At 40.2% G+C, this 72,089-nt stretch overlaps 2 protein-coding genes across 2 annotated transcripts in view; one reads left to right on the forward strand and one right to left on the reverse strand.

Annotated features, from left to right (window-relative positions):
- Positions 1-7,928: 7,928 nt before the first annotated feature.
- On the reverse strand, positions 7,929-53,833 carry LOC139720971 (contactin-5-like). The gene is made up of 24 exons (XM_071632301.1): positions 53,713-53,833; positions 52,338-52,504; positions 51,359-51,646; positions 50,278-50,577; positions 49,631-49,764; positions 46,885-47,142; positions 46,214-46,367; positions 45,382-45,510; positions 44,915-45,076; positions 43,360-43,629; positions 41,362-41,496; positions 40,672-40,806; positions 39,007-39,318; positions 34,872-35,162; positions 32,981-33,235; positions 31,794-32,084; positions 29,599-29,691; positions 28,705-28,914; positions 28,228-28,298; positions 25,724-25,940; positions 24,380-24,566; positions 20,926-21,201; positions 11,305-11,402; positions 7,929-9,029 (listed from the first exon to the last, which is right to left on the reverse strand). The coding sequence occupies exons 2-24, from the start codon at positions 52,384-52,386 to the stop codon at positions 8,515-8,517; spliced, it is 4,830 nt and encodes a 1,609-aa protein (XP_071488402.1). The 5' UTR covers positions 52,387-52,504; positions 53,713-53,833; the 3' UTR covers positions 7,929-8,514.
- An 8,276-nt stretch (positions 53,834-62,109) lies between these two features.
- LOC139720972 (uncharacterized) overlaps positions 62,110-72,089 on the forward strand; it is an 11,989-nt gene continuing 2,009 nt past the window's right edge. Inside the window, exons 1-2 of the mRNA XM_071632302.1 lie at positions 62,110-62,247; positions 71,470-71,926. Of these exons, the coding sequence (XP_071488403.1) occupies positions 62,161-62,247; positions 71,470-71,926 (544 nt within the window). The 5' untranslated portion in view covers positions 62,110-62,160. The remainder of the gene's footprint in view (positions 62,248-71,469; positions 71,927-72,089) is intronic.

Raw genomic sequence — 72,089 nt, forward strand, 5'->3', positions numbered from 1 at the left:
CAAGCACTGAAGATAGTAATGCTACTCCTGCCTCTGGCAAGAATGTAGCCATCCCAGCTATCGCAGCAAAATTCGCAGTGCCTCTCAGCGTGGGGAAACCCTTAGATGAGGATATTGCTGGGTCGGTATCTTACCTTGTTAGCCACACTCTTGAACAGGCTGCCCTAGAGGAGACTGGTAAGAAGTACACTAGCCCAGAAAACTGTCCACTACTTGACGTGCCCAAAGTCAACTTGACAATTTGGGAGAATCTCAACCCTACTACCCGGGCTAGGGACCTGAAGCTACAGCGTATTCAGAGCGCTCTTGTAAAAGGCATCACTGCTTTTGCGCAGACCCTTTCTGCTTCGGAGCTGTCAGAAAAACAGCAGGACGCTCTCGGACTCCTGTGTAGCTCTAATTTTGAGCTGAACGCCTTGAGGAAGGACCTCATTAAACCTGGCTTGAATGCAAAATTTGCACACTTGTGCAAGCCTCAGAACCCTGTGACCAAACAGCTGTTTGGTGATGACTTAGGAAAGAAAGTCAAAGACATCCAGGAAGAACAAAGAGCAGCAGCCGGTGTTGTGAAAGGCTCAAAACCTTTCTCAACAGGTAACTCCCGTCAGCGTCCATATTCGCAGTCACAGTCTCATTATCACCCTTACCGCCGACAGACGGAAGCTAATTACCGTAGAATGAGATCAGCGGGGTGGACCACGCCAACCGTACAGGCTGGGTCGGTACAGCGGCCTTTTTTAGGCCAGCGTTCGTGGAAGCCACACACTGCCACCCCGATGACCAGACCCAACAAGGGCAGCGGCCGACAGAGCCCTCAATACCGGGGGTTTGCGGGGGCCCGCAAGTAACTGAGCATGTTAAACCAACAGTCTCCTCATCCTCTGCAGAGGTGAGTACATGCCCTCTCATAAATCTTGCTTGTTCAATGGTGGGTGGACGACTGAGAAATTTCTATGACAAATGGAGAAGCCTGACTTCAGATCCATACATTTTGAATGCTGTCAAAGGATACAAACTCGAATTTGATCCTAATGAATTCCCTACTGTAAGAGGGAAAGAGTTGTATAATTTATCTCGCAGTTCAGAGCTTAACAGTCAAATAGAGGAAGAGATTTCTCGCCTCTTAGCTAAAAATGTGATTGAACTTTGCGAACATGAGAATGGAGAATTCATCTCCAATATTTTCACGAGACCCAAAAAGAATGGTTCCTTACGAGTTATCCTTGATCTTTCTGATCTTAATACAGGCATCCTTTATCAGCATTTCAAAATGGACAACATACATACAGCCTTGTCACTGCTCAGCCCAAATTGCTACATTGCATCTATTGATTTACAAGATGCATACTATTCAGTTCCCGTCCATCCATCATCGAGAAAGTATTTGCGTTTCTATTGGCAAAGTAAACTGTACCAATACAAGGCCTTACCTAATGGTCTCAGCTCGGCTCCCAGACTGTTTACAAAAATGCTGAAGCCAGTGTTTGCCCAGCTTAGAACAGAAGGACATGTAGTTATGGGTTATCTTGATGACACTTTGATAATTGGGAGATCTAAGGATGCTACCCAAAGGGCTGTTTCAGCTACCACTAAGCTTCTAACAGAGCTGGGGTTCTTAATTCATCCTGAGAAGTCAGTACTTAGCCCAGGCCTAGACCTAGAGTTCCTTGGGTTTCATTTGAATACTAGGTCAATGCACATTACTTTGCCAAGGGAAAAACAAGATGACATTTATGAGGTTTGCACCTCCCTCTTATCCCTTGCCACCCCATCCATTCGAAAGGTTGCTAGGGTCATAGGGAAAATAGTTGCCACGTTCCCTGCAGTACAGTATGGCCCACTGCATTACAGATATCTAGAGAGAGACAAGGTACAGGCCCTTAAGGCAGCTTGTGGTCATTTTGATAGGCCCATGACTCTTTCCATGGAGGCACGACATGAATTGATATGGTGGAAAGAACATATTCATGAGTCATTTAATCATGTTGTCAGACAAAAGGTCAATTTGGAGCTACGTACAGATGCCAGTGCAGAGGGATGGGGTGCTACAGACTTAACCTCTCACACAGGTGGCAGGTGGACCACAGAGGAAGTACATTCAGCTCAAACATCGGGTATTAATTACCTAGAAACACTGGCAGCTGGACTGGCTCTGAAATCCTTCTGTGCAGATAAGAGAAGTGTACATGTCCTATTGAGGATTGATAACACTACGGCTGTTGCCTACCTTAATAACATGGGAGGGCTGAAATCAGAAACGTGCAATCAGGTAGTGTTAGACATCTGGCATTGGTGTATAGAACGCAATATATGGCTGTCAGCAGCTCACTTACCTGGGTGCCAGAACAACGAGGCAGACTTCATGTCTAGACACTTTAATGACAGAACAGAGTGGATGCTAGATAAGAATAGCTTTGAGAAGATTGTGGCTAAGTATGGTACACCAGTAATTGATTTGTTTGCATCCAGACTAAATGCTCAGCTACCTAGGTACATTTCATGGTTGCCAGATCCCAATGCAGAGTCAGTTGATGCATTCACACTAGACTGGGGAAAATTTGCACTCTTTTATGCCTTCCCTCCTTTCTGTTTGGTAGCAAAATGCCTACAGAAAATACAAGAAGACAATGCACATGGCCTGCTTGTGGTACCAAATTGGCCTACACAGGCCTGGTTCCCTCTCTTGACAAGTATGATGAGTGAAGAACCTTTGATCTTGAAAAGAAGCAAATCCTTGCTGACACAACCAGTATCTAAGGCTACCCACCCACTCTGCACTAAACTCGATCTTCTTTGTTGCAGGATTGGCGTTCACAGTTCGAGATAAAGGGACTACAGGACAGGACTGTGGACGTGTTGTGTGCATCTTGGAGACTGTCTACACGCACACAATATGGAACTTACATTAAGAAATGGCAAGAGTATTGCAGACAGGAAACTTTGAACAGTCACTGCACTGCTGTAGAAAGTGTTATAGAATTTTTGAGTTATCTGTTTCATGTACATAAGTTGAGTTACAGTGCTATTAACTGTGCCAGAAGTGCTTTGGCCTCGGTGGTGCTGTTGGAGAACAGCAACTGTACAATTAGTACACATCCTTTGGTGACAAGATTCATGAAAGGTGTATTTCATTTACGAACTCCGCTGCCACGGTACAACCATATCTGGGACGTTAAAATCGTGTTAGATCATCTCCGCAAAATGTCACCAGCCAGTAAGCTATCTTTGTGTGAACTTACTCATAAGCTATGTATGTTGCTCGCACTCACTTCGGCACAAAGGGCACAGACTTTGTTCTACATTCATATTGATGACCTGGTTTGGAAGGATAATAGCGTAGAGATTCATGTCAGTGACTTGGTAAAACAGAACAAGACCTCCGACAGAGTAGGGAGTACGACTACAATTGAAGAGTATCCTTCAGAGAAGAGACTCTGTGTGGTACGCTACCTGAAAAAGTACATTGAGCGTACAAAAGTGATGAGGGATACGGAAAGGCACCTGTTCATATGTCATAGGAAACCTCACAAACGAGCCAGTAAGCAAACCATCTCCAGGTGGATAAAGGATACAATGAGTGCGGCGGGTATCGACACTAGAATTTTCAAACCGCATTCTACAAGGGCTGCAGCAGTCTCTACTGCAAAGACAGCAGATGTGCCCATAGCGGACATTCTGAAACAGGCCGGATGGTCTAATGAGGAAACCTTCAACAGGTTCTATGATAAGCCGTCGATCAGGGCAGGACCTACATGTAGGTTCTCCATGGCGGTACTGGATAATCATTGAAGAGAAAGAGTATTATTGGTGAGCTACTATGTCATTCTTATCACCATACATTGCTTGGTTTTTGCAGAAATGCGACCACTTGCTTCAAAATCTCATATTAACGAACAACGGAGATTACGAAAAATAATAAATAAATTAAACGAGAACTTACCTGTTTGAAGTTTGATTTTTATTATTTGAGTAATAGGAGTGTGAGTTAATATGCCCTCCACTCCCACCCTCAATTCAAACTTCAAGGTAATGTTCTTACTCCGTCAATTTACAGTGTATTTCCAGATTGTGGGATTGTGACAGTGGTCGCATTTCCTCATGGATCAGGCAAATCTCACTTGACCCAGTTGGGTCTTTGGTTCAGTTCTCTCACCTAAGTTGACATTATGTATTAGACGTCGGAAGACAGTCCGATTGCTTAGGTGGAGATTTGCCTGGGCGACGAATATTGACTGCGCATGCGTACGAGTGGGATCTCATATTAACTCACACTCCTATTACTCAAATAATAAAAATCAAACTTCAAACAGGTAAGTTCTCGTTTAATTTATTTATTAAAGGCTATAGAAAATGCATTTTACATGTCTTTAAGCATACAAATCAGAAAAATGGAAGTTACACAAATAAATGTGAGATCACATACACAATAACAGAGACTGCAAGCAAACACTAATCAACCACGTCATAAAATCTACAAAACTATACCATTGTACATATTACATTATTTTCATTAATTTAAAAAACTTCACTGTTCACAGTTTGCAATGCCTGTGTGACAATTTGCAATGTCAACTTACCCTGCATTTCGCAACTCACAGCATGGCAATGGTTTTGTCTTATGAGGCAGAGCAGTTTAAACTCTAGTTTTTTATCATAAACTTTAGGGATCTATCCCCTGTCTCCTTCAGTCATTTCCAAAGTTATTTTCGAGATAAGTAACTAGGTTAAAATCTTAAATTTCTTGTCAAAAAAAAAAATTGGCATTGCTGGTGAAACACTGATGATAAAATGGCAAGTACATGTATTAAAATGGTGGCTCTACGCTTGGAGATGGGCATCCTTCAGAGCCTTTCACCTCTGCAGTCTACATAGTTTACACACCTACTGTTCATGGCTATATCCTAATATTTCACATACCTTAATTCAACTTCTGGAGAGTGATTAATTGGTAACAGTAAGACGAGGTTTTAACAAAATGCAGCATTGTTTGGTATGCCAGGTAACACCAGAAAAAGTATCAGCCATCATGACAGAAAGCACTATACAGGTTGTACATTGTAGGTTTACTTGTCCCTGTCACATGTCAGGTCCACTATTACACACAGGTAATAGTGATCAGAGCGCATCTCTGTTTTTTTTTTTTTTATTATTTTTTTTAATATATGGATTACCTCAAATCAGATTAACTCTTTATGCGCCACAGTGCACAACCTACATGCATGTTTGCCACATCATTCTGACACTGCAACACAGGCATGCTTTGGGTAAACATTCTGTTATTTCGCAAATTCATGTAATGATAAAAAAAAAATTATGCTGGACATGCAATGAGCAAGGTTATAGAGAATATTCCAAGCTTTGCTACAATGACTTTATGACATTCTATGATTACTGTTCTTTCAAATGGCCAGTAGCTGCATTATTGTCCAGGACTCGGAGATTAACTTTTGCACACACAACCATGACAGAAAATAACAATTTACTCAGAAAAGACCCTTAGGGAATACTGCTTGATATTCAGTCACCAAGCAATGCAAGATACATCAAATGTGAGACGAACACATTCGCCATTGAAGCTTTTGTTGTCATGGGCATTTGGTGATTGACATGTATCAATCAGTTTGGGCGGGTTTGAGTGTTTGAGTAAAATAATTAAACTCAGTGTGCTGTTGACTGAGTCAGGCATGCGAATGTGGCGCATAAAGAGTTAAAAAATGATCTACAAATCTAAAACTCAATATACCATTTGAAACAATCAAAATCATTCATGGCCTTGGTTCCTTTCTGAAGCCTTATCTGGTACAGATATGTGACATTAAGAGATGAAGAAACTGACACAGTAAAAAAATGACATCAGCATCACTGTCAAGTATCAAAACATTCACATGTGTAGCTGGGCACCTTTAACTCCGGCATTCCTCCATTCTACCTCTTTCTCTCTCACAAACATCATGCTGGACTATTTTCTAGTCCAATTCATATAATTTTGTACCCAACATGTAATTATTCACTGTCTTATGCCAAAATATTAATATTTTAATTAAACTGTAGTTCTCACTCAGAGCAGGATTTAAAACTTGTAACAGAACTTACACATCTACAAGAGAAAATGTCGACCATGAACATTGATTCATGATGAATGTCTTTGCTTATAAAACTCCTGTTTAGAAAGTTTAAATTTCAAGGTATTCTTCCACTGATCAGGTACATAAGGAATAAAAGGAAAATACAGTGTAGTTCCAAGTCAGTGGTATAGGAGTGATTAAATGCAGCATACTAGTATTTGTTAATTAGCCTGGGATTTATTATTTTAGGACATTAGTTCATGATAAATGTTACTGTCATATTTCATTACCTTTAATAAAAAAACATAAATGAATGATAAAAAAAGCACAATTAATTCAAAGAAGTCATACATTGAACACTTATATGTTTCAAATTATACCTCACTGTATGCAATATATCTCTCACAACATCACATCTTCAATATAAATCCACTACAGATAAGTTGTCATTTGGAAACAAAGAATTTATGACATATGAAGCCATACAAGACTCTCTTGAACATTGTTCTCCAACACCAGCCAATTCTACAATAAAGAATAATGGTAAGGATAAGAAGAAATGCAAAGCAGAGACAATTTGCATCAGAGAACTTTCGGCTGATTTTCAGACTTGTGCATTTAAACATCTATGAATTATTTATACTACGTACGAGTTACAGCAGGGAGGTGTTAGAGGAGAAGAAACTGGAATCTCTCCTTTTTACCCATTATATCATGCAATACAAACGTGCACTCGACAGTTATGTTAACTTTTTTTATGAGATACTAATACTCCTTTTCAGTCCTGGAGTACTAATAACAAGGAGATTTGAAGAAAAACTTAAAGTAGCTGCTCTGTACAAGATTACCACCAAGTTCCATACAAAATTTCCATGCTTCCTCTGAAATACAGCTTAAAATGATTAAAATCAAGAACTTCTTCTTCGTCTCCATATCCAAACTCTACGGATGGAAGGCTTGGAGCATGGAACATCAAAGCCTGTGAAATGCTAAGCACTGAATTGTCATGCTATAGAACCTATGCATAAATTCACAAAAATTGGGAAGAGATTCTACTTCTTCTTTGACACCTTTCTGGTTACAGAATTTATAATGATTGGGATAAGGAATAAGAATGCTTTCAAAAGTCACAACACAAATCACAGTAAAGAAGGATAGATATTAGGCGTTTTCACATCAGCCCGATAAAAATCCAAGCTCGAGATATTTTTCACGATTGCGAATTAGCGCGCTATTTCATTTCTTATTCACATCAGCCCGAAGAGAATTAGCCCTAATTTTTTTTGAGCTAATTTGACAGCTGAGTATGTGCAAACAGCATCAGTAATGTGTGTGCCCTCTCAAAAATTCCTCATGATTTGTGTGCAGTTTGCCTCGATCGATCGAGTCGCACACGCTAAGCATGATGGGATGCATCGCGCTAATTTCTTGAGTCATTTTCACATTATCAAATAGCGCGCTACTATCCCGCTCTTTCAGAAATTTCCCGAGTTGGACTCGAGAAATTTTCTCGATCAGAGTGATACAATTAGTGCGCTAATTTGTGTTCACATTATCAAATAGCATGCTATTTCGCTTTTGGGATAATTTCTCAAGTCAGAAAATAGCGCGCTATTTCGAAACATTGGGCTGATGTGAAAACGCCTAATGACATGGTAGCTTTACAGACAAATGCATGATTGGGTGCTAATGGAGCATAACAATAGAAGAAAGCATGCATAAATTCCACACAAAAGAACTTGCGCAAGTGGTATTGTAATGGGATTACACTGCTACATTCCTGGAATATGTGAGGGTCCATGTCATCATCTTTGTTCATAGTAATTTGTTTTTTTGCTTTTTTTAGATTGGTTAATCTGTTCAAGAACTACAATAAATTCCATAGCTTCATACATGGAACTATTGATTTTTTTATTACATGATGTAAAATTACGAAAATCGTCTGGAAGTTTCATATGACAGTGCTGCTCAGAATTGAGTCAACTTGTAGGCGTTTGATGTTTTCTTGTAAAGTGGGTTTGGAAATTCGGCTGAGTACACAGGTAGATTAAAAGTCTATTAATGAGGAAAGGAATTTTCTAAGGCAAAGAATTTGGATAATGTGCAGAAATCTGGACATCACGAACATGAACATTAACTGCTACCACGTATGAAAATATCCATGTTAAACCTCTACAACTGACACTGTCCGTATTGATCTTTGTGAGGTGGCTTTAAACTCTTTAAAATACTCCATTTCCCTTTATGAGGTTATGCTAGAATGAATATGTGATAATTAAAACTGCAAGACCACAAAGCAAAGATGGAGTCACGTAAAAGTACATACCTGGTACTCAAAACTTGTGGAAGAATCAGTGAAGATTATATGACTTATAAGTAGGTATGTTTTGGCCGGATGGTTCACCATCCCTACATTTATTCCATTGACAATTCACATCATTCTGATGTGCTAGAACATGCCGGCATTTTCCACTTGGCGATCCGTGCTGAAGGCAAAGTTTGATTGAGGATATGGAATCTCATCTGCCTTGCCACTCCTGAAGAGCTTACTAAGCCTTCCTGGCATATTGCTCCCAAACATTCTCTCTCGCTTCTTCTCTTCTCTCTCTCTTTCCTTCTCCTTCTCTTTTTCCTCCTGTCTAGCTTTCTTCCTGGCTTTCTTTTCTTGGTCTCTCTCTGCCTTGCGCTCCATCTTACGCATCAACCTTGGGTCCACATGAAGCTCTTCAGACAGCTTGATGCTATCATCGGCATTGGGAAATACGAGGAACTCACCCGTTGGCCCACTAGAGTCTGCCTCTGTGCTCTGAGGGCGCTCTGCATTAGTTGTTGCAGTGGATGATTCACCAATCTCTACATACAGGTTTTCCTTAGCTGCAGGGACGCCATATGAGATGTCAGGATTGTCTGTTGCTGAGTCCATAGGAATACTGAGAGGACTGGGTATGCTGATATCTGTTTCATCTTCAAAAGAATTTGAGGGATACACTTCATTCAGGTAAAATTACTGACTGGAGAAATCTCACATGAAAAGAATGGCAGCTATTTCCCTGCCTATTATAGTTCAATGTAATGAACTAAAATAAACATCTGATGTACAATTGTAATAACAAATGTAATTTTCCTCCACTACAAAAATATATGCCCTCTAAAAAGCATTCACTCTTCCAATGGTAGACAGTAATCAAAAGAGAAATCTGAATACAGCTCTCAGTATTTTAAGCTGAATGTTTAGGCTTAGCCACTCCTTAAGAGGTTTCAAGAATTTACATTTGTGTTTTTTATTTTTCCCTCTCGGCATGACAACATCTTCTTCAACAGCAAAGTACCAAAGTGCTTTTTCACCCTACGTGTCAAAGTGTAATAAGTTCCATCCATTGCCCTACATTAGGTGAAGTAAGAAGCTGTTAAGTTTCTGCCTGAGAACCAACACATTATTATAGGAATATATGGAAGGAAATTATTTTAGGACATCCAAAAAAAAAGAAAGAAAAAAACTAACTCCCTAAAAAAATTAATTTGACTTGGTAAAACTGATAAACATAAGAAAGAAACATACAAAATTGTATGTAAGGATTTCATTTTAATAGGAGCCAAGCTCAAAGCCCACATAAAGTCGCAGATTAGGATCATCTGATGTGGACTGAAATATGCAGGGGCGGATCCAGGGAGGACCGCAACCGGCGCACGCCCCCCCCCTTTATTTTTTGTTGAAACAAAAGAAATAAAAAGAAAAAAATGGGGGGAGGGGTGCGTGCGCCCCCCTTTTAATTTTGTAAATGCGCCCCCTCTTTACGGAATTCCTGGATCCGCCCCTGATATGTCACTTGGGTTGATCAACTCAAATTTGTAAATTTTGTCAGTAATTAGTGAGAGAGTAATCCTTTCTCTATCTACTCCCAAAACTTTACAGCTTGACACAAAACCAAAATCTTAGCATCAACTCATAGACAGGCACCTGGGATAATAGGTTCCCAAAATATACACACAAGTGTCTGCATTTGTGGCCAAAATTCATGTTTGTTTTATGCTGACCAGAAAAATGACCTTGAGAGAAGGGATAGAGTTTCTTCTATCAATATCTGTTCTTTTTCAGTATTAAAACTGCAAGTATTTTTGTCTACTTTACCTTTTCCAACAAATTAGTGCACTTGCTTTGACATTAAACTTGTATGAAAATGTACATAGAACTCAAGGTTACGCTCAATAGATTTTTGACTTCTGCAGGTCCCATTTGGGTACCCATAAAATGTAAAACAAAAGAGTTTGAGAGCCCAGTGCAGGCTCTATTAATATCTCACTTCCAATCAATATGTTTGCATTGTTCAATGGCACATGCAGTTTACTGCATGACTGTTTTTGTCTGTCTTTGTTGACAGGCAAAATAAGAAAAGAAAAAACACAAAACTTTGTTTGGAAGCATTTGAAGGTTCTCAGAGAAATAAAGAAGGAACAGGTTAATAGTTTTTATGCATATCTTTCTTTTTTTTTTGACAGGTACTGCTTTCGCCTGGAAATAGAACATTTCCATTGATAATTCTGCATGACATGCCTACTCTTTAAACCCTCTTTTTCTCCCTTTTCTATGAAACTGTATTTTCTAACTCTCTCTTATTTCAATCACTTTTTGATTGGATTAGGATGGTCCAATTTGTACAAGTTATCATCTTAACCCTTAACGCTTACTCTTTTAAACTGTAATCCAATCTTTTAAACTATGTAAAAAAGTGGAAATTCATGTTGGCCTACTTTTTGTGGACTTGAGCTGGACAGTCACATATTATTCAATTTCAGTGAATGTTAAAACTGTCACAATTTGGCAAGAACACACTGAAATACTGTAACAGATCAGAGGAGTCAAAGACACTCTGTTTGATGACTTTACTGATGATAAAACTATACAGACTTTCACAGTTGGATTCCCTTTCCTTGGCCTGTTTGAAATGATTTTTTTTTTCACAATAATTTTATACTCCCTTCAATAAATTTTCCCCAACAAGGCCATAACATGATAAGACATGATTAATCAGAGATCTCTTGTTCTATTACACTTACACTTTCCCTGCTTTATCAGCAGGTGTCCACATACTGTATGACAATACTGCTGTTGAAATATGGAACAATATTTTTCAAGAGAGAATACTTCGCAAAAAATAAGTTCATTCAGTGCTGAACTTTCCTACACTCTATCAAATTGAACAGAACATACACACTGAACTAATGACAGAAGACAACTTACCCTCTGAAAGCACTTCATCATTATTCACAGCAACAGGGGGTGGGTAGGTATCTCCAATCATAGCCTTGCTAACCAGCACAACACCTGGATTATCAGGACTGACAGAACAATGAGAAAAAAAAAAATCAAAATCCAGACCAAGTACTGGCAAACAAGTTAACATGTCTAATCTGAACTGATGAAGGAATATGCTGAAGCCGAATCTGAATTTACTCTGAATTAATATACGTGACCCTGCATCACAAAACCAACAAAAAGTTGCCAGATATGGATTTTTTTTTTCTTCGAGAAGGGCAGGTTCTGAAAGAGGATACTCTAAGCTTTAAAATCATGTATAACTCAATACAAATAGTCTTTCCTGATCTATATCATATCTAAATAAGGGAGAGAGAGAGAGTACACACTATGGAGAAATGTATAGTATATACTGAGCAAAGATGCTTTGACGTTTAGGGTCTATTCAAGTGCTTAATCTCACCAATTTTGTGCCCTGTGCAATGCATGGGACTAAAAACAGAATGTAAATCTCCAGGGCAACCACAATGAAAGGATTTAATATCGGATTAAGCTGCAATTCGGCACACTCATTATAATAATAATAATAACAATAATAATTGATATGATTTATATAGTGCCAAATCCACTCTGCACAGTGCTCTAGGTGCGGAAGGAAGAAAAAGTGAAGTAGATAAAGAACATACAAATATCAAAATACATGTAATGAGTAATCAAATGGAGGCCTTAAACAGGTGAGTTTTTAGACTGCTTTTAAAGGAGTCTGATGAAGAACAATTTTTTATCGCTGAAGGTAAGTTATTCCATAAGGTGGGAGCAGCATGGCCAAAGGCACGTGTGCCCCATATTGTAGTGAATCTTGGAATTATAAGAGAACCGGAGTTGGATGAGCGTAGAGAGATCTAACAAGGATGTAATTATGGAGTAAGTCAGTGTTAAACTGAGGAGCAGCGCCCTGAATGCAATGGACAGTGAGAAGTTAAATCTTTAAAATAATGCGATCTTTGACTTGTAACCAATGAAGTGATCTCAAAATAGGGGATGTGAGTGTGCTTCTTGGATAGTGTAATGATGCGTGCTGCCGCATTTTGAAGCCTCTAAAGCACGGAGAGCTGCGTTTATAGCATATTGTGGCGAAAATGCGATAGAGCACCTTTAAAATATGCGGCTCATGCCCTTAATTTCTGAACATGTGTAAAAATCCCATAGAGTTTGCCCCCGTGCATTTCCAATGGAGAAATTGTATAGAAGGTTTTTGAACACCCTATAGCCTTATGAAACACCCTGTACAGAAACCAGGGTTAACGAGGTCCAGAGTAGGGAAAAAGGCCAGAAGCCCTAGGGAAAAGGGCCTTGAAAATATTAAGCCATAGAAGTAGAGTTGTATAGTACCCCAATACATTTTGATACATGATGGGTTAATAAGACAGGATTGGTCACGTGACCCTTGCTCGAGAGGGTATAAATACCGCGAGCTCATTGTTCAACTTTCCAGTTGGGTTGGGGGGTTAGTGCGGGTCCACAGCACTCTCTCTCTCTCTTTTTAGGAATAACCATAAAATTAATGGGGAACCACTAGGCCAGTGTAACAGAGCTTAGCAGAGAGAAAACCATCGGTTGTAACAGCAGGAACTACAATATAGCAATGCTGCACTGAACCGTATTTCGGACTGTCGTTTCCACACCAGCCTCCTTCTTGCAACTGGTAGTCTGTAATACTAGACCCTGTAAATGGGTTGCAGTATGGTTGATTGGGAGAATGATATGCCTGGGTTTCTAATGCGCCTAGTGAGTCCGAATGCACGTATATAGACGTGGTGTATGAGATACATGTAGGCTGCATATGAGAGCTATATGAATAAGGTGCTGATGTGCTGCTACACATAGTACACATTATACCTGTAGACACAAGAATTAAGGCTCTTGGACCGCTCCCCGGCTACGCTACAAAAATTGGTGGCAGCGGTGGGATTTTGGGAAGATTTTGAAACAGGCAATTGTAGTATACAGGGATATACGTTGAGAAAAGCGTTTTGAAATCCCAAGATCCAGTGATACGAGCCCATACTATCACAATGGAGAATCTAGCTGGCAGTCCAGGCATGGAAAGCGATGAAATTATTTTTCAACCACAAGGCAGGCAAGATGAGGGTAATGAAGCCAGAGACTCATCGGAAACAGATGTATCTGACAGGGAGGAAAATGAGGATTTAGCAACAATGCTAGGCAGGCTTTTAAAGCAGAACAAAGCTCCCAAAAAAAACGCAAACACAGCTAAGGCTCCCACTTATGACGGATCGTCAGCTTGGGATGATTTTGCAGTCCAGTTTGATGTTATTGCAGAACTGAATGGATGGGGTTACAAGACAAAATCAATGCAGCTAGCAGCCAGTTTGAGGGGAGATGCTCGAGCCGTCTTGAGCGATCTCGAATCAGAGAAAAGGCACGATTTCAAGTCACTGGAGGCTGCCCTAAAGGCTAGGTTTCAACCCGAAAACCAAACCGAGATGCATCGCGTAGAATTAAGAAACAGGAGGAGGGGGAAGGATGAATCCTTACCTGAGCTAGGGCAAGCGGTGCGGCGCCTTACTAGGAGGGCGTATCCCACAGCAAAGGCGGAGCTGCAAGATGTTCTAGCTAAAGACCATTTCATAGATGCGATTCAGGACCCCGATATCCGCTTTGGAGTGTATAACGCTCATCCTACTTCACTTACGGAGGCTATTGGGGCTGCTGTAGAAGTTGAGGCTTTCCAAATAGCAGAGCGTAGGCGAAATTTCCCACAAAGGAAACAGGTCCGTAACGTTAACGTTGGGAATAAGATGGGCAATGTAAAAGATGATGGAGCAGTCATTTCTTCAGATGCAGTGGAGAAAATTGTAGCTGCAGTTATGGCAGAGCTGTCAAAGGCAGGAGTGGCGAAAAAGACTGGCTTCCACAGAGATTCTGAGCCCACACAAATGGGCGGGCGTTCATCTGGTCCGCCGAGATGCTGGAAATGTGGAAGACTTGGGCATTTGCAGAAAGACTGTAAGAACCAGAGCCCCGGAGGTAGAATGCATGCACAAAACGGTGGAACTGCAGAGAGTAGGCAGGGAAACTCAGCCCAGCCGAGTCCAGGGGTCGGGGACCGGCAGTAGATAGCTCACGGCCCCATACAGTGTTTACGCGCTTTTGCAGTGGAGAAACAGACGGCATCATTATACCTGTAGAATTCAATGGGCAAGAAATCCACTCTTTGGTAGACACGGGAGCAAATGCAACAATGCTAAGTACAAGGGCGTTTGAGAAATTCGAACCAAATCAAAAGCCTGAATTACAGTGGACTGATGTAGACATGACCATGGCAGATGGGGAAACCAAACCAATACAAGGGAAGGGCAAAATGAGCATCAAAATTGGAAATGTCACCCTGCGTCATGACATTTGGATAGCAGACATAGAGCCACAAGCAATAATCGGGATGGATCTGTTAAAGCTTTGCAAATGTACGATTGAACCAAGTCAGAATATGGTTCGGGTTGGAGATGAAATTATTGATGCAGAGCATCATGACTACCCAACCGTCTACACAGTGCGTTTAACAGAGACAATGTGCATTAAGGCAGGAGAAGAGATCGTTGTCCCAGGGAGACTAGATGGGGTACCAACCACATTACCGAATGGTATGATTATGGAGCCGAATGAGAAATTCGTGGAGAAATACCCACTACTAGTGGCTAGAGTACTAATAGGCACAGGCAGAGACACAGTCCCAATAAGGATAGCAAACGTCGCTGAAGAGACGCAGACGATATACAAGAACACTAGGGTAGCAACATGTCAGGAAGTAGATGAGGTGCTAGTCAATGACGAGACTACAGAGGAGTCTATCAGAACAAGCATGGACAGCACAGGCGAGAATGTCCCTGAATATCTGAAGGAACTGCGGGAAGCAAGTACAGAAACACTCAATGCTAGTCAACGGGATGCAGTGGCCTCATTATTACACAATTACCAAGACATCTTCTCCACTGGCAAGAACGATATAGGCAGAACTGGAATTGTGAAACACACAATAAACACGGAAAAATCCGAACCTATCCGACAACACGCAAGGCGCCTGCCCATTCACAAGAGGGAGGATGCAAAAGAACAAGTCTCCGCAATGCTGAAGGAAGAAATAATAGAGCCTTCCTCTAGCCCATGGTCGTCGCCAGTGGTGCTCGTCAAAAAGAAAGACGGATCAACCAGATTCTGTGTAGACTATCGCAAACACAACGACATAACCAAGAAAGACAGCTACCCGCTTCCACGAATAGATGACTCGCTCGATAGGCTCGGAGGAACAAAATGGTTCTCGACTTTAGATCTGTCTAGTGGCTATTGGCAAATTGAAATGGATGAGCAAGACAAGGAAAAGACCGCATTCGTAACCGAGGGAGGGCTATTCCAATTCAAAGTAATGCCTTTCGGACTCTGCAATGCACCAGCAACGTTCGAACGATTGATGGAGCAAGTGCTGCATGGTCTACAGTGGCAGACATGTTTGGTGTACTTAGACGATATCATAGTGTTCGGACAGACATTTGAACAAGAGCTGGAGCGACTCACAGAGGTATTTCAACGACTGCGTGATGCTCATTTGAAACTATCCCCCTCGAAATGTGTTCTCTTCAGGCACCAAGTCCCATTCCTCGGGCATATCATTTCTGAACATGGCATAGCAACGGACCCAAGCAAGATTACTGCAGTGAATGAGTGGCCGAGACCAAAAACAATGAAGGAGGTCAGAAGTTTCCTCGGTTTTTGTTCTTACTACCGGCGCTTTGTGAAAGACTTTGCACGCATTGCAAGACCCCTGCACAAGTTAACGGAGAAAGGCGCTCCGTTCAGATGGACGCAAGACTGCGAGCAAGCTTTCGAGACACTCAGGCGCGCCCTAACATCGTCACCTATCCTCGCATTCCCATGTGATGATGATCCCTTCATCATTGACACAGACGCAAGCAATGACGGAATCGGCGCAGTACTCTCACAAGTACAAGATGGCCAGGAACGTGTTGTAGCTTACTTCAGCCGTGCCTTGAATAAAGCAGAAAGGCAGTATTGTGTGACTAGGAAGGAGTTGTTGGCACTCGTTCAGGGAGTGAAACACTTTCACCCTTACATCTATGGAGCAGAATTCCTCATACGTACTGATCATGGGGCACTGCGGTGGTTGATGGGGTTTAAAAACCCGGAGGGGCAAGTAGCACGATGGCTTGAACTCCTCGGTACTTATAACTTTCGGATCCAGCATAGAGCAGGAAATTCGCATGGGAACGCTGATGGGCTTTCACGTAGACCATGCGTGGACTGTAAGCATTGTGAGCAGAAAGAGGCAAAGGACTTTGCTTCGGATGATGAGCAGGAAGCTCATGGGACTAATGTCCGGGTTCACAGTGTGGGGATACAGTCGGGTCAGCCTGAGGACGCTCAGGACAGACCGGATAATTGCTCTGGTATAGGGAGCTGGAGAGTTGGGCATGTGGCCGATGCTCAACGAGAAGACAGGTGTCTTCGGAAGGTTATGGCTTGGAAACAGGCAGATTATCGACCACCGTGGGAAGAAGTGTCACTGGAAGGACCAGAACTCAAAGCATATTGGATGCAATGGGACAGGTTGCATCTGAGGAATGGTCTTCTCTACCGTAGATGGGAGAGTGAAGATGGCAGTCAAATAATCTGGCAGCTCGTTGTGCCTGAAAATCTAAAGGCAGAAGCATTAAAACAGCTCCACGATCACAGAATGACAGGTCATACTGGAATCACACGAACAGGGCAGAGAGTGAAAGAGAGATTTTACTGGTACGGTTACCGGAGAGATGTGGAGGAGTGGTGTAACTCATGCCAAATCTGCGGAGGAGCAAAGAAGGTATCTCAACGCAGACAAGCCAAAATGAGACAGTACAATGTCGGAAAGCCGATGGAGAGAATAGCTATCGACATCATGGGACCACTTCCTACGTCAAGGAACGGGAACAAATACATTATGGTCGTAGCTGACTACTTCACAAAGTGGACAGAAGCTTTCCCAATCCCCAATCAAACAGCAGAGACGGTAGCAAAAGTGCTGGTAGAAGAGTTTGTCTGTAGGTTTGGTATACCAGTTGAAATCCACACCGACCAGGGAAGAAATTTCGAGTCAAACCTCTTCAAAGAAGTTTGTCGACTGCTGGATATAGACAAGACACGCACCACACCCTTTCATCCTCAATCAGATGGGATGGTCGAGCGATTTAACAGGACACTCCAGGCTATGCTTTCGAAAGTCGTAGCACCTGACCAAAGAGACTGGGACGAATGGCTCCCATACGTGATGATGGCCTACCGGACATCAATTCATGACACTACTAAATTCTCACCATGTGAAATGATGCTGGGAAGAAGTGTGAAACTCCCAATTGATGTTCTACTACCCAATACAAGCACAGACACTGAAGAAGAAACCAACTACGCATACACGCTGGAAACGAAAATGAGGAAAGTACACGACCTGGCGAGAGAAAACATACGAGGGAGCAGCACTCGCCAGAAAGCAACGTACGACAGAAAGGCGGTATCCAATCCATTGAAAAGGGGTGATGCAGTTTGGCTAATCAATACAGCAACAAAGAAGGGACTTTCCCCAAAATTGAGACAGAATTGGCTTGGTCCGTATAAAGTACTCGACAAGTTGAGTGATGTAACCTATCGAGTAAAGAAGGAACCAGCAGGGAAGCCAAAAATTGTACATCGAGACAGGCTGCGACTTTTCAGAGAAAGAATACCGGCAAAAGTGGCAAGAAAACAAACACCCGAGACACAGATTCCTACCAACAAAGACGAATATCGACTATTTCTCCGCCCGAGAAGGAAACCAAAGCGGTACGGGTCTGATGGACTAGACTAATGTGCGAGTGGCAGTGATCGTCCTCCGTCGTTAATACGTTATGGTATTATGTCCAAATTCGGATGAGGAGTGGTAGCACCTTTCACTGTGTGTGGTTTAACATACAGACACTGGTCCACACTCATCCAACCCAAATTGTAACTTGATTTATTTTGGCAAATTTTGGTTTGAATAAGAATGAATAGAAAAAGAGAGAAAAAAAATAATAACATTTTGGATTGTTTTATAAAACGAAGCTAGCCCACGTCCTGGCTAGCTGCTGAGAACCAACGACACAAACCTGGGAAATGCAGCAGAGGATGATCAACGACACACACACTGGTTTTGTAGCTGAGGAAGATCAACGACACAAACTCCGGTGACTACCATGCCCCTTGAAGAAGAAGAATCCATGAAGAAATTTAGTATGTTAAATAATGCATGTAATGAGACATAGAAGAAATTGAAGTTCTCGAAGAAGATGAAGAATGGAATAAGAGAAGAAGACGAAGAAAGTATAGACATAAGTCTAACTGTCGAATTGGATTGTTTTGAACTTGTAAGCCCGAATCATGGAGGTCCCAAAACTATGCTGTTTGGAAAAGTTTGATTTTGTTCCCGGTTTATATCAATGAGAAATTGGTAGAAGAAGCAAATTACAGGAAAACCCAACTATGTCCTAACATTTTGGCCTGGGAATGGGGAGAAATGCCCCACCAAAATGCAAACTCCATGATTCAGGATGTATATATGTACACTTTGTAAATACATTTCCAAGTTTGTAATCTGCAAGCTCTGTTGACACCTAAAAGCTCATAGGGGAAGTACGAGATAATAGTGGAAATATAATTTGATATGTTTGATTTTTAATGCAGTTGATAATGAAGAGAGTAATGACAAAACATTCCACACCAACCTCCAGGAGTAGGTTTCATTTTAAGGAGGGGGTAGTGTGGCGAAAATGCGATAGAGCACCTTTAAAATATGCGGCTCATGCCCTTAATTTCTGAACATGTGTAAAAATCCCATAGAGTTTGCCCCCGTGCATTTCCAATGGAGAAATTGTATAGAAGGTTTTTGAACACCCTATAGCCTTATGAAACACCCTGTACAGAAACCAGGGTTAACGAGGTCCAGAGTAGGGAAAAAGGCCAGAAGCCCTAGGGAAAAGGGCCTTGAAAATATTAAGCCATAGAAGTAGAGTTGTATAGTACCCCAATACATTTTGATACATGATGGGTTAATAAGACAGGATTGGTCACGTGACCCTGGCTCGAGAGGGTATAAATACCGCGAGCTCATTGTTCAACTTTCCAGTTGGGTTGGGGGGTTAGTGCGGGTCCACAGCACTCTCTCTCTCTCTTTTTAGGAATAACCATAAAATTAATGGGGAACCACTAGGCCAGTGTAACAGAGCTTAGCAGAGAGAAAACCATCGGTTGTAACAGCAGGAACTACAATATAGCAATGCTGCACTGAACCGTATTTCGGACTGTCGTTTCCACACCAGCCTCCTTCTTGCAACTGGTAGTCTGTAATACTAGACCCTGTAAATGGGTTGCAGTATGGTTGATTGGGAGAATGATATGCCTGGGTTTCTAATGCGCCTAGTGAGTCCGAATGCACGTATATAGACGTGGTGTATGAGATACATGTAGGCTGCATATGAGAGCTATATGAATAAGGTGCTGATGTGCTGCTACACATAGTACACATTATACCTGTAGACACAAGAATTAAGGCTCTTGGACCGCTCCCCGGCTACGCTACATATATTCTATTTACGACTTACGCTAACTTTCAAAGCAGCAGCATTATCTTCTTCATAGGAAGTTATTAGACATGAAAATGTAGAGTGTGTAAAGGGTTTTGAAGATATGCCCTTAAGACACACCTAAATCATACTATTCTGCTAAAATGTGCTCGAACGAAACTGCTAAAAACACAGTTTTCACTTCATTGTGTGAACCCACACTTTAGAATTAAGTAGACAAAGGATTGCTCTTTCAGAAATAAATAAAAAGTAAACATTGACTAGGTGGACCCATATCACCTGTTTTGGTCATCACATAAAATTAGGGTGTGTGACTTTTTGTTGGTTTTGCGATGCATGGTCATATAGTGTGAACCCTGATTATTGCTCGAGAGTGAGAGTAGTCTTTGGCTGTATGCTACAGAAGGATGACACGATCCTACTTCATCAGTGGGCTCTACAAAGCCATCCCTTCACGTCAGATGGTTAACTCTTAATTGCAAATTATTTAATGAAGATTTATGACAATAGTTGATATTTGATGTAGCACTCTGTCTACTGAGTTGTGGTGCATTGAGGCACTTATAAACATATTAAAGCATTGCTCTTTAATATGTCTTCAGAACTTTATTTCTTGATACCCAATAATCATTTCAATGTGGGGATTATGCTCACAAGAAGAAATCTACATCTCAAGAACATTTTTATATATTTTTTTTTCAGATAGCTGAAGTACAGCTTTAAGTCTCTTACACAATGAAGCCAGCATTTCAGCAAATTTTCTGACACATGGTAACATTATTTTCTCCTGACCATGGGTTTTCATGAAGAAGAGAAATGTGCTGCAAGTCTATGCATAATAGATAGGCATGATGCACAATAGACAACATAAGACTACATAAAAGCTACCTTGAGCTCTTGAATCAGCTGAGCCGAATGTGGATAGCCATCACATACTCACTTTTTGTAGATAACATCAGACAGCCCCCGCCACTTTCTCCTCTTCTTCTTCTTGTCCCCATCTGATGCCTCTGATCTTGGGGACACTTCTGTTGAACCTGCTCTTTCTTCTCCCACTCCATCCCGCCCACCAAGATCATATGCTGAATCTGATGACAGCCCAGTTTCGTCTGGAGCAAAGTTCTCATTCACAATGGACAGGTCATACACACCCTTTTGAGAGCCCCCGCTGTCATCCACGGTGGAGTCCACAGAAATGGAATCACCATATGAAAATCTGACATTAGTATGGTAATGGGTTCCATGCACATTTGCAAAAAGGGGGAAAATATCATGTGATGCAGGTGGATGCCATATCATAACATTAGCATGTTATACATGCACAATATTTTTTATTTTTTCAGAACAAAGTATGAGCAAAAAGCATTCAAGATTATTTTTATAGCAGATCAAAATGGTGGCAGATAAAGGGAATGTTAGCAAATTTGTAAATGATTCAACATGTAAGAGATATTTGTGCCTCAAAAAAATTGATTGAAAAATGGTTAATGTAGAAAAAAAAAAAACAAAGCCAAGCATTTGCCACAGGCAACATGATGATACCAAAGGAGTAAACACATTTTGACAAGTGTAGGTGAAATATGTTACATATGAGAAAGAAGGGTTAGCACGTGTGTGTGAGAGATGAATAACATGGAAAAAAAATGGTATCAAAGTACAGAATGCAATGGAACAGGCACAGATGAGTTCATATTCAAATTTACATATATTATGATACAATATTTTAGAGTTCAACAGGAAAATGGTTTGATGTTTGTGATGAAGTTAGGAGAGCTCATAAATGGAATCGTAAACAAGATGGGGAGCAAAGCAACATTTTGTAATTGATTAGCCAAGCATGGAAAGAGGGATTCAAAACAAAAGAAATGGAAAGTAAAAGACAAAGCTCAGTACCCACATCACCACATGAAAAGTATCAACCAGAAATCAGAGAGAGATGACAAGACCTGAAAGGAAGGAAATTAGCTGTCTTATAATACTGAGAAAATTAATCAAAATTATGTATACCAGCACATCATTAACCTTTCATGTGCCAAAAGGTACACGTATATCTATATGGAGAGCTACAATAAGTACTGACTGATATATTGATTAATTCTATTTCTGCATCTCTTTTTCAAACAAATTCAACACAGCGTAAATTGAACAAAGTTAACAAATACTGCTTGGATCTAACAACTGAAGCGGGTACTGTATAAGCTGTTATTTTTGCGTGGGCTTAATTTTCGTGAATTTTGTAAATCACTGTTGGACCACAAATTTCTCACCACACGCAGAAATGTTGCCACGCACTAGGGTAATAAAGCACTTATTATAGCCTTGGTGTCAATTCATGAAAACAGCATCTCGCGAAAATGTCTGTGACCTCCTCATTTATGAAAATATCTGTACATGAAAATAACAGCTTATAGAGCAAGTGATCTTCTAAAATGTACATTATTCCATATTAATACAACAGGAGGAGGAGCAGATGTCATTTTATGCATATTCAAACGTAAGAATTACATGTACCTGCCATTGAAAAGACAAATTAAGCAACTTTAGATATAACAAATTATGTGGGCGGCTATCATCAAAAGCAAGCACTTGATGAGGATAATGGAGTCAAGAATAGCTGTCATATAGTACAACAAATTAAAGAGATATTCGAGTCACCACTCCCTGAATGGAGAAAAAAAATAAGGAGAAAAAAAAAAGTGCTGTGGTGCATAGTGCAAAAATGTAAAGACTTTGTGTGTAGGTGAGTCATGTGTATGTGATAATGAATATGTCTTTGGTATTTATGTCCTTGTGTATGTTAAGTTTGGGGCCCTTTTTTGAGTGATGGGAGTGAATATCATTTCATGACAAATTTGACTCAATAGTAAAGCCTAAGAATTCAGTACTTCTCTTGTCCGCAGTTGGCTATGTATAAACACAAATACAGTAATTGATATAAGAAGAATTATAACCTAAATATTTCTGAATTTTATGTAGTGAAAACAGTTCTACCATTTTGAAGGGAATAAAAAATGTTTGTATGATCTGTAAAGATAAGTAGAGAAGATGAATTCATAATAACATGAATATAGATCGGAAAAAAGCATGGATCCCAATACAGATCTTAGCAGTTGACTGAAGGTAAAGATTTCTTCAGGCATACAAGCAAAACTGGGAAGTTGGGCTTTTCCTTAAAGGGATCGTACAGTTTTGGTTGAGACCTAATTTCAAGTTTCTAACAATTTTTGGTGAGATAATGAGAAACCTCTTATGAAATATGAAAGAGCATGTAATTCTATGAGGAATTCAATGTTTATTTGATGAAAATTGGTTTTGAAATGGCTGAGATATCCAAAAAAGAGTGATTCTAATAAGTGTGGGACCCACACTTTATTACGATCACTTTGTTTTACCTTGTTTTTGGATATTTCAGTCATTCCAAACCCGATTTTCATCAAATAAACTTACATGAATTCCTCTTAAAATGGTATATGCTCTGTACTATATCATAAGTGTTTTCTTGGTATCTCGCAAAAATTTAAAAGCCCAATTTTCATCTCCACCAATACTGACCATCCCTTTAACATGTAATCAGTAAATGGGTACAGTGCAATCTGCAAAGATTAATAGGTCTATGCATTGTCTGTAAATGATAAAATATGAAGTTGCACTGTATCATTGTACTAGTAAACAAATATATATTGCTCTTGGCTGGAGGACAGTTAACATGAACATGGCATATCAACTTTGTTGGGTCTTACTACAAACAAACCCACAGATTTTGACAAGCTTGTGTTTATATGCATAGTAAATCGTGTATCATATTTACAAGCACTAAACTTTGATGTCACTTTAGATTATCTTATACAGGTTCACTTTGAGTGTATGTTTTATGTTTGTTAAAACTTAAAATGTTGCTTTGTATCTAATAAATTAAACCTAAATCTAACTATTGGGATGACTTGGAAGTAAGACCTTTGTCCTGATAGAGTGACTGTCCAGGTTAAAGCGAATTAGAAATTAGGTATATCAAACAAAGTTCAATACATAGTCCTTCACATCACATAATACCTTGCACACACTTGGACTAATAAGCTCAGACTGTTCATGTACTCCTATGCATTATCTTTTTTACATCACTTTTAACAGCAATTCACAAAAATACATGACTTCTAACAGGGATGGAACGACTCAAATGTGACTGACAGCCTAGTTCAGCAAAGTGGATTTGATGTATATTGTGTGCAGAGTGGATTATGTGATGTATTGCCCATCAATTTAATAATCGTAAGCTATTGCTGAAAGATGAGAGAGTCGATGTCGTGCAATAGTTTTGCATTGAAGAGCATTCTACACTGCCCTCACACATCTCTCTCTTTCAAACAGATGGGACTTCCCGTCCTACAGACACTCACCGTCTATTGATCCACAGAGAGTCTACATTGAAGTGACTCTGGCCTGACCATTCCTCATTCTTTCGTTTCCAATGGCAACCAACAGCAACAAGGGCGATAATAAGGATGATTGCTAGAATGGCAATGACGATGGCAGCCACTATCCCACCATTGACTCTCCTTGCTTGATTTCCCCCTGCTGCAGGCTCTTCATAGTAATTTCAAGGAAAAAAAAAGGTTTAGTGTATCATACTGACAAACAATGGAGACTTCCTTTACATACATCATTAGTTCATATTGTTGTCTTTCTCCTAAAGGCCATAATTGTCATTAAAAAATTAGGCATGTTGAACAGGCTTGAATTCAAAGTGATTTGAAAGGAATTAGAGAAAACATCATTCTTTGCTCAACTCTTGGTCATGGTATATGCCACCCTGCATCAAGTTGCATGGGTTGGTTTTCTATTGGGTCTGAAATCATGATTTTTTGGTCAGCTAGGATGATTTTGAGCTCAAGTGTGTTCTGATGGTGACACAATATTTGCTCCTGTGACAACTGGTCTGGTCTTATTTCCTCAAAGGACTTAGGATTAGGGTTGTGATATGGTTTTAGGTTTAGTTTGACTTGAGGATTATGATTAGGGTAGGTGTTATGTTTGTGAGAAGAATTTACTTTTGGCTTTAACTGCTTGCAGATATTTCATGGAAGCAGTTGTCGCAGGAGCAAGTGTCATGGAACCTATTTGACAGAACTTCCCCTTTTCAATATCTACATGTATTACAATTTTGGAAGGGTTAAGTCAATCATAACATTACTAGTTATTAAGTTTTAGTGTAACTAGTGTTTCTCAGTCTGCAGAGCATTTTTTTTTTTTTTTTTTTTTTTTGGGGGGGGGGGGGGTCTCAAGTTGGCTTTTTCTGCGTTCCACCCATGAGGGATGTGGAAATATATGTATAGAACTGTAACATTACAAAAGTATAAAAAGCTGTTCACAAGTAGCTATAATACTTTCACATACAAATGAATAGAACGTTGCCGGAGGGTGTACCAAGTTTTATGTTAATTTGATATTTCCTTTGCAGCACCTGTCATGGAGTATTAAATCCCCTTTTTGTCCCACTCATAATAGAGGGTGATTTACTGTACTCAAACAGACCTTTAACTCTAAAGCCTCCTTTTCTCATAAGCTGCATTGCTGCATGCTCATGCTCCCATGATTTACTTTATGTAGCTGAGAATCTATTATAATTCAGGTCTACTTTCAAAATTCCATCTGGGGACTTCATTGGAGCAAAGGTAGAAAGCAATTTCAAACTGCAATGATGTGTTTCCCTTTCGACCTGAAAAAGCTGACAAGAGCCTCACCTGCCTGAGTGGAAACAATGACCTCTGGAGTGAAGGGACTAAGACCACCTGCATTCTGGTAGGCCATGTGGACTACATACGGCACTGCTGCCTCCAGACCCACAATGAGATAGGATGCTGCTGCCTGGGCTGTCAGGACTACGTCTGGTGTCATGTCAGAGGAATTCAGCTCACGAAAGAAGATCAAGTAGGCTTCAAAGGTAGGGTCTTCTGTTGGCTGCAAAATGAAGCATCCCAAAACAAAAATAAAACCAGGGAACTGAGAGGTCTTGGGCTCATCAGAGCTGTGATCAATTTGCAAGACATATGCCTCTGCTACAGTTTAACTAAAACAAATGAAAAGGAGCTAAAGGAAGATCCGACTCAAAATGCGTAATGAGCCCTAACTCATTCTCTGCCACATATTAACTGGGTAGCACTGTGGGGATATCTGTAAACTGATTGCAAGCAGCTGGTCACGGTGTGTATGAGATACACACATGGCATACCTGTAGCGCAGCCATCATTATGCGGATATGATATACACATATACAGTCAGTGCTATGAAGTCATTCTGCAATACATTTAAATGTATAAAGTGCCAAAATTAATGGCAAATATTCAAATTTTACCTAACTTTGTATATTGTAGACTAAGATACAAGTATTCCAGTTTGTGATATTTTCAGGGTTAGTCTGTGCATGACTGCAAAATCATTATAATACAAGGCAGTACCATACTACACTAGCTCCTGGTGCTAGCTTGCAATTGCCGATGTACAGTATATGCAGCGGCCTCAGATCAGAAAAATAGTAAGATATCAAGTACGGTACTCTCTGCTTAATCAGGTAGTGTCTGGCAGAGCAAATTTTCCCTGATTAAGTGGAGTAACTTGATTAACCAGAAAGCATATTGATTAATTCACAATGCACATACTAATCACACACTGCATCAGACACACAGAATGGTATGTAACTTTTAAACAGCACAGCTCATCTATGTCACACAACAGCCTTTTAATAATAGTGTCTACTGCATATTTTACAAACAATATGCATGCTGCTCCATGTCTTCATCAACATACATGTACGCTTCTAAACATGTGTCATTTGAAGCTACATTCCTATTATACATTTGCAGCCAAATGCTGCAATGAAATCTGCTGTGTCCCCATGTGTTTCCAATTAAAGTTCTGAGGAAAGGTTAAAGTCACAATGGAATTAGTTTATTCGTTTTTCTCGAGAGCTAGCTAAACATGAAGGTATATGTATAGTGACAAGTGCGTTACAGTGTGTGTGTTGGTAATGTGTGTGGTGCTCGTGCAAGGGTTCGTACTCTGCATGCATAAATGCGTCTACTTGTACTAGTGAGATCGGTCGTACATTGCACATCTAACATGTTAAAACATCAATGCAAGCTCTCTATCAACTTTCAGCACCTTAGAGTTTTTTCATAATTTATGTGTACACAAATTTTACAGGCTTTCTGCAGGAAACTATGGAAAAAGATCAGCTTAATATGGAAAATTCCTACCCATTTAAAAGGAATGCCTACCCAATTATCCAGTAAATATATCGGAACTGGTTTTTCAGCTTGAAAGTCAACTGAGCGGGGTACCCGATTAAGCGGTACCCAATTAAGCGGTACCCGATTGAGAGGAGAGTACTGTAGTTTTAAAGGACATCGTGCATCACCACTCTACAAAAATCTGGACGAGAAACGACTTTATTTTTCTACTCAGCCTAATGTCACGCTCACTTCATAAGAGCCTTGTAAGAGCTGATGTAAGTCAGAACATGACATTGCCATGCATTTGATGGCCATATGGGCACTTGGAATGGCCACCATCCAGATGAGTTGACATTAATTGGATGGACAACCAGCAAAGAAGAAATATGCATCCAACATTGATTGATTAATAGGTAGTCACATGCTCAACATTTTGAGATTAAGAAGATCAGAAAGAAGATTGAAGAAATACGCTCTCTCATTCACACTTAACATCAAAACATGATACATTTACATGTACATGTAGGCCAAGTGTTGATTTGACAGATTTGCACAGTACATATTGGTTGCGTCCATGGTCCTAAGGATCATCACTGACCCTCCTCTGCCTTTTGTCTGTCCACCCTCCAGCTCTCATCCCCCTCCCTTTACCTGTTGGGCTCCTTGCCTATGACCTCCTACCCTCTCCTTTTGTTTTCTTTGTTCTGTGTCCCTAGCCTGTCCCTGACTGTTCTTGTTGTGCGAAGTCCTTACATGTGATTGCTTTCCCTGCCTGTTTGTCATTTTGCCTCTGACAAAGATTCTGCTAGGATCGAAAGCTCAGGACCCTTTTGACTCCATTCTACATATTTGTGGTACAACAAAATGTAATCTCAGAAGTTGGGTATATGAAGATAATTCAAGAAATTAGCATAACTACATATATCTGACTACAGTTACATGCAAATACTCCTTCAGTCAGATCAGATTATCTATTTATACAGAAATGTTGGAGTGAATACTGAAACCACTAATACCTTCCATGTCAGCCAGAGAGATGAAGAACTATTAGCTACTGCATGAAACTCTTGCACTGCTTCCTGGGGAGCTGTAGAGAGGAGTGAAGGACACAGAGCAGGGAAACAGTCATCAAAGAATACTGACCTATATCCCTAATACACAAACAATGTCTGAATTCGAACTTGTGTTATGCTACAATATGTGTTTTACTCCTGATACATAACATAACTATGTAATATATATAAGGGTAATCCTGCAGCAACTGTGAGAGGAAGAAAGTTGATGTTTTCAAATGCATGTACACACAAGGAAATCATCGACATATTTTATTCCGTGGATAATGTGTCAGCTGAGAGATATGACATTGAATTCACTCAACTTTCAAGAACAGAACTAATGGAAGGACCTGCACATCATACACATATACGTGCATATAACTATTTGCGTAAATCTGCACAACAAACCAACTCAGAAGCAGAAAGTGGATGGACTACCTTGAGTTCCAGTCCTGACAAGGATTGTACTGTAGGAGCTGAAGTCTTGCAATTGCCTATTTCCAGCACGAACTTTGACCTCATAGTCAGAGGTATATTGCAGGTCTGTAAGAATGGCGCTGAGCTGTTCTGCACTATGAGATATTACTACAGTCCCAGTTTCAGACGGAGCATCAAGAGGATAGAACAAAACCTCGTAAATGATGTTATCTGTGTGCAGGGAGAGAGAGGAACAAGGGAACAGACACTGACAGTATGAGTACAGTGAAGACAAAGCTAATATACATTCTGAAACATAACATAAGCTCACACATACACAGTAATTTGTATATGTAGAGTTCATGTATGTTAATTCACATTTTACAGCATTAAGATAAAGAATCTTTTTTACCTCATAAAATATACTTTTCATCTCAAACTGCACAGAGCAATGAATGATGATGCATTGATGGATAGTATGAAATAAAAAAAGACAGGCAAGATGTTACTTGTAATATGACACTATGTTCATAATACATTATTTGCATTACATATTGCTGTCACTTGATTAGCATATGGGTGTCCTGAGAAGTAATTTAGAAAAGGTTACAATAGCTGTCGCTTCTTTAAAAAATCCTACAAAACTATTGCATGAAAAAGTAAACATTCAGCTTCATTTATATTCTTGCTCCTTTTATCTCCAAGAATGACACCATAAGGTTACTTTCAAGGATATTACTGACATTAAATTCAAGTCTATAAATTTGTAATGACATCTGTCCAGTTGACCACAAGTTATTCATGGCTACAATTGTTGACTTCACTTGTTTGCAGATTAGCAGTTGTTGCTATAAAATATGGACTTGAATTGCAATGGCCTTTATCATAAAACATGACAAGTAGGGAATATGCTACCTGGGTCTCCATTGAGTGAGGTAGGAACAGTCCAGCTGACAGTCACTAGATTTCCTGATGCCACTGCCTCTACCTTCCTTGGGCTGGATGGTGCTGTCATAGATAATTTACAACATTAGAGGCAAAGTTATTATGGGATTATGTCAATGTCAATCTGTCATATATAGCTGCTAATAATGCTTAGGATTCAATTAAGAAATGAAAATAAAGCATGTTCCCTTCTTCTCAATCAACTCTGTGATGCAAAGCAATAAGAACTCAACAACTGGCTGCATCATTATGCAAACTGAAACATTATTTGCCTCTGGATATCTTAATCATGCTTTATAACACACTGGTTTTACCGTACATTTCTTATTGTAACATCATATGGGCAAATTCGATGTATACCAATGATACCATATTAAAATTGCAAAAGAAAGCTATTCGTATATGTGCAAATGCTGGTTATTATGATCACACAGATCCTCTTTTTTTCTCTCTTAAGACATTAAAGGTAAAAGATATTCATATTTTGCAAAACGCGCTCTTCATGTTCCGTTTCAATACTAATTCATTACCGCGTTCATTTGAAAATATGTTCCATTTCAATGCAGAAGTTCATTCGTATCCAACAAGGCAAGCAACAGACGTGCACTTATGTAACCCCAAAACACTCTTAGCCCATAAATCCCTAAGACACACTGGCCCAGATATTTGGAAAAAATTACCCCCTGAATTACGTAACATCAAGTCCATATATTCATTCAAAAAAGCAGTTAAGAACATGTTGATCACACAGTACCAGCACGATCAGTGATGTTCTTTGCAGAAGCTTATTATTGGCGACCGTTCTGTATATATGGTAATTCGTATCACATGTATCGTAATGTTGTCTTAAATGCATTTGTAATCAAAATTGTTGAAATTGTTGAAACTAGCTATAATGAGTTTCATATTTGTATATCATTATGTTTGATTATGTTGAAAAAAAAAAATGTAAATGTTGCCATACGGAGAATGAATGAATAAATCAAATCAAAGCCATTGATTAGGAACAAATTAATACTTACACAAAGACACAGGAATCTATAGAAAACGCAGGATTTCTGATGAGTGATTTGAAATTGCCAAAGCTTAAGGATCTCATAATGACAATGTCAAAGAAAACTAACATAAAGTGATGAAAATACACAGAAATCATGAATATTAGGAAAAGATATCTTATCAGCATCTCAAAGTAGATATCATGTGATAATGTAACATAAAATTTGGTGAGTGACTATAAACAAAGATGTTACTCCAATATGTCATTAAAGAGGTCTTGCATAACATTATCTGTGTAAGTATCTTTGAAAAGCCAACAAACATGATTGGTGTATTTTTGTTACAAGACACTTGTCAATGACACTAACACTGCTTAAAATACATGTACCTCGTTTTGTTCAGACCTACAATAACTTTAATAGCACAGAAATTGCACATTTTAATCAACTGCATGCCAGGGCTGCACACTAAACCATTTTTTCTACTGGTGCAATGAGTCCCTGTTGGACCAGTAGGTACCCAGTTTTTCCATTTTCACTGGTCTGAACCTAAAACTCATACGTCCGAAAGGGGGGAGGGGGGAAGACTTCTAAGCATATGGTTTCCCTTCTGCTGTTCCATGGGATGGGGGCCCCATGTAATCTACATGTGGTTTATGACCTGGTGAGGAGTGAAGGAATGTGTATCATTCCTTTGCCTGGCAGTTTCCCTCTCATCAAGCATGATGCATTGCACAAAATGTAAGATTTAGACGCCGATGGGTTTTTGTTTTTTACTAATCACGTCAGACCAGCATTCCTGAAAAGTTACTTGCCCGACAGTGATTTTTACCGGTCTGGACTGTTGGACCGGTGCCAAGTTCTGCACATGATGGCTATTTTGAAATGGGAGACTGACATGTAAGATGCTTATCACAGAAGGATCTACTTTTTTACAACTTGCTAGTACAAATTTTAGATTCTATAACCCTTTAAGGAGCTATCAATAGGCATTAGTGCTGCTACTTGTTGAAAAGTCACAAAGTCTCCCTCACATGTTCTTCCCTTACTGTAAATGATAACACAGTAGTGTTAGAAATTTGTCCTCAAAATTAGATCACTGATATATTAATTGTCTATAATGGAGGGTGAGGTTTAGGATTTCAATCTGCATACAGCTTGCATACATACCATCTTCCGAGGTATACACAAGACGGGTAGTGGGGCTAAAGGGACCCATCCCCAATCCATTCACAGCTTGACTCCGTAGCATGTAGCCAGTGTGTGGCTCAAGACCACTCACTTCCACTACGTTTTCACTTGTTTCTCCTCCAAATAAATACTCCTCTGATCCCTGCAGCTGGTATTGGACAACAAAGCCAGTGATTGGCAGGTCACCACTGGCAGGAGGAGTGGTTAGACTGAGTTGCACGCTGCGAGGTCCGATCCCAGTGATGAATGGCACTGACATCTGACTAGGAACTGAAATCATTGAGGCAGCAAAGTAAGCAGGATGAAAATTGCATTTTTTGTTGATATTCAAACAATGATCATGCCACATATGGAAGTCTGCTTTTATTTGGGCATTATTACTTCTTTTACTGTTTCTTTAAAGGTTCTATGCAATCCAATTGCCAGGGAAAGAAGCCACAAGGTTGTCATCTCATCACTAGGGAATCCATTCATGGCATTAAGAACTGAGAAATAACACTAATTTGAATAAAAGTTGCATGAATGCCAAGAAAAAAGAGCTGGACTGATTAGTCAGTCTACATAACTGTCATGGTGTTCAATGAAGGAGCCTGATAAACAACTGTATATACCACATATTTTGTGGGAATAATACTGGGCAATTAATGGTAAATTACAACATGTCACAAAAATCCACAAATGATTGAGGTAGTGAAAGCATGAGAAATATCTATTTTCCATCTTCAGAAGAAAACCCAGTGATTTTCTACCTTGGATTATCATCAACAGCACATTTGTGTTGTCTTTAATTAATGCAAATTTCAGATGAGAAAATCAGTGGATGTAAATGTCAGGGCTTTATTCAACTCACAATATGAGAATAAATCATGAATGCATAGCAGAGAACCTGTAACTTAAGAAGGTAAAGTGAAACTGTACTGAAAAGAGCCAAAGAATGAAGCATGATGGCTGGTGCTCACAGCACAACAGACACAAAGCTTTGGCTCTGGTGAGCTTGAAAATCTAATCAGTCAATTAAGGTTGGATGACACCTTAGTCACATATTTCTTGAGGCTCTACTTTGTCTTCTGTAAATAATGAAAGATCATAATTTCACCTTTACTGCTGTGACAAAAATGTCTATTACTCTCATGCCTGTTGAACACTTCTACTGATGTAAGACTTACCTCGCAGTGTCCCTGAAATAGATCCATGGCTATTCACAGCTGTGCAGGTATACACGCTGGAACTGGCAGCAGCCAAATTGGTGATGGTAAGAGCGCCCTCTGGGGTTAAAGTATGGTCCGGCACCGAGGAATCTGGCAAGACTGTATCATCCCTCCTCCAGATAATAGTTGGTGCTGGCATACCCTTTGTATCACACTGCAGGGAGACACTTGTGTCTGATGGTATGGCCTGTACTGAGGTTATGGCGGGGACACCTGCAAGAGTACATTCATTATAAGTTCTTCATCACTGTGTTCAGAATTATTTATCCAGAAACAGGGGTATCTCTCCCATACTTTGTGCCACCATATTGCGTGACAGAACCTACACTGTACATGATGTAAACTTTATGTGCAATTTCATCAAATATGAAAACAAGCAGGTATGAATGACTTTACGATCTCTGTACAAAGAACTTCATTGTGTGAATCATTTCATTTTGCAGGGCATTCTGATGCATATCTAAGTCTAACTATAACAGTGGGGCATTTCATGAAGCGTTTTGGTCGGATATTTCTCTGAATAGCTGTTATAAGCTTTTAAAGTCCTCGCATCTGATTGGCTGAGAGCAAATTTGTCTGTCAAATATGTCAGACAAAAGGCTTCATGAAATGCCTAATGCTTCATGAAATGCCTCCTAGGTTTCTACTAACAGTGAACACTTGCGTGACACAAATAATCTGTGTGCAACTGATTGACAAATTGCCCTACATCGACGTAAATGAGCACTGAATTGATCAGTGTTTAGTAGTAGCCATGATAAAAAATTATGGGCGTACATACCCGAGCAGGATTCGAACCTACGACCTCCTGATCACCGGACAGGCGTCATCTCCACTAGACCACCGAGCTTTCGCCCGAAAGCAAGTGTTGGTTCTAATCCTTATAGCATGCAGCGGGTACTGCTTTGTTATTCAAATTCATGAATTTCTTCCGTCGAGATGTTTTCATTGCAACTGATTGACAAATTGGCCTACATCGACGTAAATAAGCACTGAATTGATCAGTGTTTAGTAGTAGCCATGATAAACGTCGATGTAGGGCAATTTGTCAATCAGTTGCAATGAAAACATCTCGACGGAAGAAATTCATGAATTTGAATAATCTGTGTGTTAAAAGGAAAATGAAAACTTAATATCGTCGTGCCTTATGCCAAAAGGGCCTTAACACCATAGACTTTGTACACTATTAGTGCCCTTTTGGCATGAGGCCGACGATATCATCAGCTGAGAATCAAGAAGGGTGTTATTGCGCTCTAAGATTTGAGTGTAAATAATAATCAAACAATTGATTCGCATGAAATAAAAGCTCATTTAATCAAAAGTAAGTAGAAGATTCAGAATTGATACCATAATGTAGAGATGAAGCTCTACAATGTGACAACAATAATTCAGTACCCCTCCACCCCCCCCCCCAAAAAAAAAATGTCCTTCTGGTTCTCAGTCAATGATATGCACATGTGGATTGAGTGAAGGCAGCAATACTAGTAGTAGAACACAATTTTTTTTTTCTGTTAAATTACAAGTATACATTGCTTTGAGGTGTTCCTGACGTGAATGTTACGGGAAATATCATTCCCCTGCCTTCTGAAAAAGGTAATGTCAAGTGCTCTTTCATTATGATAGAAATGTGAAAATAGTTGAATTTCCCCTATGTTTTCTTTGCATCGTTTTTCCTCTGTCACATCACAAAGCGCTGTAGGTTCCTCATCCAGCCATGGCTACACCACAACTTCATAACATTTGAATGGATTGTCTGGTTTTCCTCAAACTTTGCTCATGTGTTGTACTAATATTGCTCCATTCCCTCCATTCACATATGATATATGTTGGTTTTATTCCCTTCATTTACCTTCCACAATGAGCTGCACTGTGGCATTGGATGTGCCAAGGAAGTTAGAGGCAGTACAGACAAAATGGCCATCATGACTGGAAACGATAGGATTGTAGACAGCCAGGAGGGCCCTGTCTCCTGCCACAGTCTCACTATACAGCCGTGGGTCACGTGGCAATGATTGTCCACTTGGCAAGAACCAACTGACTGTTGGCTTTGGCTGACCACTGAAACTGCAACTAAGGAGGACATGGCTTGATCCTTCCACTGTCTGCACAGGGGTGGTGTAAGCAGTGGCCTGTGGAGGGACTAAAATAACAAGTAAAATGTAAATGACTCATTGTGACATGGCATAAATTAGGCGAGTAAGCTTCAATACAAATGCTGGGACAATGCAATTAACCTGCTGTATTCATTCACTATGAGAACATTCTGATAATATTCACCTGCCATGTATGACATCGGAGAGAATTGCAAAATCATGTGATCAATAACTACTGGTGATATATGTGAACATTTGGAAAAATTCAAAGGCTGCATTCAACTCAAATGAACAACTTTATCGCTAACATTGAACAACACTCACCATAGCCATTATTGTATATTTATATGTAATTGATCCAAATATCTAAAACTATATGTAGAAGCAAAGCTATGACCGTCACATCCACATTTGAACCACTGTAAGCCTTCCAATTTTGTGAGATGAACTAACATTAGAACCATTTTATAATTTGCACATAACCATTTTCAAAGACGAGAATCAATTTCAAATTTTTCTTGTATTGTTCATTCAACTTTCCATTCCAGCAAATTGCATAGCTGGGCAGTTCCTAATGCATTTCTATCATTCATGATTACCTTAATGTATGTTAAATATTTGACTCCAGGCCACGTGTGTGGCTAGGATTAAAAGCTGCAAGCAGGAGTCAGCAGTCTTGTTAGTTCAAGGTATGTGAAAGAAATTAATTATCCATGCTCTCAAGCATTAAAACAATGCTACAACATACGTATGGCTTTATTTGATACTTCAGAGGTGTGCCTCAGGCAATCCACACAAGAGTCATAAAATGCCTTCAGGGAAAAACTGAAAAAAACTCAAATGGACCATTAAGTTTCTGTTTGCTTTAATAATCAGACTGCTACTCTCCCTGATGAAACTTGCGTTGATGAGGTGGGGCTCATATTTTTGTTTTTTTTATAAATACAAACTATGTCCTGGGTGTCCATGAAGTGAAAGTGGGAGTAAAGTTCCACATGATCTACGTATCTCTGATCCTTTCAATGCACATTTGATGCAGGAACAAGCTGACAGCCATGTAAGCTAACACTGTACAAGTTATGTGTATGCTCAATGTTGTACTTGTTAATCCTTTAGTCTTTTAGCCCCTGGTAGTGGAGTGTGGATATGTGTGTCTGTGTTGAATTTGACTGTGCATAAAAATGTGCTTCTTTCCTGGTTCATATCCCTGTATCACTCTACTCTTGAAGTGGATTTTTCTTTCTTTTTGAGTCTTTACATCATACTTCACTATGAAGTATTTGTCATTTCGCTATCAACAGTGGTTGTGCTAGGACCAAACCGCCACACAGCAATCAGCAAAATAGAAAATGAACTACAAATGCAATATTGATGTTATCATGGATATTAAGTAGACTATGAATTTGTCTACAACTCATCCAAAGAAGTGTGAAATTTGCTGCTCAAGTTGGTAATAAATAGAGGTTGATATAAAGGGCTATTCCAAGGGTTGACAACTGTAACCAAATTTAAATGTCACCTTGAACATCGCTCCCTTTCATGACAATGCAGCATTACCCGCAAAGCAGTCACAGGAACGGAGTGGTGGCAAAGATGGTTTTCAGCTAGATGCAGGTTGTATAAGAGTTATTTTCATGTAACTAATCATGTCGATCATGCAAACTAAAAGTGCAGCGATATCTGATGACCCTGCCAGTCATTCATCTCACTGGTATTTACTTCCCATTATGAAATACTGAGTATCAAGTTTACTTACTACCTAGTCAACAAACTGAAGTGATCTATTTTACAACATTAGACTAGTCTCTTGAATTTCCTATACATTACTACACAGATTTTGTAAAATAAGGTGGGACAAACCTGAACAAAAAAGTCAGAAGATGGCACTTTCAATTGCCAGAATTAGGGACTGTCCCTTCTAAATAGGGACAGTTGGTAAGTATGGATTTAAGTAATGTGTGACGTAAGATTCACAAGGCATATTATCACTGTCAGTTTCCTGACACTGGTCACTCAGCGAGACTGGTCAGTGCTTGAGGTGAAACTGGAAATGAAGTACATCAATATTTTTGTTTCTATGGCACATCTACTGAAGTCTTGACTAAGCCATTAAAGACACTTCCTACAGTGAAGACAGAGGGCACGCTTCAGTGAATTTAGAACTACTTGCAATTGATGACTTCAAGATATTGTATTCAAAGCACACAGACATGTGTAAATTGTCAATATGAATATAACTTTTTACTTCTGATTTTGTAGTTGTATGAAATCAAGCAAAATGACATGTGGACAAGGTTTAGTTTAAACTGTACGATTTGTTTTATATTTTTGACTTATGCTAGACTTTTCTGGCTCAAGCTTGAGTTTAACCCTATTCTGACTGGGGGGGGGGGGGGGGTCAAATTGACCCCCCTTGATATTTAACGCTACGATTCCGCAACGCGCAAAGATTTTGCTGCGTCATTTCATGACTTTTTTCATTGAAGTCTCCCGCATATTTTGAGACCAAATTTGCGATGTCTGGGTACACCGTTCTGAAGTTACATAATGTTTTGCCTGTGCATGTCGACCCGAAAACAGCTCAAATTCATGATATCGTGTGCAAATCCAATGCAAATTGTGTTTTTTTGTTAAATTGATATAAATTAGATTATTTCAACTTTCAACCATTGAAATTAATCAATTATACTGTAGATAAGCTTGAAAAAGTGCCTGCAACAAATTTTGGCAAAAAAAAAGAAGAAAACAAAAGGTCAAAAAACAATAAAATACATAAGAAATTAACAAAACAATCAAAAACAAAAGCAACTAAATTTGATTGTGCTATTTTTTTACAAGAAAATTGTTGGATGTGTCTTGAGGAACTCTGACACAATAATTTGGCAATCCTTCCGTCTTTTTAATGGAGTTATAGGTGAAAATATGAATTCATGCATAAATTTGCATAATTAATTTACTAAAAATATAAAGCCAATATTTTTCTATTGTATGACCATGTAATCTTGTAGTTGACATCCAGCTCTATCTTCAGGCAAAATTTTGTGGCGATCCCGCGATCGGCGGCCAAGATCTGAAGGAGGGGTCAAATTGACCCCCCAGTAAAAACTCGGTCTCAAATAGCCCAGTTAAAATGGGGTTAAACCTTTAAATAAAATAACCCTGTTGGGAATTCTAACATTACTGGTAAAACATACAAGTCATAAATAAGGAATATAACATGCACTCCCATTGAGAGGACATGGCCAATCAGTGTATGTAGGGCCAGACTACCCCCGTCTGTATTACTACACACTGAGGAATCTATTATGACACACCAGACTGCCTGAACAACCATCGAAGAGAAACAATGTACACTGTTTATTGCCTAATTCTTTTCTTTTGATTTACTTGCTAATCATGGAAAGAAAATATATGCTGCATTTAGAATTAAAAAACGATAGATTTCTAAAAAATTATGTGCCAGCTAACATTACATTTGTACAAATTGGCTATGTTAAAAATCTTTGCCCTAAAATTCAAAGAAGCCATGGCTATGTGAAGGGAACACAATAATGGCAGGCAAACTTTCTCTGCAAGTTGCAGTGTGTGGCTGGTTATACATCAACTGTTTATTTTGTGCTTCTTTCACAAGACTATCTACTGTTAAGCAAGAAATATTTATAGCATAAAATTTTCATGAAATGGAGCTGATGACCTTTTTCATGGCATGAAATTTTCACGAATTGCCATTAGTATTCAATGTGTATAGCGCAAATATGAACTTTTGCATGCATTTTTATTTCATTAATCTTGGCTATAGCAAAATTTGTGAAATTTAGATGAACACAATTGTTAATATTTTTTAGATATTTTTTTAAAACAGGATGTGTTGGGTGGATCTTGCTATCTTACCATTGACAGAGAGGAAGGCAGAGCCACTGATGCTGCCAGCTGTGTTTTCTGCTACACACAGGTACCAGCCCTCATCTCTCTTCACCACCTGGCTGAACTGCAGGTCACCTGACACTGCTACATAGCTCAGCTGGCCCCTTGTAGCAGGTGGATTGGTTCCTAGGCCAATCTGGTCTCCTTGGCTACCAGCTGCATCACTCAGATACCATGATATGGTGGGCGTCTCTCTGGCTGCTGCCCTACATGAGATGCTGACTGGATGAGTTTCGTTTCCCGTCGTGTTGGATGGTGAAATGCTAAACTCGGGGAAATCTGATACAAGAAAACATGCGTAGATAAATGAGCCATAAGAACACACTCTTTGTTGATGTTCTTGGAATAGTTTTGATGATCAAAGTGCATGTAAACCTCTCGTCCTTCAAATAATAAGTAGTGTACTGTTATGTTCATGTTGGTAGAGGGTGCCTGTAGCTGTAGAACAGTAATGATGATGATGAAGGTAGTAATGATGACACTGATCAATACTGCTGACAGTAACAACTACTATGACTAGCCGCAGTATCACGTAGGCTACAATCTGGTTTATCAATTTCACCCTAACACTCCCGCGGTATTTTTAGTCTTGTTTTTACAGGGGGCACATAGTGCGCCTCCCAAGATCTCGGGCATAGACTCCCTAATTGCCTCAAAATTTTGCATGATGGTTGAGGACGACCTGGGCTACAAAGCTGTATAGCTGAATCTACAAAAGTCCTTTTCTTTTATTTTATATGAATTAATTTATGCCAATTTATGCAAGAAATCATAGCTTTGGTTATTTCTCATTGAATAAAGCTATAGAGACAACAATTTTTTGGTACAAATGTCTTTTATAACTTCCTTATCAATTCTTCAAAAAAAAAAATTGGTTGTGACTTTTATTTCTTATGCATTTTACTGTTTTCCTATTTTCTTATCTATTTCTTTGATTTTTTTAAATTTTTTTGGCTGTGTATAATATGTCTATGTGCAAGAGGGTGTGTGTATGTGTGTGTGTGTTTGGTACTTGTTTTACACTATTTGACAAAGTTATGATACTTTCTAGAAAGTATTTACAAAATAAAGGAAAAGTTTCTGATTTTGTCCTTAGGTTTATACACAGTCATATGTAGAAATAGCAATTAAAGCAACATATGTTCAATTAAGGTAATCTGACACCCGCACCACAGGTCCGATTACCATAAATTTGGTTTCAAAACGTGCAGGAAGGACCACAGAAAAAAAGTTGTGGAACTTCATTTCGAAATATTCAGGCGTGAGGAAGCACTTACAGTATTGGGGTTAAAGGACACAACACAATCTTCTTGGCTACAAGATGAACTCATTGGAGTCTGACATGGAAATATCTCATCACGATATGGACAACTATGCCCCATATTCAATGGAGTATAAACCTTAGAACAAGTCAAAGATTACCCTGCATGCAAAACATGATCCAACTGATGTATTGGCTGGATCCCAAGAATGCAAATAATTGCTGTGGTGCAGGCAAATTTGGATTTAGGACAAGAGAGTGATTACCATATCCTTGTTTGCTCATGTTGCATTTGTTACAGTCTTTGAAATACAAGCCACTATTTCTCTCCTATTAGTATTCTGTGGCATGATTGCCATAATGGAACTCACCTGGGGTTGAGACAGTGGCTGAGACAAGTTTGGAGCCAGCCTGGTTGGAAACAAGACAGGTGTACTCCCCTGTGTTGGTTTCCCTCAGGTCTGATATCACCACACTGGAGTTGCTCAACAGTTCTATGTTATTTTCTGCAGAAATTCAGAGAATTGCCACATAGTGGTACAAAATTATATTTTGGGTTGATGTCATAATTAGAAAATTAACTCCCCAAAGTCATTTGATTTAAATGCCTGCTCAGAAAGAACAAATGCCTGTAAGTAAACAACCAAGGGATCAACAGCTTTAGTCCCCTCTGAAGGACTAGGCAATGAGGATAAAGTGCCTTACCTAGAGACGCAGTCCTTGCAGCCACAGTCTATTGTCTCATCTACATAGTCACAACAGATCCTCATATCTACCGTGACCAAGATGAACATTTACTTTCTGTAGATCATTAATATTTATCTTCATAGTTAAACCAAATGCCACTCAGACAAGACAAATTCAGTTGGTCAGAGTATTATATCAAGAGTCACAGTAATCTAAGCTTTCCAACTGGAACATTTCATCACTCAGCACCTAAAATGTTCACTACTCACAATGTTCACATGTAAAAAGGGGTGATATCTCCATTGCAATTGCATTCTGAAATGTGTACCTTTCAGTAAGAAACACTGTTATCAAAGAAAAGAATGACTTTATACCAAGGACAAGAGGGTTGCCATCTTTCTGCCATTGTATGGTTGGTGTTGGGTCTCCTGATGCCTGACAGTCCAGCCTGACCTCTGACCCTAGGATGACTGTGATGTCTGTGGGATGGATGATGAACTGTGGTGGAACTGTTAGAAGAAAATATATCATATGGCTTATCTTCATGATATAAAAAGAGCATGTTTCAAATTCAAAACATCTACGTAAATAAGCATGCACTGAATTGATCAGTGTTTTTACATGTAGTAGCCATGACACACAGTACCTGTTGCAAACTACAAGGATTAGAACCAGCACTTGCTGTTGGGTGGAAGTTCAGTGTTCTAGTGGATAGGATATCCGTCCGGAGATCAGGAGATTGTCAGTTCAAATCCTGCGCGAGTATGTATGCCCATGATTTCTTTTGTCATCGCTACTACTAAAACACTGATCAATTCAGTGCATGCTTAGTTACATCAATGTAGGGTAGTTGGTTCATCAGTCGCAATAAAGTGCATGTTTGTTTGCACAGGGAGGGCTGCCCTTCACACACATCACATTCATAAAGGTTCTGAAGAGCAATCAGGGAATTAGTGGAAATCAGGGAGGTTTGCATATTCTCTTGCCAAGATATGATGAGATAATGAAGTTTACAGGGAGACTTGGCACTTCTCTGTATACAATGGATATATGAGTGTGAACATGCTTATCCACATCTATGTGTGAATGCAGTAAAACTTAAAGAGAAAGTAGATATTTCCTGAATACTGTTTCTTGTTCACTATATGTCAACTGACTTTGTATGAACCACACACATTCTAACCTTTGTTTAGAGCGAATTTATAGATACTACTGAATCAATTAAACTGAATAAATATGCACGGATGTACTGTATACGCTATATATTTCGCGTGGGTTTTATTTTCGCGAATTTCGCGAGTCGGGAGCTATTCGCGAAATTAACAACACGCGAAAATATTACCTTCCAAAATGAATCCCTTGCCTTGATGATACGAACATTTCAGTACTAGTATACCATGTCACGGCTTACCGAACAGACCATACTGGCTTACGCACGTCCACGTCTACTTACGAATACTGTAGAGAGCCAATCCATTATCGCAAGGGGACCACTCGTCAGAAATCTAGCGCGATGGACTTAACCACTTCAAAAATGTTGAATTCTAACTTACTAGTTCGCAGAGTTTGGTAAGTTTTTTTCATGCAGTGTATAGTCATCATTCTTATTTGCTAGTAAGTTGAAAATTCACACTTTCTTTGCCACTTCATATTTTCTCTGGTCCCCCAATCGCGAATTTAACCACTCGCGAAAATGTGTGACAGCGGCAATTCGCGAAAATTTATGTACGCGAAAATTATAGCGTATACAGTAAATGACCTTTTCAACCCACATCACTTTGGTGTAACATTATATTTGGAGTCTGATTCCACTGGGATGTGTCTGCTTCTAAAGCAATCACTATTCATACCATGAATATGCTCTTTTAATTGTGGCCTGTTGATCTTGACCATCAAACACAAATTAACTCTGACCATCTCTGCAGATTAAGGCAAATAAATTTCCAATTTATGTTCATCACACTAATGGTAGAAAACTCACACTGTTGCCAACCTTTAATTTCTTTTCTTCTCACAGTTATATCACCACTGGATATTCCCAGATTACATTAAAATGAAAAAAAAAAACAAAAAACAAAAAAAAACCAACCCTTTTCAATTAAAATTCTGTGACCTTTGCGGTTGTACTTTGAGGTATTTTCCCCAAACTCTGTGGTGCATCTCCATCTTATGTAACATACCTGGGCCAGGTACAAAGAGAATTATTGAGCTGTTTCTTAGATCGTGACAATGAGGTGTTGGATGGATGGATGGCCAGACAACCAAAAAATCTTTTATATCCTTTAAGGATTGAGACATAAAAAGACATGAGCTCCAAAAAAGGAGACAGATAAAAAAATCCTACAAAAAGATAACTGAAGGAAAAGATCTACCGTATACTGTGAAGTATGCTGATGCTGTTTTCGTCCCAAAGGTATTTTCTGCACTGCAAGTGTACATCCCCTCTTGAGATTCCTCCACATTATTGATGCGGAGATCACCATTCCCAAGGACCTCATACTTGAAGTCCGTACTAAGGGACTGCCCCCTGAAGAGCCAGGATATGACTGGTGTGGGTGTGGCTGCAGCTCGGCATTGGAAGCGAGTAATGTCGCCCTCTATAGCTGTCTGATCCATGGGAGACATGGTAATCACTGGAGAACCTTTGATAAGTAAGATGGAGAGTAAATGTTATTTTTATACTTTAATGACCCATTACACCAGTCTGAATTACACCAGTGAGTGTGATACTGTATGTGACAATATTTGGATCTGACTTAACCAGGACTTCTTTCATTTAAAAATAAACTTTTTGATTTCAAAGAAGTGTGTTTGTTCCTTTTTCTCAGGAGTGTTTGAAGAAAGCTCAATGTGGCCTCTGAACACATGATGAAATCAGAACAAACATGTAGCTTAACTTACCACGTGTACATGATTCAAGTTCATAAGATATATAATCCACATGGCCAATCTTGGATGCACAATTACACTTGTAATTTTTTTTTAAATTCTTTACACAGCCTGCAATTAGAAGGATGCGTACATTACAGACTAGATTTCCAGAAATGACTATATCACACTACACACGATAAGTTAAGACTCTTTTCCTAATTTCTTTGTCTAAGAAGTACTATTGCTCAAGCACAGGTTTTTCCTTTCCCTTTTCCTTCCATATCCCTCATCTATTCCATGTTTTGCATGCAAATAACGTGAAAACATAGATGATGGGTTTTGTTATACAGTATGCGGGTATTGAGATTTGCCAATTCAAGATATCCCATGCAGGGTACTGCCTCAATTAACAACCCAGTTATCATGAAATAAGGAAGTATATACATTATGCAACTATGAATGAAAGAAAATAAGTAAAAATGATAGCATAATTCCATGCATACAATATAAGCTCATCAAAATGATATTTAATGAAAATACTCAATAGGCGCTGTCAGACATGCAAAAGATTGAGAAGATTATGATCGTCATCTTTAAGATGTCAGAGTTTTGCTAGTGTGACTGCAAATGTCCCTCAAAACTCCAAGCGAAACTTCTCACTCCAACTAGGGACGTTTCCCCCATTTCCGCCAAACTTCTTGATCTTTTGCCAGTATGACCACTAGAAACTGAAACTTTGCCATCTTTGTCACATGACCCAGTCCACCAGTCCACTGTTTTCGGACAGCGACTCAGAAGCGCATGGCTACTGTAATGTACAGCTAGTGTCCATTGTTAAGTCATAATTACTAGTCATCAGAATGCGTATTCTCTCTTCTTCCTTGTGCACGCACACTAGTGTGACTAAAGACTTCACAATCTTAGACTTATTGATCTCTTGCCAGTCTGACCTCCCTTAATGTGTCTCGATGACAATTTACCTAGAAATGTTGTTGTGGAAATTATGTTGACACTGAAACGTATCTAAAATTTCAACAAGAAATTGCTGAAGCTTACTTCGTACAACAAGGTTTGCTCTCCTTGACGTTGATGTTACTGTGTTAGCAGCTGAACAGACATAGGTCCCTGCATGCCTTATTTCCACACCATGTACCACAAGAGAACCATTGGAGAGAACCTCAACTGTAAAGCGCTCTCCATCAGAGGACGTGACAACACCTGCAAGATAATGTCACATGAGAAAGGGAAAGTGAGGGTATAGCCGTAAAAAACTACAAATCAGTGACAATTATCTAACTACTGCAATATACCAAGGCTCAGCGTAAAATAACGAGGTGCGATTGTGACAGGACAATTAAGATTTGACATAGCAGGTGAACTTAAGGGTATATTTCAGTTTGAGATAGATTTGAATGATATTACCATGTTCATCTGACATGTATGAAAATGGCTTTTTAACATAAAATTGAAGATAAGCAGCAGTGTGTCATCATAAACATTTTTTTTTGTATTAAACGTCTTACCCAGATCGGGTAATGGAGTAGTCCATGTGATGTCAGGAGCTGGCACTCCATCAGCAGCACACTGCAGCAGGACTGTCTCCCCCTCCTCCACAATGGTGTCTTCTGGCACTACAGTTATGTTTGGTTCCACTGAAATAATCAACAACAAAGCCATATTTTCCACTTACAAATAAGACAGTCACAATGTATATATCTTACTGCAATATGTAACATTCTTTATGCAGCAACATGTACACTACTGAAAGACTAACTAGAAAGTTGCTCTGCCTGGAACTGCACTGAAGATGTTACAGACATACATCAGTTTTTCAAAGAGAAATAGTTTGAAGGAAATAACTAACTCAAGGGATTAATTAAGTTCTGCATTCAGTAGTCATGCCAATATCCCTCTGATGATGATTCTACCAACATGTTAGCTGAAACACAGACATGAATTAGTGAGATTCCAATGGCAGTAAAGAGACACACACACATTTGAAGTTCAAATATGATCAATATGGCTCTTTGAAGTGTTTTCTCTTTAGATTCTATAACTCTTTTCTATTCCATATCCAGTGTTTCTTCTTGATGCTGTTTCAAATTTAATTGATGACTGAAATTAATGTCATAGGCTGAGAATTCTCAAAATAGCCAAAATGTGCATCATTGCCCACTCATCACTGTTCCTGCCTTTGTTCATCTTCCATGTTCAATATCATCTACAAAGTAGAATTTAGTCACCAATCTTCTGAATGAACACTTCATGAAGAACACTATGTTGTTGTTGTTTTTTTTCAAATAAATCACCTGCTCCCAAGCAAGGAGGAGGTCTTTGTCAGTGACTTGTACTCACCTTGGACTACCAGCTGCACCCTGGTGGACACTGATGTCAATGAGTTGCTTGCAGAGCAAATGTAGAAACCACTGTCATCAATGTGAAGACTGGTAATTCTCAACCAACCAGCTGCTGGCTCTTGGATACGGTTCATTGGTAGACTGCCTCCTTCCTTCATGGGAAGATCACAGGCACTTCAATGTACATCATAGCATATTGTCATATGACAAGCTGCAAAGAACTTTATTACTGTGAGGTATCAATGACAGACAAGCCTTTATCAAAATGAACAGCACCTATTCAGAATCTGCAGAATGAGACACGAGTCCACAGGAATTGTTTTCAGTGATTATTATTGCATAATATTAACAAGGATGATCATTGATTGTAGCAAGGTCTCCAGACACGAGTGTTAATCATGGTCCACATGAGTAGTGGCCCTGTCAGATCTCAAATGGTGTACAGATTGCTTGGGAATACAATGTATAATAATTTCACTTGACAAACTCACATTCACAAGCTTTCTAGGAACCTAACGTTCTGTGCATTGAGATCATAGAAATGAAATATGACGATACTGTAGATCTGAATAAACAGTGCAACAATTCCGTATGAAAAATCATGATATAAAGATAGACTTCATAGAAAAAACAAAACAACCCAAGATGAAAGAGATGGTATAAATGTACCTTGGTCCATTTGATTGCAGGAGTTGGGTTTCCTGTAGCCCCACAAGGGAATGTCACTCTCCCTTCCACAGTCTCTGTTTGATCCGATGGCAAGGTGGTGAAAATGATCTGTTGGGAAGGGTCCCCCACTGTGAGCAATGCTGAGGCTGTATTCTCTCCCCACGTATTAGAGGCACGACAGGTGTAGTAACCACTGTCTGTCTGCTGTGTGTTGGTGATTGTAAGTCTGCTCACTGTGGCTGTGAACCGCCCTGCAGTCTATAGGGACACCAAACAGCCATGCGATGTAAGTCCAAATCACTCTTATTGGGTAATCAAAACTGTCGGTAGATAACTGTACATTGATTCCTATGTATTTCAACAGGAGAGAGTAAATAATTGTTAGACACTGTGATACAGAGAAAGTATCTTCTAAAAAGAAGAATAACTAGAGAAGCACTCTGAGAGCGCAGACCTCCACCAAGCTACTCATTTTCGGTGCTTTTCCATTTGCGCTTTGTCTCTGTGTTATAATTCATCTTATGTTTGTTATGTTGGATCAAATTTGTTTTCTGTTCGCCTATGTACACATGTCTGAATTGCCACATAAAATAATAATATAGTTTTTTCCAGTTCTAAACATTGTTTTGTGTTTTTTTACAGGGGGTTCTGGTGTCCTTGTATTAAATATATGAATTGTCACCCTTGTGATTATGCACTGGGTTTGGTGACAAATTTGACCATGTGTTTTGAAGAAGAAAATATGTTGGTCCCCCATTTGAACCCCCTCCCCCCCCCCCCCCCCCTCATCCTGGATCTGCCATGAACAAGGTAGAAGCTACTGTATAGTCACCAATCTGTACTAGCTCAGAGCACTAACGTTGCTTATCTCTTCTGATTCTACATAGATCAGTAAAGATTTCTTAAATTTGGGGGCTTTGCCTCCCCCATCAATTATTTCCCTTGAAGCCCCCATAAGCGGAATGGTGCCCATTTGTACATATACATATTCTATTACCATACAAAAATTCCTATCAAATTTGGTAAAAATCTGACCATGTGTTTTCTGGAAGTACATGAAAATGTGATGATTGGCATCAATTTGGTCTCCCTTACTCCCCCCCTCCAGCTCATCCCCAATCTACCGAAAACAAACTTCAAACTACAGCAGTCAGTAATCTAAATAACACAAAGCACTACCTTAGCTTATCACTTGCAGTTTGAGAGAAGATTTTTAATGATTCCTTAATTTGGGGGTTTGTCTACCCCCTCTCCCCCTTCCCCCCTCTCCCTCCCCCTCCCCCCTCCCCCAGGCATTTTGCTCCAGGGGCCCCAGGAGGAAAATAGTTGCCTAAATTTGTACAAATATATTCTATCACTGAAGCGATAATACCTGCCAAGTTTGGTGAACATTTGACTTTGCGTTCTCAAGAAGAAGATGAAAATGTACAATTTAGGCCCAATGTGGACACCGCCCCCCAGGGCTCCCAGAGGTGCACCCCTGGATCCGCCATGAACAAACTTGAAATTATAGTCATCAATGTACTTACTCATGGTATTAACTTAGCTCTATCACTTCTGTTTCTAGAGAAGACTTTCAAAAATTCCTTTTTTTTTTTGGGGGGGGGGGGGGGGGGGGGGGGGGGAAGAGGGTTTGGGCCCCCCTGGGGCCACCCAGGGGGTGTATGGTGCCCATTTGAACAAAATGAGATCCTATTCCCTAGAGATGCTACCTGCCAAGTTTTATGAAAATACATCATGGTGTTTTCAAAAAGAAGACGAAAATGTACAATTTAGGCCCCCATTTGGACACTGCATAGATTTAACTTAGCTCTATCACTTCTGGGGCCATATTCTGAGGGCTTAATTAAGGTGTAATTAGCACTTAATTACCAAATTGGTATTCTGACAGCTCAATTAAGTAGGGGATTTATCAACTACCATGACAACAAGCGTTTTGGCGAGAAAGTATTACGCACTTGTGCGTACGCGCGTGTACTTCTAAGAGGACTTAATTACAGAGTTAATTACAAACTGGTATTCTGAGCGTGTAATTAACTTAATGATACCAAAGAGTGTTATTAACCAGGGCTCGACACTAACGGTGGCCCGGTGGCCCGGGGCTTCCAAAAACGCACGTCGGGCCACCAAAATTTCAGAAATGAAGCATTTGGTGGCCTGATCGGGCCACAAAATAAGGTCGGATGTTTGCCTTTGGGCCACCAAAAATAAAAGTTAGTGTGGAGCCCTGTATTAACTACTCCGATTTAAAGATTCCTTAATTTTGGAGGGTTTCGGCCCCCCTGGGGTCCCCCAGGGAAGGCATGGTGCTCATGTGAACAAATTGAGATTCTATTTCCTTAGAAATGCTACCTGCCAAGTTTGGTGAAAATCCACTTTGGAGTTTTTACAAAGATTGTAAAAAGCTCACGCATGATGGATGACGCACAACTGACGCCGGACAATGTGTGACCACAATACCTGATTTGAGCTAAAAAGTTGATGTGGCAACTCAAAAAATGATGTGAAGGGGGATACTAAACACAAAATTTTTGATATCTTTATCAGCAATTTAAAAAATAATCAATAGCATGAAAATTGATGCAGCATCAAATCGGATATGCTGAGGGCAAGAAAACATTTTCTTCTTTTACTTCAGAGACCTCCTAATGACCTTTAGCTGCATTCTTTGTCTGCATTTGTATCTCCTTCACATGGGAAAGTCACTGTAACTTGACCTGATTCAAGACACCCAATGTAGACTCACAGTAATAACATTGCCTTCTGGGTTGAGCCAGTCCATGGTGGATGCAGGGCTGCCATTGGCCTCACAACTGAATGTAGCAGTCCCTCCCAGGATGACAGTTACAGGCACAGGGGTGGTGAAAAAACCTGGTCGTCCTACAGAAGTGTTGAGAGGGGAAGTGCTTCCATAATGGTTAACATCACTGGTCACCAATAGCTGGTAGAATATGCACATTCACTCTTTACACAACACTTGACTTGACCGCTTCAGAGAGGGGAAAAATATTACCCTTAACATATGTCCGTAACAAGTCAATGGAATGTCTATCTCTCATGAAAAATGAAATCTTGTGGAATCATCAGTACATTTCCTTTATAACATTGCCCATACATTACATCATGAAATATAGTCATCTTATCCAGCTGTGGTGGCACAAAAATTCATAACTTTTGATGTGATTGTGTGATTTTCCTAAATTTTCACTTATTGTTTTACTATTGTTGCCTTCACTCAATACATACAGTGTGTATGTATATTTTGGTTTTGGTGTCCTTTAATGTCTAAAAAAGACAGATAAATCAAAAGAAAAAAATCACCCCTCTGGTTGAGTGGGTCCACTATACTCAAATGAACAGAGAATATTGTCACTGCATTTTCATATGACTTACCAATGAGACTAATAGTAGCAGGCTGGCTGTATCTTGTCAATCCAACAAGTAGACTGTTGGTGGCTAAGCATCTAACCTGTCCACCATGCTGGTGGTTGAGTGTGTCAATCTGTAATGAACTTGACGTGATGGAGCCAGACTCTGTTGTTGTGATGACATCAGCTGCACCTACATCCTCTCCATTTATCTGCCACATTATGGTTGCCATGGGAATGCTGACTACAGAGCAATGCAGCATCAAGGCTGAGCCAAGATTCTGAGTAACACTTACTGGGCTTGACAAAAATGAAATGCCAAGACCTGATACCAGAGAGACAACAGATGTATAAAATAAGTAAAAACTCATGCAACTGATTTTCAGCAATTCCTAGACTTCAAATTCTATCCTAGCCAAAAGCTCTTTGGTACGAAAGAGAAGAAGCACAGTACAGAATGTAATTGTTTCAAACTATTTCAATGGCTGAAGTTTGAACATGTATAGTGGAGTCTCAAATATATCTTCTGTGAAGAATCACAATGGTTATCCAAGTTCACGAAGGTTAACAAGGACATGTGACTTCTATGTGGCTACATTAATTGGTCCACAAAGAAAAAGAAAACAACCTAAAAAAGCTTTAAAAATTGAACTGAACCCTTTCACAGTTAATACACCTCTATACAGGTAATTTTATGTAGATTATAATAGGCACTCTGCTGCGACACCATCACATTTCCCGCATGCTGAAACCCATCTGTATTGGGTATCTTCAGGAATGAAATCACATGATATCTACTAATGTCACTGCCAAAGTTGTCACGAGATTGTCAAGCGATTCTTTCTTTTAGTAAAACCTGTCATTATGCAAATCTTGACCACATCTTCACTTTCATTTCCTCCCACTTCCCTCCCATAGAGGAATGAACATAAGGCTGCAAGAATGGTGCCTTCTTACTGACTAATATGAGCTATTCTATGATACATATTTAAAATATGGTAACTAGTTTGTTAGCAGTTACATAAGGTGCACTTCTACAGCTCACATTCATACTTTATGACATACACGTATAAGAATACTTTACTGTAGTTTTGACCACTTCATACTTGCTAATGCCAGTTTGACATCAGGACTTTCAAGGCTCTCCACCCCACTCTCCACTCGACAACGATAGATGCCCAGTAACTCCTGAGTGACTCTTTCGATGTACAGTGTGCCATTAGAGAATACAGCTAGCCCGTCTTCCCCCATGACTGCCTCGTTGTCATGTACCCAAGAGTATGTTGGCTCTGGGCTACCAATGTTTGCCCTGGCTGTGCAATGCCACCAGAGGCCTTGGTTCAGGAGTACAGCTTGGTCTGATGGTGTGAGGGTGAACTGGAGTAGTCCACATGCTGGGTAAAGTTAAAGATGGTCATGCTTTAATGTGTCAAAGTTTTACATTACAAGCTTCTATGTATTTACGTGAAGTTAGTCTGAATCTTACGTTTTATCAAGAATCAGATTATGCAATCTTTATCAGACATGCATGTTCATTCATAACCCTTTTACAATACACACACAAATAATAATTGCATTGACACGAATATCTGATTCAAGAATTCATAAACATGATACATATCTTTCTGTTACCATCACACCACACATTTCATGAACAGATTAATAAACATTTTTTGAAAGGCTTTCAACATGAGTTGAATGAAAAAACAAAGCAAAACAAAAATTTGTTGCATAAATAGGGTACAAAGACCATATCTTTTGGTCTTCACCATAATTTCCTCTCCAGGCGAAATGACCTTCCATGCTTTAATACAGTAGCATTATGTGAAAAATGCACTGCCATGGTTTAGGATAAACAACTAGGTTTCATACTATATCATTTAAAGCATGGACTTTTTCAATGGTTTTGATACCATGTTCTTTACTTCAGAAAAAAAGATAACATAATCAGAGATAATTTTGAGAATGCATACAGTGTACTGGGATGAACTGAAATACTTTTTTCCTACCAGACACTTACAGACACTGATAAAACAGTGACGACAAATTCTCATAGATTTTACACTTTACACAATACTCACTTACCTTCTGTTAACAGCAGCAAGAACAGAAACAACTTGACTTCTGTCGCCATCCTTACATGTGGATCTACATGTAAATGTGATTATCAACTGCATGTAGATCTACATACAATATGAACACCCCGTCAAGGTATGCCTTGTGAATGTGATCCCATCTAAAGTCCAGGAGACCTGTGGAAGGATAACCAGTTTAACGTTAGATTACTGTAAAAGTGGAAATTTTTGTGCATTTCGCAAAACTGGCATTTAGCACAAAAACAACTGTTTACAGCACACAAATATTTCTTTATCATGATAGGAGAGTAGATCGTATCACCGGACGCTTTATTTTCGTGGCTTTGAATTCCGTACTCTGGGGATGAAATTTCGGCTAAAAGTAACACCACTTATTCACAGACTCCTGGAAATTACGAATTCAGCCAACTTTTATGTCAATTGTTCGCTCCAGTTTTTAGAAAATATGCTTCAAACATACCCCTCGAAAAAAAAGTTGTCTTTTTGCGCAGGGCAAAATTGCATTGTAATTCCGGACATGCTGTTCATAATTTAAATGGAATAATCGACCTCATTTCGCATCTTGTCCTTGCACCAGAATCGCAATTCATGTACAGGATTCACCATACACATTCCTATCCAGCGGACAACAAAGAAAAAATCTGCAAATGATGCTCAAATTTCTTATTTTACGGTAAAATGTCTGACATGAACATTTCCAACAGTTCACGCGATAAAATCATGTGAAAAATTGATGTCTTCTTCTAAACTACCAGGTAGCATTTTTCGCATTTTTGTGTCACATTTTTCGCGATTTTGGTCCATACAGCTGTACAACGCTCTGTGTGAGTTTAGTCTATGAAGTCCTGCGTGTATTGAATGTCATCAGTACGCGGAAATGTGCGTGTCCGGAATTACCATGCTGTCTGGTAATACCATACCTGTATATCTATAGACTATACATTGCTTACGACGTTCCAATAAATTAGACACTATATCCAACGTTAGATGTTAACTTCCAACATTAATCACTGTGCTGAGTTTGCGAAATTAAAAATGTGACACCTTTTACAGCACTATGGAATGTACGGTTTGTACATGTAACAGTAAAAACACACAGATTATAGGACAACAAAGTAATGAGATATGTGACATATTCTATCCAGATTGACAATTCATGGGTGCATAATTGCATGGACAATGGTCCGTACACGCTACGTGACTGGGCCGTGGCATCGACATCTCTTCCTGCACATCAAACCACCACTACAACTTTAGAATCTACAGACTGACTTTCGATCTTGCTGATAAAGCTGGTCTGCACCACCAAGACTGCAAGACAAGAGTATTCCAAACGCATTCATCAGACTGCCAAGTAAACTTACGTTAGGCCTAGGCTACTGCTGAACTACGATGATCAACGAATCAGATGGACATTTACAGAAGTCTGTGGACGTCGGACCATCCTGTAGTATGCAGCTGCGCTGCTGCCAAGGCCAAGGCTAGTTCGGGACAGCAGATAGTGCTATATAGGGGATATGCGGTGCTGCACAAGAAGCTAGCTGGAAACAAAGATATTTTTCTCCTCACCACCTGTCTACTCATAATCTCTTTGGTTGGGCATGAGTATATATGACTGTGGCATAACGCAGTACACTGATCTTTGGTGCAAGTAGCTAGTAGGGATTCTAATACAGCAACGGGAGATTTACATTGCTCGTACCTTGCAACTACGGACGCTACGATTTGGTTATGATAGCCTCGCTTCAAGACGATTGCTACGCGACGCGATTGCACGGACAGTTTTTTTTTTTTCTCAAAGTCGGGTGAGATAGTATTCTATGGGGCTTCAGATTTTCAGCGATGTTTTTTTTTTCATGTTTTGTTTAGTGTTTTTCTTTTATGATGATTTTTTTCCACCTCAACCAATACTATACCATCCCTTTCAAGTTAGTGTTGTGATAGTTTTTTTTTTTTTTTTTTTTTTTGGGGGGGGGGAGGGCTATATAATGTGAAACAGTGAAACCTTTTTTGAAATGTGGAAGAGCATATAATTCTAAGTGGAATTCAAAGTTTATTTGATTGATGAAAATTGGTTTTGAAATGGCTGAGAGATCCAAAACAAAGCGATCATCCTATAATGCAAGGTGGAATCCACATTTTATTAGGATCGCTTTGTTTTACTTTGTTTTGGATATATCAACCACTTCAAAACTGATTTTCATCAAATAAACTTTGAATTCCCCTCAGAATTGTATACCCTTCAAAAATTTCATAAAGTGGCTTCTTAAGTATATCGGTATTGCCCCCCCCCCCCCCCCCCCAATTTTTGTCACCCGGAAGTGGCACCGGAAAAAAAAAAAAACATGGAAAATTGCGGGTATATAAGTTTTTTTTTTTTTTTTTTTTTTTTTTTTTTTTTTTTTGCTTTGCTTTGCTTTGCTTTCTTGGCAGGTGATGAAACCCGGAAGTTGCCCAAACAAACAAACAAAATGAAACAAAAACACTGGGCATCTCACATTTCTAAACGTGACACTGGCCGGCCCTGTCTACTATAGGGCAAACTTGTTTCCATAATTTATTACGTACGTTTGTAATCATTTTAATTGTTGTTGTTTTTTTTTAACTTACATACCCCAATGGGGTGATTAAGTTATTCCCAAAAAAAATAAAATCGAGTGAAAATATTCACTCCTAAAAGAGTGAATACAAAAAAAAGAGTGAATTTAGAGTGAAATTGGAGTGAATTTTGAGTGAAAATGTTCATTTTCACTCGTTTTAGAGTGACCTCAGGGATCACTCCAAAATCTTCGAGTGATCCCTGAGGTCACTCCAAAATGAGTGAAAATCTAACACCGATCAAACTTCAATAGAGGACCACACCCACAGGTGTAGAAAATGTATTGTGACGGTGTTAAAAAGTGTTCACCTGGCACTTCGTGGTGTTAATTTGACACTGTGGCTGGTGATATTTTTGACACTGCGCTAGAATTAATTCAATATAATGACACCACATGGTGTTGATTTGATATTGGTGGTGTTAAGTTCAATGGTATTATAACACGCGTCCAGCTTCAATAGGGGACCACACCAACTGGTGTTACTGTGGTGTAAATGTGTTTACACATTTTTCCAAAAATCAAGTGCTTTATCGGAAAGATCTAATCGTCTTGTTGAAGTTCAAAATTACAAGAAGTGCAGTAACTAAGAAACTATTCAAAAAACAATTTTAAATTTTGAAATAACACCCGAAGGTGTTCATCATTCTAATAGCATGAATGAGCACCGGAAATTTAACACCAGCTCGGTGTTTCATATCTAAAGGCCGTGTCACACCTTTCCGGGCAAGCCTTGCGTGCGACTTGAACAATTTTGACTACCCGGAGGTCCCCGTACATGACAGTACCTAGCATGTATCTCGACCGTAGTCGCCCGGAGGTGCGCACGCATATATATATATTTTTTTTTAACCCGCAACCGTGTTTAGGCCCTGTCACACCTTTTCGGGCAACGCTACTCGGGCTTGTTACTTGATTTTCTAGCATACCGGACATTCCTGAGGGCGGAAAAGGATTTGAGCGAGTCAACGCATGTGTCTTACCATGGACCTACAACTTGTAGGTCCATGGTCTTACTTGCTGGACGCGTTCTACTTCAATTATACTTGCGAGTATACTGTGTGACCTTTGTACCAGTCGCGTGGGGGCTGACAACTCAGTGAAGGAATTCCTCTAATGGAATGGCTGAAATCCCACAGAATTTCATTATCTTGGCTGCATACGGGACTGCGAAGTACCTGCGTGGGAGTTGCCTGGGAAGTGCTGCCGCTAAGGGCCTGTTCTGCGTGGACCTCATACGGGCATTCCCGCGACTCACCCGGAAAAAAGTTTTGGTCATGCTCAAAACTTGGCTGCGGTTTCAGACTTGCGTGAGCACCTCCAGGCAACTACGCGCTAGATACTGTCAGGTGCGGACCAACTGCGGAGAGCTCCGGGGAGTAAATTTGTTTCCCCGCAAGTCAAGCCGCAAAACTTCCCCCGTACGGTATGACGAGGCATGAATAAAAATTGCAAACATTCTTGTTCGCCCGCTGAAAATCTTCTACGTGCTGGAAACTACCTCCTCGCCACAAGCCCGCGTAGCTTGCCCGGAACGGTGTGACACTGCACAGAAAAGAGTTCTGTGTGACACTGTCTTGACACCTGACTTTTTGCAGTGTACAGTCTCTTTGCTCACAGCTAGCTGAAGACAAAATTTCGAGCGCATGCCCAATCAAGATGCTTTATGTGATGCGCAAACAATATTTCTGGTGTGACTTCCTGGCATCACGTTTTCTCTTTTTATTTCTGTTGTCTTAAAAACAAATAAAGCCTGAGGGGGCGCGTGTCTGGTGCGCCCCTTCTGGATCCGCCACTGTACAAGGACGTGAGATCCTCGGCGAGGGTGTGGGAACTCGAGGGGTTCGATCCCCTCCCACGGTATTGCCCCCTCCCGCGGTAGGGTCTTTTCTAGAAACAGAGTAAGTCGCGTTAATTAATATCATAGAGCATTTTAAATCAAGTTTCTTATGGATATATCGTACAAAAAAAAAATCACATGCGAAGGACTATGATCATGACTTATAAAAACTATCAGTTGTACGGGCAGAGCGAGAGAGCGACGAGAAATGTATAGACTTCCACGTCTGATCAACTAGAGTTTGTATTATACGCTGTTATTGACTGGAAATAACAGAAGCCACATTTTTCATGCAATATCTTTTCAGAAACTTTTATTAATAGGGGCTTACACATTCATATGCGCGAACGACGATTGCAAGAGCTCAGAATCATCGTAAGTTTTCATTTCTCATGAACGTACGTATATAGCCGCTTTTAACAATAATCCATTATTAATGAGCCGAACTGTTGGAAATGTTCATGGTAAAGTTACTAGCATATTCAGTGGCAGATCCAGGGAGGACCGCAACCGGCGCATGCTCCCCTTTATTTTTCGTTGAAACAAAAGAAATAAAAAGAAAAAAAATGGGGGGGGGGGGAGAGGGGTGCGTGCGCCCCCCTTTAATTTTGTAAACGCGCCCCCTCTTTACGGAATTCCTGGATCCGCCCCTGATATTAAACGTGTTACTCGTTCACCATCTTTTGGCTTATTGGCTTCATAGTATATTGCCATTATCGTGTTTATATAACTGAAGTGTAGTATATAGTGGATGCTATTTGAATTTAGTTGTGTATAAGTGTAGTTTTTGTTGATGCAAGTTTGTTTGTTAATTCCACTTTATACCGAGTGTGTTTTCTTCTGGACCCCTCGGTATTACAGCCTCCAAAATAAGCTTTTGGAGGCACAGAGGCCTATAGTTTAACCAGAAACGTGAAATTTGGCAGGATATATTTGTTTTATAATTTGGAATAAAAATTTAAACAAAAGAAGGGAGAAATCGAAAAAAGTCAAGGCGAAAAGTCTTGTGGTGAATGCGATGTTGTGAAGGGACCCTACACTGACCCTTTATAGAAGAAGCAGCGCATAACGATGTCAGAACTGCTTTGTGATGTTATTCAGCGTGTTTCTACAGAACCCCAAATTCCGGGTCTATCGGATTGTATCCGATAGAGGGGGCTGTAGAAACACACCAGTAACGGTTTCTTTCCGATGCAGATTCCGATACCGATTCCGCTTAACTTAACCGTCTAATGAGGTAGTTCTTTCCGGGGCAGTTTCCAGTGTCAGCGCTGTAGAAACACGCCAGGTTCAATAATCCGATACTGACCCGGAAGACAATCACCAGTTTGACAGACATGTGTACGGTAATGTGGCCATGACTTTTATGTGCATGCATGTTGCAGCTATTTTATCTAACGTTGAATATCCACTTTTACAGTAGTTGGGTGTCTCCAAAACGTCCGAGTATCAGGTTCTAACTTTACTAGTCACAATTTGCCTCAGATTTGACAAACTTGTAAAGAAAATACTCTGAATTTTAGCATAAAGAAAAGACACACGAACAGGGGCAGGGGTGTTATTTTTACACAGTTGCGCTGTAGGCCTAATTTTAAAACCAAGGCAACTAAAAGAACACTAGATCTACATCTAGTATTAATAGTAACCGTTCTCATATAGTTAGGCCTAATACTTTTTAACGTTAGATTCGAGCAACTAGAACCTACGAGTACGACTAACTTGTTACATTCTAACGTTAATTGACAATACTAACTAACGCTAACAATACGTGTGAGATGCACATAGAATCTAGTAGGCCTAGGGGTCTATTAAAACTAGATATTCTCTACAAGACTCTAGGCCTAATACTTTTTAGTTCGGAAAAGACAAACTCTAAAGTCTAGCATTAGCAAACTAGTGTTAGGGTTTGTTTTACGAACTTTTTGTCGTTTATTCTAAAGGTTCGTTACTATAGGGTCTAGAACCTAGTTTGTTAATCCGACAAAGAATCAAATAGAAATATGGATCTTAGTAGGGCCTATAAAAATACGACGTTTCGTTAGTCCGAAAATGAAAGGAAATTCAAACATTCATTTACTGAGTATCGAAACATAATTGAAGCACATTTTGTCAATCCAAAAGTGGAAAAAGTGAGTCCACTTGGGGTGTATACAAACGTTAGAATATGTCTAGACCTAGTTAACGTTAGATTTTAGAGGCAAGGTGCCTACCTATTAAACAAACTTTACCGTACGTTAGAATTAACGCTATCTAACGTTAACCGTTAAGTTACCCGTTTTGTTAGGCATCCTAACAACAGCTGCTTCTGTTCTAAAATCTAACGTTGACTTGGAATATAACTAACAGTTCTTTAATGTTCCATAAACCCGAGTTTCTACCCGAATTAAATCCTACCTGCCCGAAGAAAGAGGTCTAACACAGTTAACACAAACAGTCAACGTTAGCCCTCACGTTTAATAGGCCTTTGTTCTAACGTTACTTTTAAATCCAATGACACACAGTCGATCCTTTTACTAGTTGTAACGTTAGGCCGTTTGTGTTTAAGACTCTGACAGTTAGACTAAAACGTGTATACTGAACGTTTTAACTTGTTAAGTTAGAGTGGTTCTCTAGGTCTAGGGCCTATAAATTTAAAGGGGCCCTGAAATTCAAATGCATGTTGATTTGTGTTGATTTAAAATACCGTCAAGTTCTCAATACTACTTTTGTGGTGAAACGGATATCTAACACGATTAACGTTAGAAACATTCTAGATTCTATTTATTTTTAACGACTTTTTCTTTTTATTGTCCAGATTAACGTTAGACTCTACTTGGGAACGCCCACAAAAAAAAAGAAAAGAAACCACCTTCCAAACTAACCCGGGTTACAAGTTCTAACGTTAGATCTACTTTTAGGTATAAAAATCAATATTATTCCTCATCTGTCAGTCATTGGTAAAGACAGTAGATCTATGTTTCTAGACGTCTACTGAAATATTTAACAAAACTAAAAAAAAAAACCTTCCAAACTAGTTCTAGATTGACTTTAATACATTTCTAATCAATATAATCAAAATAGAGCCTATAATATGGAATGTTTCTTAGAACCACCCTTATATTCCCAAAAGTGATGTTTTCAAATAAAATTGGATTTCAGGGCCCCTTTAAGAACGTTAGTAAAAGTAATAGGTTAGGCCTAGATAGTAACGTTAGAATCTAACGTTAGGCCTAATGACAAGTAGAAATGTGGAAATCACTAACATGAATAGACGTAGTCTAACATTAGAGCTAACTTGTAGTAGTAGTATAAGTCGTAAGATAGTATCCAGTCGCAGTAGGCCCAACGACTTTTAACGCCTAAAACGTGTAACTGCTAACACTAGGCCCTAATCTAATCATTTTTTATCTTAACTTGTTAGCGTTAGAAATATGCCTAACGTTGGGCCTAGCCCAACAGTTGAGTAGGAGGTTCTACTTCTACTCTAGAAACTAGTTAGAATTGATGATAGAACTTACAGAACTCAGTCAGACGCGACAGAAGCTGTGTCTCTGTGAACTGCTGTTGTCTCGTCACATGTGATAATCGAGTTATAAAAATCCAACCTTAAGATCCGTGAAAAATTGACGAACCAAAGAATTGGTAGAAAACAAAACTAGTTTCTAATCCATATAAACGTTGGAGCTAACGTTAGAGTAGGAGCCCTAACGTTAAGTTAGATGAAAACAAATTCGTCCAGCAGCCGGTCGTAACTTGTACCCACACTAGGCCGGGCCGGCCGGCCCAGGGCTAGGCTAGCTAGCTAGGCAGGCCCTGTGCTCAGTTTCGTTCAATCGGTGATTGCATCCGCATCATCAGTAGATGCTTGACCTTGACCCAGGCCCACAATGCACCAGCCAACTTTCCAGACATCCGGTCACACCTGCATTCAGGTGGAGAATCGGATTCAATCCGATTATGCGCTTTCTGTAGAAACAACCTGGTTCCGCGTTAGCGCACTGTTTGATTACGCGCTTGCAAATGCTAGGTCTATCGGATTCTCTGTAGAAACACGCTGATTGTTTTATTCGAAAGTGTTACATCATAGAGAGACGGTATACGCAGTGCGCGATGTCAGAATGGCACAATAATAGTTTTGTTGAAAATTGTCATTATATAGGCCTGCTTATTCATCCTGGAATTCCATGATCAACAAAGCATTTCAAACATGAAGGGGGTTGAATCAATTACCAATTCATGAAGAGAAATGCTGTTGAGGTGTGCACAGTGTGTTATAGGTCCTTAATTATATCCAGTTTAGTTACGTATCATCAAAGGGGCTTTGGAACGTTTTCCAATGTTAAAGGGATCGCTGACTATTGAACACCCCCGTCAACCACGATCCGTAGCCACCATCCCCCCCCCCCCCCCCCCCCCCCCCCCCCCCCATTAGAAAACGTTCCGCGGCGCGAGCGGCCCAGTCGGGTGTATTGTGTATGTGGCGCCTCAACAGTATTTTTTCTTCCATAAATCGGATACTAATATATATTGCAATCACCTCCACGTTTCAAATGATTTGCTGATCATGGAATTCAAGATTGGGTTTATGTTTTCTAGTCCCATGAAAAATGAACAAAATTGTAACAAATCTGAACCTCTTTTTTTCCCCCTTTTTTTACTGTACTTCCTTAGATACTATACAATGTTATTTTTGCGACATCTCAAATTGGAGCCGACAGTCTTTTTCGTTGCATGAAACTTCCGCGAATTGCCTCCGGCATTCGATGCATTGTTTGCGCACAGTTTGCTTTCGCGAATCTTTTAGCTCCTCGGGAAATTTGCGAAAGTTTCATGCACCCGAAATTTTCTTCTCTTTTTAAGAGGGCTCCTACTCTAATGTTAATGAGTTGGTCCTGAGGCATCATCTCTTCAAATTTGATGTTTTTATCCTCCTTGTAACGGTACACACCTGACCTACTAGTGTAGTTTTGAACAGGGAGCAAAGAGGCCTTTTTTATCATTTTATTATCATTATCATTATTATTATTATTATTATTATTATTATTTGTGTGTTGTTTTTAACGTCTTCGTTTTATTTGGAGCATGGCAAAGAGGGGCATCTCAGTGGGCATCTCTTCCCACCTCCTCCCTTTTGGTTAGGCCTTTTTTTTTCTCTCTCTCTCTTTTTTTTGAGCCATGACCCAATGTAACCGTGTACCCGTAGCCTTGGTGTACGCGTGTGTGTGCGGCGCGCGGCGTGCGTGTGTGGTGTGCGGTGTGCGGTGTGCGGTGTGTAAACTACGGAAAAAGCGTAGCTTTCTACTCTTTGACGAAAAACTACACTCTCTCTGTCTGGCGCTGGGCTACCCATAAACTGCTGTATCTTCTTGAAATCTTTGGAATTGCAATAACCTACAATGACTGATCAAGCAGACCGTACGCTTTGGGTCGGCAATCTTGAACCGAGGGTGACAGACGAAATTTTGTTCGAGCTATTTCTTCAGGTAAGCGTTTAAATGTATCCGTAATATGACCGTAGCGTAACATTCAACCACTCGAACCATAGATGGTAGACGAAACGTTACTCGTTAGTCCCACCTACGATAAAATGATGCTGGGGATTAAATTTTCACTAGGGCCTATGGTCATATGGAATAATTACATTTACAATAAATTTTTGCCACGATTTGGCATACTCGCTATTTCTAGTGGGGGTCTAGACGTAAGTGTAAATGTATTTGGCCATATCGTGTTTTCTGTCACTGGTGACATCTTCTAACACGTACCCGAATATCAGACCGCTTCGCTTGCACGCTTCCGTGATTTTGAATGAAAGCTATTGTTTGGTGCGTGCGAAGCATGCAGCTTGCTCTCCTCACACAAGAGGCAAGCGGTGACAGATTTCCACCACGCATTTCCCTATTGATACACTATCTCCTGGCGGGACGATGAATGCTCAAACACTTTAACTTGTAACATAAATAATAATTTTCATAAGAAACTCTCTATATACTGATCGTGGCGTTTGTCACCAGCCCGTGTTAATTGTAGCCAAAATCCCATAGGTGGTGACAAATTCCACGATCAGTATATAGGAAACTCTCTGCAAACTCTCTAACAGTTATATACAGATCGTGGAATTTGTCACCACCTATGGGATTTTAGCTGCTGTTAACACGGGCTGGTGACAAATTCCACGAACAGTATATAGAGAGTTTACCAAGTCTCCTTACACTAAATAAATCGTGAATTGTGACCTATATTTATTCATGTTCTTCTTCTTCTTCTTCTGATTAAGTCTGCCTCCTTCAATAGACTGAAGATTCTTGCAGACTGGTGCTATTTACATTATAATACAATTTATTTACAGATATTTACAAGCACATAGAAAATTTGACGAAAATACTAGCCACTGTGATCAACCGTTAGACGGTTTCGAAATGATCCCACAGATGGCGCTGAAACAATTTCTGACGACAGGGAATTCCAGTTCCTTACAGTTCTTGGGAAGAACGAATGGCGATGCGATTCAGTTCTCGAATATGGTATACTTGGGTGACCCGCACCTCGTCATAGTTAATGTTTGCGCATATTTGAATCACATTTCGCCACTGAAATTCTTTGAAATCCAACTCACATACAGGAAAAATGCTGAAAATTCCAATGGAATCACAAGCTCACTGATCGATATCGAAAATTAGCAGCTATCGTCGTCAAACGCGAACGATGCGAAATACAGTAGCTGTGCGCTAAGGAAGGGGGCCCGCAACTCGTCACCCGCGCTCCCATAGACAAAGCACGTAAAAGATGCGTGCGGGGACAGTGGTGATACTTATAACACGTAGGGTCCTATTCCGATTAAAATTTCTGATTTTCGCGAAAAACTGTTCGGTTTTCACCAAAATTTGCTTGGCCCTGCCAATTTTCAAGCATACTGAACACAGTCCCGGGCATAAATTTTTGTTTAGTGCGCTTAAAACAATTTTAAGCGGGGTGACGGTATTCGGGCCCCTGACGAGGTGCGGGTACCTCGCTATACCTGATAGGAGTGTGGTTGCGAGGCTCTCGTTAACTGAGTAGCCTGTTTGATGATATAGTCCTGTGCTGAAAGAGGAGTGAGATTATTGTGTATTTTGTACATCATAATTAGCCTGTCATTTTCTCTGCGCTGTTCCAGAGTGGTCCAATTAAGTTCTTGTAGCATTTTGGTGACACTCGAGGTGTTATGGTAGTGATTTAAAGTGAATCGCGCAGCTCTTCTCTGGACCATTTCCACTTGGTGGATTAGGTTCTTGGTAGATGGGTCCCAAACTGTGGAAGCATACTCAACAATTGGTCGAACCAACGTTTTGTAAGCTGTGGCTTTAACATCAGAAGATTTTATGCGAAGATTGCGTTTTAGAAATGCAAGCACGTTATTGGCTTTATTGACAGTATTGTTGATGTGTTGGGTCCACTTCAAATCAGAAGTTATTGTTACACCCAAGTACTTCACGGATTCAACAGATTCAAGAGGGGCGTTATTTAGATGATACACGTGTTGCACCTTACTTCTTTTCCTGGATATTGTCAAAACCTTACACTTATCTGTGTTCAAATCCATCATCCATTTTTTCGCCCAGTCACCAATTTTGTTTAGGTCCTCTTGAAGATTTTGCGTATGATGTTGATTGTCGATGGTCATGTAAGAAATTGCATCATCGGCAAAAAGGCGAACCTTTGACGCGAGACCATCAGGCAAGTCATTGATGTAAAGTAGAAAGAGGCAAGGCCCAAGAACCGACCCCTGAGGCACTCCAGATGCTACCGCTACTGAAGAAGATTTAATACCATTCAAAACGACCCTCTGACTTCTTCCATTGAGAAAACTTTGAATCCATTTCAGATTTTTCCCCCTTACTGTGATTCGTATATATGTTGGATAGGATAACATTCTGAAAGTGGCAGAGTGGTCTTGAAGAGAAGGGAAAAGTGGGGTTGATGGAAGAAACAGGTTAATTACGATAGGTTTGGTAGGAAAGTGGTGGTGACAAATTCCACGATCAGTATATAGGAAACTCTCGGCAAACTCTCTATATATTGATCATGGAATTTGTCACCATCTATGGGATTTTAGCTGCTGTTAACACGGGCTGGTGACAAATTCCATGATCAGTATATAGAGAGTTTCCTACTGTGATTCGTATATATGTTGGATAGGATAACATTCTGAAAGTGGCAGAGTGGTCTTGAAGAGAAGGGAAAAGTGGGGTTGATGGAAGAAACAGGTTAATTACGCTTTATTTAGTAGGAAAGTGATGGTGACAAATTCCACGATTAGTATATAGAAAGTTTCCTACTCTGATTCATTTATGTTTTGAAGGGCCTATCGCGGAATCTGTCACCGCCTATAGGAACGCAACACAGTGAGCACGGGCTGGTGACAAATTCCATGATTAGTTATACTAATCGTGGAATTTGTCACCGCCTATGGGATTTGGGGACCAGTTAACACGGGCTGGTGACAAATTCCACGATCAGTATATAGAGAGTTTCCTACTGTGATTCGTATATGTTGGATAGGATAACATTCTGAAAGTGGCAGAGTGGTCTTGAAGAGAAGGGAAAAGTGGGGTTGATGGAAGAAACAGGTTAATTACGCTTTATTTAGTAGGAAAGTGATGGTGACAAATTCCACGATCAGTATATAGAGAGTTTTCTTCTCTGATTCATTTATGTTGGATAGGAGACATTCTGAAAGTGGCAGAGTGGTCTTGAAGAGAAGGGAAAAGTGGGGTTGATGGAATAAACAGGTTAATTACGATTTATTTAGTTCAGGAGTGGCCGAATATGGTGACAAGCTCAATGACACCAGAGTTTGGTCGAGAGTTAAGGCCTATCGCGGAATCTGTCACCGCCTATAGGAACGCAACACAGTGAGCACGGGCTGGTGACAAATTCCACGATTAGTTAATTCCACGATTACTAATCGTGGAATTTGTCACCGCCTATGGGATTTGGACGCCAGTTAACACGGGCTGGTGACAAATTCCACGATCAGTATATAGAGAGTTTCCTACTGTGATTCGTATATATGTTGGATAGGAGACATTCTGAAAGTGGCAGAGTGGTCTTGAAGAGAAGGGAAAAGTGGGGTTGATGGAAGAAACAGGTTAATTACGCTTTATTTATAGTAGGAAAGTGATGGTGACAAATTCCACGATTAGTATATAGAAAGTTTCCTACTCTGATTCATTTATGTTTTGAAGGGCCTATCGCGGAATCTGTCACTGCCTATAGGAACGCAACACAGTGAGCACGGGCTGGTGACAAATTCCACGATTAGTTATACTAATCGTGGAATTTGTCACCGCCTATGGGATTTGGGGACCAGTTAGCACGGGCTGGTGACAAATTCCACGATCAGTATATAGAGAGTTTCCTACTGTGATTCGTATATATGTTGGATAGGATAACATTCTGAAAGTGGCAGAGTGGTCTTGAAGAGAAGGGAAAAGTGGGGTTGATGGAAGAAACAGGTTAATTGCGATAGGTTTGGTAGGAAAGTGGTGGTGACAAATTCCACGATCAGTATATAGGAAACTCTCGGCAAACTCTCTATATATTGATCATGGAATTTGTCACCATCTATGGGATTTTAGCTGCTGTTAACACGGGCTGGTGACAAATTCCATGATCAGTATATAGAGAGTTTCCTACTGTGATTCGTATATATGTTGGATAGGATAACATTCTGAAAGTGGCAGAGTGGTCTTGAAGAGAAGGGAAAAGTGGGGTTGATGGAAGAAACAGGTTAATTACGTTTTATTTAGTAGGAAAGTGATGGTGACAAATTCCACGATTAGTATATAGAAAGTTTCCTACTCTGATTCATTTATGTTTTGAAGGGCCTATCGCGGAATCTGTCACCGCCTATAGGAACGCAACACAGTGAGCACGGGCTGGTGACAAATTCCACGATTAGTTATACTAATCATGGAATTTGTCACCGCCTATGGGATTTGGGGACCAGTTAACACGGGCTGGTGACAAATTCCACGATCAGTATATAGAGAGTTTCCTACTGTGATTCGTATATGTTGGATAGGATAACATTCTGAAAGTGGCAGAGTGGTCTTGAAGAGAAGGGAAAAGTGGGGTTGATGGAAGAAACAGGTTAATTACGCTTTATTTAGTAGGAAAGTGATGGTGACAAATTCCACGATCAGTATATAGAGAGTTTTCTTCTCTGATTCATTTATGTTGGATAGGAGACATTCTGAAAGTGGCAGAGTGGTCTTGAAGAGAAGGGAAAAGTGGGGTTGATGGAATAAACAGGTTAATTACGATTTATTTAGTTCAGGAGTGGCCGAATATGGTGACAAGCTCAACGACACTAGAGTTTGGTCGAGAGTTAAGGCCTATCGCGGAATCTGTCACCGCCTATAGGAACGCAACACAGTGAGCACGGGCTGGTGACAAATTCCACGATTAGTTAATTCCACGATTACTAATCGTGGAATTTGTCACCGCCTATGGGATTTGGACGCCAGTTAACACGGGCTGGTGACAAATTCCACGATCAGTATATAGAGAGTTTCCTACTGTGATTCGTATATATGTTGGATAGGAGACATTCTGAAAGTGGCAGAGTGGTCTTGAAGAGAAGGGAAAAGTGGGGTTGATGGAAGAAACAGGTTAATTACGCTTTATTTATAGTAGGAAAGTGATGGTGACAAATTCCACGATTAGTATATAGAAAGTTTCCTACTCTGATTCATTTATGTTTTGAAGGGCCTATCGCGGAATCTGTCACCGCCTATAGGAACGCAACACAGTGAGCACGGGCTGGTGACAAATTCCACGATTAGTTATACTAATCGTGGAATTTGTCACCGCCTATGGGATTTGGGGACCAGTTAACACGGGCTGGTGACAAATTCCACGATCAGTATATAGAGAGTTTCCTACTGTGATTCGTATATATGTTGGATAGGATAACATTCTGAAAGTGGCAGAGTGGTCTTGAAGAGAAGGGAAAAATGGGGTTGATGGAATAAACAGGTTAATTACGATAGGTTTGGTAGGAAAGTGGTGGTGACAAATTCCACGATCAGTATATAGGGAGTTTCCTTCTCTGATTCATTTATGTTGGATAGGAGACATTCTGAAAGTGGCAGAGTGGTCTTGAAGAGAAGGGAAAAGTGGGGTTGATGGAAGAAACAGGTTAATTACGATTTATTTAGTTCAGGAGTGGCCGAATATGGTGACAAGCTCAACGACACTAGAGTTTGGTCGAGAGTTAAGGCCTATCGCGGAATCTGTCACCGCCTATAGGAACGCAACACAGTGAGCACGGGCTGGTGACAAATTCCACGATTAGTTATACTAATCGTGGAATTTGTCACCGCCTATGGGATTTGGACGCCAGTTAACACAGGCTGGTGACAAATTCCACGATCAGTATATAGAGAGTTTCCTACTGTGATTCGTATATATGTTGGATAGGATAACATTCTGAAAGTGGCAGAGTGGTCTTGAAGAGAAGGGAAAAGTGGGGTTGATGGAATAAACAGGTTAATTACGATAGGTTTGGTAGGAAAGTGGTGGTGACAAATTCCACGATCAGTATATAGGGAGTTTCCTTCTCTGATTCGTTTATGTTGGATAGTCCCTATATTAAGATGCTTCCTATCCACAATGGATAAATCGTGAAACAATCCACGACTTATTTAGTCTTAGAAGGTCAAGGAATTTTTCTATAATACTGATACAATTTGTAGTGGAATTTGTCACCGTGTATGAGATATTTTGATGCAAGGAGCATGGGCTGGTGATCTACATATCAAATCGTGTTGTATATTAATTGTGATTCGCCTATTATGTGCACATGGGATAGCAATATTCTAAAAGTGGCCCAGTGATCTTGAAGAGAAGGGAAAAGTGGGGTTTGATGGACTCAGTAACTGGTACGATTTATTCACTACGAAAAGTGGTGGAGACAGACATCACGTAACAGTTGACTTGAAATGAGATCGCGCAACGGTCGACAACTTGAATACACACGTAATCGCGTGCTTGAGATCGCGCAACGAACGAGCGATTTGAAAGGTTGCCAATCGTGGATCGCACGCGACGCGACCCCCACCGTACCGATCAACTGCGATTGTGCGAGTCACTTTCTTGCAGAGCGCAATACGCGAGCTGTCAAAGGAGAAGTTGTCCGGCTGTGGAAATTTGTCACTGGTGACAAATTTCACGATAATGCCATGTATGTTATGACTAGGCTCTTTTATTGCTTATTTTCCCCCCAATTCTAAGCGGGGAGGCCGGGAAGGGGCGCGGGCTGGGGGTGTACGATAGCGACGACATCACTCAGTCCAGGGAAAACCCGCTCATTGATGAGGGCGAGAGGCGAGGTCGGGGGGCCTGGGGGGGGGGGTGGGGGGGGGGGGGCTCCGGCTTATCAGGATTCCCAGATCGTGGATACGAGGCCCATCCTTCCTTTATGAGCATGGTCGGGGTGCTCATGATGAGGCCCTCACAGTCACACTCGCATTCGGGGCGAGATGATGTTGACTTAACCCTGACGTGGGGCGCTGTAACTAACACGTTACGTGTTGGGGTTGCTTTGGCAGTGCTGTAACTGTGACCTGGGGCTACGCATTGTAGGATTTTGAATCTGGAAAGGCCTAGTATCGTGGTTAAATATCACCTTAAATGCTACAAAATGCGTCAATTTGAATACTTACCAATGAATTCCAGTTCAATATTGACAAGAGGATGCGCGGAACATAGTCCGCTAATAGTCCCTTTCTGTCCAAATCGATGCTTTTAAATGATTCGGTCAGGAGGGATCTGCGAAATGGACAGCTGCCCAATTAAACGAGATTTGAAACCTTTGCGCTTGCGTGAGTTGATAGCAGTGTTGTAGCCTTTTTGACCAGGCACTCTTGCTGCGCGACATCGTGTGGTGCCCGATTGCTCTCTGCTGGTGTGTGCGCGTTTCACTCAAACCCTTTCGCTCGCCACAACACAGCGTGCAGCAAAAGGACCTTGTTCAAAGGCTAAAATCATCTCGACTCTCATGGGTATTCATATCGCCAATGTGCGAAGTGCCACGCAAAGGTTGCATCTACAAAGCCAAAGAATGAAGGTGGGGGGGGGGGGGGATGGATATGAACTCATAGAAAAATGTCTTTTCAAGACTACGGGATTAATGCGGAAATTAAGAAGTGAATGTATCGTATAATGAGGTAAGAAATGTATGTATATTATAAAAGTAAGCCTTTTGCTGGTAAAATATGAAACTTATAGTGGTGCAAAAAGTTTTGTTTCTTTTACAACATACAGAGATAGCACTCTTTTGACTCAGGGCGCTCCCACAGTATAACTGTGTGCAAGGAGTGCCCCGGAGTTAGTAGTGCGGTTACTCATGACTATGAGGCTCTCTGTTCGTGTTCACTTATCATACATCATGGCCATCTCACATGTGACATATAAATTGTTGCACATTGATTTTGTACTTAATAATATACACACATGTCCACTCTCCATGATGAAAAGAAGAAAAAATTCTGTCTGCGCTTTTTGACAAAAATTGAGTTTCAATCAACTGATGTGCAGCGATCCACCGAAACGGGTGGTAGCGGGTTCGCTCAGTGTAGGGCTGCCGCTCGGTTGAAAGATGGGTTTGTATCTTTTTGGGGTTATGTTCCAGCAGTTAGTCTACCAGCAGTCTCCACATCTGGCTTCATGGAATATATGAAGGAGAACTGTAAATGTTAAAAAATGATGAAAAGCTCTGAACAGATGGATTTTTCTCTCTAGGCTGCCGCTTTTATTGACCGATTCGGGTTCGTTGAGGGCAGCAGACATTTTGTGGCGCTGGGCGCAGCCATGCGGTGTCTCAGCCGACCCCCCCTCCTCTCCCCCACCCCACGGGCAACATGTTTATCACGCACTCGTAACAAAGGTTCGCGCACTAAGCAAGCATTCATGCACTCAGTACGAGACGCCTATTGGCTAAAACAACCATGCATCAGTTTTTCATTCCGTGCGCGGAAGGGGGTGGGGGAGAGGGGAGGGGGGGGGGGTCGGCTGAGACACCGCGTAATGGCGCTGCCCATGCCAAAAATACACATAGCGCGTCACAAAATCGGTCCATAGGCCTGCTCGGACTCAAATCTTTTGGTGCTTTTTTCTGCGGCTCTTGCCTCTCTATGCACGAATTAGTAAAGTCTGACATCATTTTACAAACATTATTGTATAGAAGAAACTAAAATCAGAACTAACCTGATCTTGTTCATATATTCCAAATTACTAGTTTCGATGTGAACATGCAAATGCATTATTGTTGTGTGACCAGTGAGCTCACTGTGATGACATTAAAGCATTGACTGATGCCAGACTTGTGCAGAACTCTGTCCTGCCTGTACCTATACCTAACTTTCAAGGGAAAGAAAAAAAAGTAGCAGAGTTGAACAGAAACCAAGTGCGCAAGCTACAATGTGTACTCTGTTGAAAAAACATTTGATGTACATGTACATGAGATGTATGTTTTTCTACTACTAGAGCAACTTGTATTATGATCTATCCATCCGTAGTACACTGTAAGTGTATTGTGTGTGTGTGTGTGTGTGTGTGTGTGTGTATGCAGCATACACTGTAGCTACAAACCCAATATACCCATCTTTTTTTTCTCTTACCGGTTATGTTTTGCTCTTTCTTATTACTGATTATAACAGGCTGGCCCAGTCAAACATGTCAACATTGCCAAAGACAAGGAAGGTAGACAGAAAAATTTTGCCTTTGTGGAATTCAAACATGATGTCTCTGTACCATATGCCATGCAGCTTATGGGGGGCCTTCCAATCTTTGGCAGAGCATTACGCCTACAGTTCCGCAGTGGCAGCAAGCATCAAAATACACCTCCTGCCATGGGAACACTGGCTATGATGCCATCCCCAAGGCTGCCCCCAGGTATTGTGGAAAGTCAGGGAAATGGTATTCTTGGTGACCCACCAAGGCAGGGACAAGGGGCAGTGACCATGACCAGGTCTGCATCAGCTCCAGGCAGAGTATTGGGACAGGGACAGGTTCCTGAAGGACATCCGCTGCATCTTTTGGGGAGCAGGGCAGCTGTGCCTATTGTGATGCCGGGCAACATGATGTCACCTGGACAGATGATTGGTCTTCCTCCTGGTAAATTAAAATTAAAATTAAAATGCATCTCGAATCTTCGTCTGCCCCATGTGCATCAGTGGGCATGAATAATGGTACAAAATTAAGTCAACTTATCTGGATTGTACTGTTTTAATTCCGAGAACTGTTTCACATCCGATCCTGGACACTTCATCAACTCGTT

The sequence above is a fragment of the Diadema antillarum genome, unplaced genomic scaffold (genome assembly GCF_040938485.1).
Source record: "Diadema antillarum isolate AM-2024a unplaced genomic scaffold, OU_Dant_1.0 scf00000136, whole genome shotgun sequence".
NCBI classification, from domain to species: Eukaryota; Metazoa; Echinodermata; class Echinoidea; order Diadematoida; family Diadematidae; genus Diadema; species Diadema antillarum.

What these genes read in the sequence shown, in the direction of transcription:
- LOC139720971 (XM_071632301.1), bottom strand. Translation starts at nt 52,386, where the DNA reads ATGGCGACAGAAGTCAAGTTGTTTCTGTTCTTGCTGCTGTTAACAGAA. An exon ending in CTGCAATCAAATGGACCAAG is followed by an intron (nt 46,368 to 46,884) that starts GTACATTTATAC and finishes CTTCCCATGAAG; the next exon opens with GAAGGAGGCAGTCTACCAAT. An exon ending in TGTGTATACCTCGGAAGATG is followed by an intron (nt 29,692 to 31,793) that starts GTATGTATGCAA and finishes TATCTATGACAG; the next exon opens with CACCATCCAGCCCAAGGAAG.